The 65000-nt window shown below is 50.3% G+C and overlaps 2 protein-coding genes across 4 annotated transcripts; one reads left to right on the top strand and one right to left on the bottom strand.

The window, feature by feature from the left end:
• Positions 1-23911: 23911 nt before the first annotated feature.
• On the top strand, positions 23912-36703 carry NDUFAF3 (NADH:ubiquinone oxidoreductase complex assembly factor 3). Of its 3 annotated transcripts, none has more exons than XM_083155575.1 (6): positions 23912-24005; positions 29743-29854; positions 31800-31992; positions 32891-32957; positions 33849-33949; positions 36329-36703. In XM_083155575.1, the coding sequence occupies exons 1-6, from the start codon at positions 23942-23944 to the stop codon at positions 36410-36412; spliced, it is 621 nt and encodes a 206-aa protein (XP_083011701.1). In that variant the 5' UTR covers positions 23912-23941; the 3' UTR covers positions 36413-36703. The 3 variants fall into 3 exon arrangements, with proteins under 3 accessions (XP_083011701.1, XP_083011700.1, XP_083011702.1); XM_083155574.1 differs by having other exon boundaries at positions 23927-23960; XM_083155576.1 differs by having other exon boundaries at positions 23969-24089.
• A 32-nt stretch (positions 36704-36735) lies between these two features.
• On the bottom strand, positions 36736-56100 carry IMPDH2 (inosine monophosphate dehydrogenase 2). The gene is made up of 14 exons (XM_083155573.1): positions 55912-56100; positions 52182-52230; positions 51883-51984; positions 51718-51792; positions 49976-50182; positions 49721-49808; positions 49434-49633; positions 48884-48974; positions 47897-47992; positions 42429-42572; positions 42027-42171; positions 41751-41894; positions 40556-40639; positions 36736-36938 (listed from the first exon to the last, which is right to left on the bottom strand). The coding sequence occupies exons 1-14, from the start codon at positions 56007-56009 to the stop codon at positions 36917-36919; spliced, it is 1545 nt and encodes a 514-aa protein (XP_083011699.1). The 5' UTR covers positions 56010-56100; the 3' UTR covers positions 36736-36916.
• Between the last annotated feature and the right edge of the window lie 8900 nt (positions 56101-65000).

Below are 65000 nucleotides of genomic sequence, written 5' to 3'. Positions count from 1 at the left end.
CAACCAATCCGCTTCTACCTATTGTTTAATGGGGGCAGATGTAACATGTGCAGAGAGAGTTAAGGTGCCCACATGCTAGTTCTGCAATCTTAAGATGTGCGCATAAATCAGCATTGAAATCTTTTGTCCGTCCTGGACAGAATATTTCAGGCAAGCGCACGTCTTCCCCAAAGATTTATCTTAAGATCCCGTGCGTGTTCCTATGGATCTTTTGTTAAATCTTCTGGTCTTTTGATTCCTATTGGGAGAAAAGTGCTATATAAATATCATTATTATTATTATTATTTTATGCAGATCAGAAAGCGACTGATATCGGCCAATTTTTCGGCCGGTTTTGTGGTAAAAATCGGGCGATCTTTTGTAGATCGTCTGATCGGCAAAAAAAACATTCTAGTGTGTAGACACCTTTAGACTTGGGTGAGTTATTTTGTTTCTGTGCAGGGTAAATACTGGCTGCTTTATTCTGCAATTTAGAACACACCCAAATATAACTCACCAATAGTTAGACCATCGACAGGCAAACCTAGCGCCAACCCTGAAGTCTGGGGGAAGCTTATTTATCAATCTATCCAGTTCAGTAACACATAATGCAGCGTGGACAGAAATCTGTAATATAATATAAATATATTTTATGAATATGCTGAAGGGAAGGCAACAGAACACAGCTCTCCAATACCAGGACAGCTGGGCCATCACCCAATGTCAGTCTGCTAATATTACAGCATGTAATTAGCTCTAACTGCCAACCACAAGCAGCTATACAGCCGCCAACCATCCTGGCAACCTCGGAATTCTGCTGCGACTAAACCTGGGGGGAGGGGCGCTGCAAGCTGGGCTTAACGCTGGGGGGGGGGGGGGGCTGCAAGCTCGGCTTAACGCTGGGGGGGCTGCAAGCTGGGCTTAATGCTGGGGGGGGGGGGGGGGGGGGCTGCAAGCTGGGCTTAATCCTGGGGGGGGGGGGGGTTCTGCAAGCTCGGCTTAACACTGGGGGGGCTGCAAGCTGGGCTTAATGCTGGGGGGGGGGCTGCAAGCTGGGCTTAATGCTGGGGGGGGGGGCTGCAAGCTGGGCTTAACGCTGGGGGGGGCTGCAAGCTGGGCTTAACGCTGGGGGGCTGCAAACTGGACTTAACGCTAGGGGGGGCTGCAAGCTAGGCTTAACGCGCGGGGGGGGCTGCAAGCTGGGCTTAACGCTGGGGGGCTGCAAGCTGGGCTTAATGCTGGGGGGTGCTGCGAGCTGGGCCTAATGCTGGGGGTTGCTGCCCGCTGGGCCTAACGCTGGAGGTTCTGCAAGCCGTTCCTAATGCTGGGGGTGCTGCAAGCTGGGCCTAACGCTGGGGGGTGCTGCCCACTGGGCCTAACGCTGGGGGGAGCTGCCCGCTGGGCCTAACGCTGGGGGGTGCTGCCTGCTGGGCCTAACGCTGGGGGTGCTGCACGCTGGGCCTAACGCTGGGGGTGCTGCACGCTGGGCCTAACGCTGGGGGTGATGCAATCTGGGCCTAACGCTGGGGGTGCTGCAATCTGGGCCTAACGCTGGGGGTGCTGCAATCTGGGCATAACGCTGGGGGTGCTGCAAGCTGGGCCTAACGTTGGGGGTGCTGCATGCTGGGCCTAACGCTGGGGGTGCTGCACGCTGGGCCTAACGCTGGAGGTGCTGCACGCTGGGCCTAACGCTGGGGGTGCTGCAAGCTGGGCCTAACGCTGGGGGTGCTGCAAGCTGGGCCTAATGCTGGGGGGCGCTGCACGCTGGGCCTAACGCTGGGGGGTGCTGCGAGCTGGGCCTAACGCTGGGGGTTGCTGCCCGCTGGGCCTAACGCTGGGGGTTCTGCAAGCCGTTCCTAATGCTGGGGGTGCTGCAAGCTGGGCCTAACGCTGGATGATTCTACAAGCCGTTCCTAATGCTGGGGGTGCTGCAAGCTGGGCCTAACTCTGGGGGGTGCTGCCCGCTGGGCCTAACGCTGGGGGGTGCTGCCCGCTGGGCCTAATACTGGGGGGTGCTGCCCGCTGGGCCTAACGCTGGGGGGTGCTGCGAGCTGGGCCTAACGCTGGGGGTTGCTGCCCGCTGGGCCTAACGCTGGGGGTTCTGCAAGCCGTTTCTAATGCTGGGGGTGCTTCAAGCTGGGCCTAACGCTGGAGGGTTCTGCAAGCCGTTCCTAACGCTGGGGGTGCTGCAAGCTGGGCCTAACGCTGGGGGTGCTGCACGCTGGGCCTAACGCTGGGGGTGCTGCAATCTGGGCCTAACGCTGGGGGCGCTGCAATCTCGGCCTAACGCTGGGGGTGCTGCAATCTGGGCCTAACACTGGGGGTGCTGCAAGCTGGGCCTAATGTTGGGGGTGATGCATGCTGGGCCTAATGCTGGGGGTGCTGCACGCTGGGCCTAACGCTGGAGGTGCTGCACGCTGGTCCTAACGCTGGGGGTGCTGCACGCTGGGCCTAACGCTGAGGGTGCTGCACGCTGGGCCTAACGCTCCCCATAGCAACATCACATGTGAAGTACAATACACATCTTAGTAAATTTCCCCCTTATTGTCATTTCCGCAGGTCCGCATTTAGGTAAAATAGACTTTTGGAAATGAGACATTGGTAGAATTTATATTTGGAAACAGATCAGAAATGTGATTGCCAGAAAGCCTTTGGGAACAATTAGTCAGAATGGCTTTTGCCCTTGGTTAATATCAGTGCAGCACCTGTCTGTAATTACCAGTATTATACACAGAACACAGGTGAGCGAGTCCAGGCTTCAATTACACCTTGGCGGCTGGTGACAAACAAGTGGGTCCTGCTGGCCTCATTGGAATAGAAGGCGTCCCCGCGGCAGCTGAGGGTTGATTATTGGTGTATTGTTGCGGATAGGCGGGTAACCCACAGATGTTCCTGTAACTGAAACTCGCATTACCCCCGTTCCCAGGACAACTTTCTGCACAAAACCAGTTCTCTTTAACACCTTCCCCACCGTCCGCATCGGGGCTTCTAACACCCACATCGGGGGTTCCCTGCCGCGCTCCCCGAGGCACATTACCAGGCCATGTGTTAAGGACAGCAGAGGTGAGACTGTGGGGTTATGTACTAAAGCCTTGGAGTGCCATAAAGGGCCTGATTCTGGTTCAATTGCAAAAGCAAGTTCTCTCTCTAATGGACAAAACCATGCTACACTGCAGGTGGGGCAGATGTAACATGTGCAGAGAGAATTCGATTTGGGTGTGAGATCTCTATTGCAGTGTAAAAATAATTCAGCCAGTATTTACCCTGCACAGAAACAAAATAACTCTCCAAAATCTAGCTCTCTCTGCACATGTTACATCTGCCAATTGTACCAGCCAATCAGCATCTAACTGTCACTTTCGAACACACCTACGAGATGACAGTTAGGGTCTGCCTGGCTAGTGCTTTTCTCTGCCCCCTTTATCTCTCTCTGACGCTTAGTACAGGGAACCCTTCATTAGTACCTCAGTTTTATGGGCCCAGTAAGGTATTACCGTGGCCACGGCTGGGATCCACGTTCTCCGGGTACAAGCGAGAGGCCCATTGTCCGGGGTTACATTATCTGTAATGCGGACCCAGGAATCCATTCATGTGATATCACCCAATACTATGGGCCCAGTAAGGTATTACCGTGGCCTCGGCTGGGATCCACGTTCTCCAGGTACCAGCGAGACGTCCATTGTTGGGGGTTATATTCTCTGTAATGCGGACCCAGGAATCCATTCATGTGATATTACCATTACTATGGGCCCAGTAAGGTATTACCGTGACCACGGCTGGGATCCACGTTCTCAGAGTACCAGTGAGAGGGCCATTGTCGGGGGTTATATTATCTGTAATGCGGACCCAGTACTTCATTCATGTGATATTACCCATTTCTATGGGCCCAGTAAGGTATTACCAAAGCCACGGCTGGGATCCACGTTCTCCAGGTACCAGCGAGATGTCCATTGTTGGGGGTTATATTATCGGTAATGCGGACCCAGCACTTCATTCATGTGATATTACCCATTTCTATGGGCCCAGTAAGGTATTACCAAAGCCACGGCTGGGATCCACGTTCTCCAGGTACCAGCGAGATGTCCATTGTTGGGGGTTATATTATCTGTAATGCGGACCCAGCACTTAATTCATGTGATATTACCATTACTATGGGCCCAGTAAGGTATTACCATAGCCACGGCTGGGATCCACGTTCTCCAGGTACCAGCGAGAGGTCCATTGTCGGGGGTTATATCATCTGTGATGCGGACCCAGTACTTCAGTAATGTGATATCATCCAATACTATGGGCCCAGTAAGGTATTACCGTGGCCTCGGCTGGGATCCACGTTCTCCAGGTACCAGCGAGACGTCCATTGTTGGGGGTTATATTATCTGTAATGCGGACCCATGACTCCATTCATGTGATAATACCCATTACTATGGGCCCAGTAAGGTATTACCGTGGCCACGGCTGGGATCCACGTTCTCCAGGTACCAGCGAGAGGTCCATTGTCCGGGGTTACATTATCTGTAATGTGGACCCAGTACTTCAGTCATGTAATATCACCCAATACTATGGGCCCAGTAAGGTATTACCGTGGCCTCGGCTGGGTTCCACGTTCTCCGGGTACCAGCGAGACGTCCATTGTTGGGGGTTATATTATCTGTAATGCGGACCCAGGAATCCATTCATGTGATATTACCATTACTATGGGCCCAGTAAGGTATTACCGTGACCACGGCTGGGATCCACGTTCTCAGAGTACCAGTGAGAGGGCCATTGTCGGGGGTTATATTATCTGTAAAGCGGACCCAGTACTTCAGTCATGTGATATCATCCAATACTATGGGCCCAGTAAGGTATTACCGTGGCCTCGGCTGGGATCCACGTTCTCCAGGTACCAGCGAGACGTCCATTGTTGGGGGTTATATTATCTGTAATGCGGACCCATGACTCCATTCATGTGATATTACCCATTACTATGGGCCCAGTAAGGTATTACCGTGGCCACGGCTGGGATCCACAATCTCAAGGTACCAGCGAGACGTCCATTGTTGGGGGTTATATTATCTGTAATGTGGACCTATGACTCCATACATGTGATATTACCCATTACTATGGGTCCAGTAAGGTATTACTGTGGCCACGGCTGGGATCCACGTTCTCCAGGTACCAGCGAGATGTCCATTGTCGGGGGTTATATTATCTGTAATGCGGACCCTTGACTCCATTCATGTGATATTACCCATTACTATGGGCCCAGTAAGGTATTACCGTGGCCACTGCTGGGATCCACGTTCTCTAGGTACCAGCGAGATGTACATTGTTGGGGGTTATATTATCTGTAATGCGGACCCAGTACTTCATTCATGTGATATTACCCATTACTATGGGCCCAGTAAGGTATTACCGTGACCACGGCTGGGATCCACATTCTCCGGGTACCAGCGAGAGGCCCATTGTCGGGGGTTATATTATCTGTAATGCGGACCCAGGACTCCATTCATGTGATATTACCCAATACGATGGGCCCAGTAAGGTATTACCGTGGCCACGGCTGGGATCCATGTTCTACAGGTACCAGCAAGATGTCCATTTTTGGGGGTTATATTATCTGTAATGAGGACCCAGCACTCCATTCATGTGATTTTACCCATTACTATGGGCCCAGTGAGGTATTACCGTGGCCACGGCTGGGATCCACGTTCTCCAGGTACCAGCAAGAGGTCCATTGTCGGGGGTTATATTATCTGTAATGCGGACCCAGCACTTCATTCATGTGATATTACCCATTTCTATGGGCCCAGTAAGGTATTACCAAAGCCACGGCTGGGATCCACGTTCTCCAGGTACCAGCGAGATGTCCATTGTTGGGGGTTATATTATCGGTAATGCGGACCCAGCACTTCATTCATGTGATATTACCCATTTCTATGGGCCCAGTAAGGTATTACCAAAGCCACGGCTGGGATCCACATTCTCCAGGTACCAGCGAGATGTCCATTGTTGGGGGTTATATTATCTGTAATGCGGACCCAGCACTTCATTCATGTGATATTACCATTACTATGGGCCCAGTAAGGTATTACCATAGCCACGGCTGGGATCCACGTTCTCCAGGTACCAGCGAGAGGTCCATTGTCGGGGGTTATATCATCTGTGATGCGGACCCAGTACTTCAGTAATGTGATATCATCCAATACTATGGGCCCAGTAAGGTATTACCGTGGCCTCGGCTGGGATCCACGTTCTCCAGGTACCAGCGAGACGTCCATTGTTGGGGGTTATAATATCTTTAATGCGGACCCATGACTCCATTCATGTGATAATACCCATTACTATGGGCCCAGTAAGGTATTACCGTGGCCACGGCTGGGATCCACAATCTCAAGGTACCAGCGAGACGTCCATTGTTGGGGGTTATATTATCTGTAATGTGGACCTATGACTCCATACATGTGATATTACCCATTACTATGGGCCCAGTAAGGTATTACCGTGGCCTCGGCTGGGATCCACGTTCTCCAGGTACCAGCGAGACGTCCATTGTTGGGGGTTATATTATCTGTAATGCAGACCCATGACTCCATTCATGTGATATTACCCATTACTATGGGCCCAGTAAGGTATTACCGTGGCCACGACTGGGATCCACAATCTCAAGGTACCAGCGAGACGTCCATTGTTGGGGGTTATATTATCTGTAATGTGGACCGATGACTCCATACATGTGATATTACCCATTACTATGGGCCCAGTAAGGTATTACTGTGGCCACGGCTGGTTTCCACGTTCTCCAGGTACCAGCGAGATGTCCATTGTTGGGGGTTATATTATCTGTAATGCGGACCCTTGACTCCATTCATGTGATATTACCCATTACTATGGGCCCAGTAAGGTATTACCGTGGCCACGGCTGGGATCCACGTTCTCTAGGTACCAGCGAGATGTACATTGTCGGGGGTTATATTATCTGTAATGCGGACCCAGTACTTCATTCATGTGATATTACCCATTACTATGGGCCCAGTAAGGTATTACCGTGACCACGGCTGGGATCCACATTCTCCGGGTACCAGCGAGAGGCCCATGGTCGGGGGTTATATTATCTGTAATGCGGACCCAGGACTCCATTCATGTGATATTACCCAATACTATGGGCCCAGTAAGGTATTACCATAGCCACGGCTGGGATCCACGTTCTCCAGGTACCAGCGAGAGGTCCATTGTCGGGGGTTATATCATCTGTGATGCGGACCCAGTACTTCAGTAATGTGATATCATCCAATACTATGGGCCCAGTAAGGTATTACCGTGGCCTCGGCTGGGATCCACGTTCTCCAGGTACCAGCGAGACGTCCATTGTTGGGGGTTATATTATCTGTAATGCGGACCCATGACTCCATTCATGTGATATTACCCATTACTATGGGCCCAGTAAGGTATTACCGTGGCCACGGCTGGGATCCACAATCTCAAGGTACCAGCGAGACGTCCATTGTTGGGGGTTAAATTATCTGTAATGTGGACCTATGACTCCATACATGTGATATTACCCATTACTATGGGCCCAGTAAGGTATTACCGTGGCCTCGGCTGGGATCCACGTTCTCCAGGTACCAGCGAGACGTCCATTGTTGGGGGTTATATTATCTGTAATGCGGACCCATGACTCCATTCATGTGATATTACCCATTACTATGGGCCCAGTAAGGTATTACCGTGGCCACGACTGGGATCCACAATCTCAAGGTACCAGCGAGACGTCCATTGTTGGGGGTTATATTATCTGTAATGTGGACCGATGACTCCATACATGTGATATTACCCAATACTATGGGCCCAGTAAGGTATTACCGTGGCCACGGCTGGGATCCATGTTCTCCATGTACCAGCAAGATGTCCATTGTTGGGGGTTATATTATCTGTAATGAGGACCCAGCACTCCATTCATGTGATTTTACCCATTACTATGGGCCCAGTAAGGTATTACCGTGGCCACGGCTGGGATCCACGTTCTCCAGGTACCAGCAAGAGGTCCATTGTTGGGGGTTACATTATCTGTAATGCGGACCCAGCACTTCATTCATGTGATATTACAATTACTATGGGCCCAGTAAGGTATTACCATAGCCACGGCTGGGATCCACGTTCTCCAGGTACCAGCGAGAGGTCCATTTTTGGGTGTTATATTATCTGTAATACGGACCCAGCACTTCATTCATGTGATATTACCCAATACTATGGGCCCAGTAAGGTATTACCGTGGCCATGGCTTGGATCCACGTTCTCCAGGTACCAGCAAGAGGTCCATTGTTGGGAGTTATATTATGTGTAATGCGGACCCATGACTCCATTCATGTGATATTACCATTACTATGGGCCCAGTAAGGTATTACCAAAGCCACGGCTGGGATCCACGTTCTCCAGGTACCAGCGAGAGGTCCATTGTTGGGGGTTATATTATCTGTAATGCGGACCCAGCACTTCATTCATGTGATATTACCCATTACTATGGGCCCAGTAAGGTATTAGCGTGGCCACGGCTTGGATCCACGTTCTCCAGGTACCAGCGAGACGTCCATTGTCGGGAGTTATATTATGTGTAATGCGGACCCAGCACTTCATTCATGTGATGTTACCCATTACTATGGGCCCAGTAAGGTATTACCGTGACCACGGCTTGGATCCATGTTCTCCAGGTACACGTGAGAGGTCCATTGTCGGGAGTTATATTATGTGAAATGCGGACCCATGACTCCATTCATGGGATATTACCCAATACTATGGGCCCAGTAAGGCATTACCGTGGCCACGGCTGGGATCCACGTTCTCCAGGTACCAGCAAGATGTTCTCCGGGTAACAGCGAGAGGTCCGTTGTTGTTGGTTATATTATCTGTAATGCGGACCCAGAACTCCATTCATGTGATATTACCCATTACTATGGGCCCAGTAAGGTATTACCGTGGCCACGGCTGGGATCCACGTTCTCCAGGTACCAGCGAGAGGTCCATTGTTGTGGGTTATATTATCTGTAATGAGGACCCAGCACTTTATTCATGTGATGTTACCCATTACTATGGGCCCAGTAAGGTATTACCGTGGCCACGGCTTGGATCCACGTTCTCCGGGTACCAGTGAGAGGTCCATTGTCGGGAGTTATATTATGTGTAATGCGGACCCATGACTCCATTCATGTGATTTTACCCAATACTATGGGCCAGTAAGGTATTACCGTGGCCACGGCTTGGATCCACGTTCTCCAAGTACCAGCAAGAGGTCCATTGTTGGGGGTTATATTATCTGTAATGCGGACCCAGCACTTCATTCATGTGATATTACCCATTACTATGGGCCCAGTAAGGTATTACCGTGGCCACGGCTTGGATCCACGTTCTCCAGGTACCAGCAAGAGGTCCATTGTTGGGGGTTATATTATCTGTAATGCGGACCCAGCACTTCATTCATGTGATATTACAATTACTATGGGCCCAGTAAGGTATTACCATAGCCACGGCAGGGATCCACTTTCTCCAGGTACCAGCGAGAGGTCCATTGTTGGGGGTTATATTATCGGTAATGCGGACCCAGCACTTCATTCATGTGATATTACCCATTTCTATGGGCCCAGTAAGGTATTACCAAAGCCACGGCTGGGATCCACGTTCTCCAGGTACCAGCGAGACGTCCATTGTTGGGGGTTATATTATCTGTAATGCGGACCCATGACTCCATTCATGTGATATTACCCATTACTATGGGCCCAGTAAGGTATTACCGTGGCCACGACTGGGATCCACAATCTCAAGGTACCAGCGAGACGTCCATTGTTGGGGGTTATATTATCTGTAATGTGGACCTATGACTCCATACATGTGATATTACCCATTACTATGGGCCCAGTAAGGTATTACTGTGGCCACGGCTGGGATCCACGTTCTCCAGGTACCAGCGAGATGTCCATTGTTGGGGGTTATATTATCTGTAATGCGGACCCTTGACTCCATTCATGTGATATTACCCATTACTATGGGCCCAGTAAGGTATTACCGTGGCCACGGCTGGGATCCACGTTCTCTAGGTACCAGCGAGATGTACATTGTCGGGGGTTATATTATCTGTAATGCGGACCCAGTACTTCATTCATGTGATATTACCCATTACTATGGGCCCAGTAAGGTATTACCGTGACCACGGCTGGGATCCACATTCTCCGGGTACCAGCGAGAGGCCCATGGTCGGGGGTTATATTATCTGTAATGCGGACCCAGGACTCCATTCATGTGATATTACCCAATACTATGGGCCCAGTAAGGTATTACCGTGGCCACGGCGGGGATCCATGTTCTCCAGGTACCAGCAAGATGACCATTGTTGGGGGTTATATTATCTGTAATGCGGACCCAGGACTCCATTCATGTGATTTTACCCATTACTATGGGCCCAGTAAGGTATTACCGTGGCCACGGCTGGGATCCACGTTCTCCAGGTACCAGCAAGAGGTCCATTGTTGGGGGTTACATTATCTGTAATGCAGACCCAGCACTTCATTCATGTGATATTACAATTACTATGGGCCCAGTAAGGTATTACCATAGCCACGGCTGGGATCCACGTTCTCCAGGTACCAGCGAGAGGTCCATTGTTGGGGGTTATATTATCTGTAATACGGACCCAGCACTTCATTCATGTGATATTACCCAATACTATGGGCCCAGTAAGGTATTACCGTGGCCATGGCTTGGATCCACGTTCTCCAGGTACCAGCAAGAGGTCCATTGTTGGGAGTTATATTATGTGTAATGCGGACCCATGACTCCATTCATGTGATATTACCATTACTATGGGCCCAGTAAGGTATTACCATAGCAACGGCTGGGATCCACGTTCTCCAGGTACCAGCGAGAGGTCCATTGTTGGGGGTTATATTATCTGTAATGCGGACCCAGCACTTCATTCATGTGATATTACCCATTACTATGGGCCCAGTAAGGTATTACCGTGGCCACGGCTTGGATCCACGTTCTCCAGGTACCAGCGAGACGTCCATTGTCGAGAGTTATATTATGTGTAATGCAGACCCAGCACTTCATTCATGTGATGTTACCCATTACTATGGGCCCAGTAAGGTATTACCGTGGCCACGGCTTGGATCCACGTTCTCCAGGTACCAGTGAGAGGTCCATTGTCGGGAGTTATATTATGTGAAATGCAGACCCATGACTCCATTCATGGGATATTACCCAATACTATGGGCCCAGTAAGGCATTACCGTGGCCACGGCTGGGATCCACGTTCTCCAGGTACCAGCAAGATGTTCTCCGGGTACCAGCGAGAGGTCCGTTGTTGTTGGTTATATTATCTGTAATGTGGACCAATGACTCCATTCATGTGATATTACCCATTACTATGGGCCCAGTAAGGTATTACCATGGCCACGGCTGGGATCCACGTTCTCCAGGTACCAGCGAGAGGTCCATTGTTGTGGGTTATATTATCTGTAATGAGGACCCAGTACTTTATTCATGTGATGTTACCCATTACTATGGGCCCAGTAAGGTATTACTGTGGCCACGGCTTGGATCCACGTTCTCCGGGTACCAGTGAGAGGTCCATTGTCGGGAGTTATATTATGTGTAATGCGGACCCATGACTCCATTCATGTGATATTACCCAATACTATGGGCCCAGTAAGGTATTACCGTGGCCACGGCTTGGATCCACGTTCTCCAAGTACCATCAAGAGGTCCATTGTTGGGGGTTATATTATCTGTAATGCGGACCCAGCACTTCATTCATGTGATATTACCCATTACTATGGGCCCAGTAAGGTATTACCGTGGCCACGGCTTGGATCCACGTTCTCCAGGTACCAGCAAGAGGTCCATTGTTGGGGGTTATATTATCTGTAATGCGGACCCAGCACTTCATTCATGTGATATTACAATTACTATGGGCCCAGTAAGGTATTACCATAGCCACGGCAGGGATCCACGTTCTCCAGGTACCACCGAGAGGTCCATTGTTGGGGGTTATATTATCTGTAATGCGAACCCAGCACTTCATTCATGTGATATTACCCAATACTATGGGCCCAGTAAGGTATTACCGTGGCCATGGCTTGGATCCACGTTCTCCAGGTACCAGCAAGAGGTCCATTGTTGGGAGTTATATTATGTGTAATGCGGACCCATGACTCCATTAATGTGATATTACCCAATACTATGGGCCCAGTAAGGTATTACCGTGGCCACGGCTGGGATCCACGTTCTCCAGGTACCAGCGAGATGTCCATTGTTGGGGGTTATATTATCTGTAATGCGGATCCATGACTCCATTCATGTGATATTACCCATTACTATGGGCCCAGTAAGGTATCACCGTGGCCATGGCTGGGATCCACGTTCTCCAGGTACCAGTGAGAGGTCCATTGCTGGGGGTTATATTATCGGTAATGCGGACCCAGCACTTCATTCATGTGATGTTACCCATTACTATGTGCCCAGTAAGGTATTACCGTGGCCACGGCTTGGATCCACGTTCTCCAGGTACCAGCGAGAGGTCCATTGTTGGGAGTTATATTATGTGTAATGCGGACCCATGACTTCATTCATGTGATATTATTCAATACTATGGGCCCAGTAAGGTATTACCGTGACCATGGCTGGGGTCCACGTTCTCCACGTACCAGTAAGAGGGCCATTGTCGGGGTTATATTATCTGTAATGCGGACCCAGGACTCCATTCATGTGATATTACCCATTACTATGGGCCCAGTAAGGTATTACCGTGGCCACGGCTGGGATCCACGTTCTCCGGGTACCAGCGAGAGGTCCATTGTCTGGGGTTATATTATCTGTAATGCAGACCCATGACTCCATTCATGTGATATTACCCATTACTATGGGCCCAGTAAGGTATCACCTTGGCCACGGCTGGGATCCACGTTCTCCAGGTACTAGCAAGACGTCCATTGTTGGCGGTTATATTATCTGTAATGCGGACCCATGACTCCATTCATGTGATATTATCCATCACTATGGGCCCAGTAAGGTATTACCGTGGCCATGGCTGGGATCCACGTTCTCCAGGAACAAGCGAGAGCTCCATTGTCAGGGGTTATATTATCTGTAATGCGGACCCATGACTCCATTTATGTGATATTACACATTACTATGAGCCCAGTAAGGTATTACCATGGCCACGGCTGGGATCCACGTTCTCCAGGTACCAGCGAGAGGTCCATTGTCGGGGGTTATATTATCTGTAATGTGGACCCATGACTCCATTCATGTGATAATACCCGTTACTATGGGCCCAGTAAGGTATTACCGTGGCCACGGCCGAGATCCACGTTCTCCAGGTACCAGCGAGATGTCCATTGTCGGGGGTTATATTATCTGTAATGCGGACCCAGCACTTCATTCATGTGATTTTACCCATTACTATGGGCCCAGTAAGGTATTACCGTGGCCACGGCTGGGATCCACGATCTCAAGGTACCAGCGAGATGTTCATTGTCGGGGGTTATATTATCTGTAATGCGGACCCATGACTCCATTCATGTGATAATACCCATTACTATGGGCCCAGTAAGGTATTACCGTGGCCAAGGCCGAGATCCACGTTCTCCAGGTACCAGCGAGATGTCCATTGTCGGGGGTTATATTATCTGTAATGCGGACCCAGCACTTCATTCATGTGATTTTACCCATTACTATGGGCCCAGTAAGGTATTACCGTGGCCACGGCTGGGATCCACGATCTCAAGGTACCAGCGAGATGTCCATTGTCGGGGGTTATATTATCTGTAATGCGGACCCATGACTCCATTCATGTGATAATACCCATTACTATGGGCCCAGTAAGGTATTACCGTGGCCACGACCGAGATCCACATTCTCCAGGTACAAGCGATATGTCCATTGTCGGGGGTTATATTATGTGTAATGTGGACCCAGCCCTTCATTCATGTGATTTTACCCATTACTATGGGCCCAGTAAGGTATTACCGTGGCCACGGCTTGGATCCACGTTCTCCAGGTCCATTGTCGGGAGTTATATTATGTGTAATGCGGACCCATGACTCCATTCATGTGATATTACCCATTACTATGGGCCCAGTAAGGTAATGCTAACCATTACACCATCCGTACTGCCCTGTATATATAACACATGGTGGGGATAGAACCCATGACCTCAGTGCTGTGAGGCAGTAATGTAACCATTACACCGTCCGTACTGCCCCGTATATATAACACATGGTGGGGATAGAACCCATGACCTCAGTGCTGTGAGGCAGTAATGTAACCATTACACCATCCGTACTGCCCCGTATATATAACACATGGTGGGGATAGAACCCATTACCTCAGTGCTGTGAGGCAGTAATGTAACCATTACACCGTCCGTACTGCCCCGTATATATAACACATGGTGGGGATAGAACCCATGACCTCAGCGCTGTGAGGCAGTAATGTAACCATTACACCGTCCGTACTGCCCCGTATATATAACACATGGTGGGAATAGAACCCATGACCTCAGTGCTGTGAGGCAGTAATGTAACCATTACACCGTCCGTACTGCTCCGTATATATAACACATGGTGGGGATAAAACCCCCTGACCTCAGTGCTGTGAGGCGGTAATGCTAACCATTACACCATCCGTACTGCCCCGTATATATAACACATGGTGGGGATAGAACCCATGACCTCAGTGCTGTGAGGCGGTAATGTAACCATTACACCATCCGTACTGCCCCGTATATATAACACATGGTGGGGATAGAACCCATGACCTCAGTGCTGTGAGGCGGTAATGTAACCATTACACCATCCGTACTGCCCCGTATATATAACACATGGTGGGGATAGAACCCATGACCTCAGTGCTGTGAGGCAGTAATATAACCATTACACCGTCCGTACTGCCCTGTATATATAACACATGGTGGGGATAGAACCCATGACCTCAGTGCTGTGAGGCAGTAATGTAACCATTACACCGTCCGTACTGCCCCGTATATATATAACACATGGTGGGGATAGAACCCATGACCTCAGTGCTGTGAGGTAGTAATGTAACCATTACACCATCCGTACTGCCCCGTATATATAACACATGGTGGGGATAGAACCCATGACCTCAGTGCTGTGAGGCGGTAATGCTAACCATTACACCATCCGTACTGCCCCGTATATATAACACATGGTGGGGATAGAACCCATGACCTCAGTGCTGTGAGGCGGTAATGTAACCATTACACCATCCGTACTGCCCCGTATATATAACACATGGTGGGGATAGAACCCATGACCTCAGTGCTGTGAGGCGGTAATGTAACCATTACACCATCCGTACTGCCCCGTATATATAACACATGGTGGGGATAGAACCCATGACCTCAGTGCTGTGAGGCAGTAATATAACCATTACACCGTCCGTACTGCCCTGTATATATAACACATGGTGGGGATAGAACCCATGACCTCAGTGCTGTGAGGCAGTAATGTAACCATTACACCGTCCGTACTGCCCCGTATATATATAACACATGGTGGGGATAGAACCCATGACCTCAGTGCTGTGAGGTAGTAATGTAACCATTACACCATCCGTACTGCCCCGTATATATAACACATGGTGGGGATAGAACCCATGGCCTCAGTGCTGTGAGACAGTAATGCTAACCATTACACCATCCGTACTGCCCCGTATATATAACACATGGTGGGGATAGAACCCATGACCTCAGTGCTGTGAGGCAGTAATGTAACCATTACACCGTCTGTGCTTCCCGTGGCCACGGCTGGGATCCACGTTCTCCGGGTACCAGCGAGATGTCGGTTGTCGGGGTTGTATTATCTGTACAGTGAGTTTTAGTGTATTTGTTACTGTAATAAATAAGACACGAGCTAGAAAACCACCTGGGACTCATGTTGTCATTAGTGTATGACAGGAGACCTAATACCGTATAATCATTGTATTCTGAGCGTCGGATTCTTTGCTCCCTGTCAATGAGAATTAAGATTAATGAGTTTATGGACATGATATGGACGGTTGGTAATGAAACATTAGACACCAGCACCGTATAACCCACCGCCTATAAGTCCTAGGTACTTTCCACACATTAATGGGCTCATTCCTTACATACTGCGAAAACCAATATGCCGTCAACCGAGACGTGGAGGGATTCTTGTGATGATGCGCGGTTTCTGGAACTATTATTTGGCCTCCTATGTGATCCTATAGCGGGTGCAGAGTCTCCGTCTGAGTACGGCATCTGTATAACGTATGCGCAGCGTCTGAGTACGGCCTCTGTATAACGCATGCCCAGCGTCTGTGTACGGCCTCTGTATAAGGCATGCGCAGCGTCTGAGTACAGCCTCTGTATAAGGCATGCGCAGCGTCTGAGTACGGCCTCTGTATAAGGCATGCGCAGCGTCTGAGTACAGCCTCTGTATAACGCATGCCCAGCGTCTGAGTACGGCCTCTGTATAACGCATGCGCAGTGTCTGAGTACGGCCTCTGTATAACACATGCCCAGCGTCTGAGTACAGCCTCTGTATAAGGCATGCGCAGCGTCTGCGTACGGCCTCTGTATAACGCATGCGCAGCATCTGAGTACGGCCTCTGTATAAGGCATGTGCAGCGTCTGAGTACAGCCTCTGTATAACGCATGCCCAGCGTCTGAGTACGGCCTCTGTATAATGCATGTGCAGCGTCTGAGTACGGCCTCTGTATAAGGCATGCGCAGCGTCTGAGTACGGCCTCTGTATAACGCATGCGCAGCGTCTGAGTAAGGCTTCTGTATAACGCATGCGCAGCGTCTGACTACGGCCTCTGTATAACGCATGCGCAGCGTCTGAGTACGGTCTCTGTATAACGCATGCCCAGCGTCTGAGAACGGCCTCTGTATAACGCATGCGCAGCGTCTGCGTACGGTCTCTGTATAACGCATGCCCAGCGTCTGAGTACGACCTCTGTATAACACATGCGCAGCGTCTGAGTACGGCCTTTGTATAAGGCATGCGCAGCGTCTGAGTACGGCCTCTGTATAAGGCATGCGCAGCGTCTGAGTACGGCCTCTGTATAACGCATGCGCAGCGTCTGAGTACGGCCTCTGTATAAGGCATGCGCAGCGTCTGAGTACGGCCTCTGTATAACGCATGCGCAGCGTCTGAGTACGGCCTCTGTATAAGGCATGCGCAGCGCCTGAGTACGGCCTCTGTATTACGCATGCGCAGCGTCTGAGTACGACCTCTGTATAAGGCATGCGCAGCGTCTGAGTACGGCCTCTGTATAAGGCATGCGCAGCGTCTGAGTACGGCCTCTGTATTACGCATGCGCAGCATCTGAGTACGGCCTCTGTATAACGCATGCGCAGCGTCTGAGTACGGCATCTGTATAACGTATGCGCAGCGTCTGAGTACGGCCTCTGTATAACGCATGCGCAGCGTCTGTGTACGGCCTCTGTATAAGGCATGCGCAGCGTCTGAGTACGGCCTCTGTATAACGCATGCGCAGCGTCTGAGTACGGCCTCTGTATAAGGCATGCGCAGCGTCTGAGTACGGCCTCTGTATAACGCATGCGCAGCGTCTGAGTCCGGCCTCTGTATAAGGCATGCGCAGCGTCTGAGTACGGCCTCTGTATAAGGCATGCGCAGCGTCTGAGTACGGTCTCTGTATAACGCATGCGCAGCGTCTGAGTACGGCTTCTGTATAACGTATGCCCAGCGTCTGAGTACGGCCTCTGTATAACGCATGCGCAGCGTCTGTGTACGGCCTCTGTATAAGGCATGCGCAGCGTCTGAGTACGGCCTCTGTATAACGCATGTGCAGCGTCTGAGTACGGCCTCTGTATAAGGCATGCGCAGCGTCTGAATACGGCCTCTGTATAACGCATGCGCAGCGTCTGAGTCCGGCCTCTGTATAAGGCATGCGCAGCGTCTGAGTACGGCCTCTGTATAACGCATGCGCAGCGTCTGAGTACGGCCTCTGTATAACGCATGTGCAGCATCTGAGTCCGGCCTCTGTATAAGGCATGCGCAGCATCTGAGTACGGCCTCTGTATAACGCATGCACAGCGTCTGAGTACGGCCTCTGTATAAGGCATGCACAGCGTCTGAGTACGGCCTCTGTATAAGGCATGCACAGCGTCTGAGTACGGCCTCTGTATAAGGCATGCGCAGCGTCTGAGTACGGCCTCTGTATAAGGCATGCGCAGCGTCTGAGTACGGCCTCTGTATAAGGCATGCGCAGCGTCTGTGTATGGCCTCTGTATAACGCATGCGCAGCATCTGAGTACGGCCTCTGTATAAGGCATGCGCAGCGTCTGAGTACGGCCTCTGTATAACGCATGCGCAGCGTCTGAGTACGGCCTCTGTATAACACATGCCCAGCATCTGACTACGGCCTCTGTATAAGGCATGCGCAGCGTCTGAGTACGGCCTCTGTATAACGCATGCGCAGCGTCTGAGTACGGCCTCTGTATAACGCATGTGCAGCATCTGAGTACGGCATCTGTATAACGTATGCGCAGCGTCTGAGTACGGCCTCTGTATAACGCATGCGCAGCGTCTGAGTACGGCCTCTGTATAACACATGCCCAGCATCTGACTACGGCCTCTGTATAAGGCATGCGCAGCGTCTGAGTACGGCCTCTGTATAACGCATGCGCAGCGTCTGAGTACGGCCTCTGTATAACGCATGTGCAGCATCTGAGTACGGCATCTGTATAACGTATGCGCAGCGTCTGAGTACGGCCTCTGTATAACGCATGCGCAGCGTCTGTGTATGGCCTCTGTATAAGGCATGCGCAGCGTCTGAGTACGGCCTCTGTATAACGCATGTGCAGCATCTGAGTACGGCCTCTGTATAAGGCATGCGCAGCGTCTGAGTACGGCCTCTGTATAACGCATGTGCAGCATCTGAGTCCGGCCTCTGTATAAGGCATGCGCAGCGTCTGAGTACGGCCTCTGTATAACGCATGCGCAGCGTCTGAGTCCGGCCTCTGTAAAGGCATGCGCAGCGTCTGAGTACGGCCTCTGTATAACGCATGCGCAGCGTCTGAGTACGGCATCTGTATAACGTATGCGCAGCGTCTGAGTATGGCCTCTGTATAACGCATGCGCAGCGTCTGAGTACGGCCTCTGTATAACGCATGCGCAGCGTCTGAGTACGGCCTCTGTATAACGCATGCGCAGCGTCTGAGTACGGCCTCTTTATAACGTATGCGCAGCGTCTGAGTATGGCCTCTGTATAACGCATGCGCAGCGTTTGACTACGGCCTCTGTATAAGGCATGCGCAGCGTTTGACTACGGCCTCTGTATAAGGCATGCACAGCGTCTGACGACAGCCTCTGTAGAATGCATGTGCAGCATCTGATTACGGCCTCTGTATAACGCATGCGCAGCGTCTGAGTAAGGCCTCTGTATAACGTATGCGCAGCGTCTGAGTACGGCCTCTGTATAACGCATGCGCAGCGTCTGACTAAGGCCTCTGTATAAGGCCTCTGACTACGGCCTCTGTATAACGCATGTGCAGCGTCTGAGTACGGCCTCTTGTATAAGGCCTCTGACTACGGCCTCTGTATAACGCATGCGCAGTGTCTGACTAAGGCCTCTGTATAAGGCCTCTGACTACGGCCTCTGTATAACGCATGTGCAGCGTCTGAGTACGGCCTCTGTATAACGCATGTGCAGCGTCTGAGTACGGCCTCTGTATAAGGCATGCGCAACGTCTGGTGGACAGACGCTATCAGAAATGGGCGGAGACTGGGAGGTGGCTTGCAGTGTATGCAAATAAAGTCAGTGTTAGGGGAGTGTCGGGGGCGTGTCAGAGGTGGACCCCTATATTTGGATATAAGTAAGCTAAACACCTCCATTTTACTTTATGTTACATTGCAGACTTAATTATAATCATTCTGATAATCAGTGATTAGTACATAGAGGGACAGATGTACTAAGCAGTGGAGAGAGATAAAGTACCAGCCAATCAGCCCATAACTGTCACTTTCCAAATAACATGTAACATGGCAGTGAGGAGCTTATTGGTTGGTATGTTATCTCTCTCCACTTTAACTCTCTCCCCTTTATCTGGCTAGAAAGCTGAGTTAGTACATCTGTCCCAGAGTGTGCACCTGCACTTATTCTTTATGTGGAACTACAAGTCTCAGAATGATAGATTGTGCAGTCCAAGCCCCCCCCCCCCCCCCCTATATTTCACCAAACATATAAAATTTGAGCCAGAAAAATTGAAATGATTGGATCGACAAATTTATGTGTCGACCAATGTCGTGTCAACCTTTTGTACCTGTCGACGATTTGGTGTTGACGTAATTACTATAGATCTGTTATATCACACCCGTTTTCCTATGTTACAATTTGCAGCTGAGAAGAGGAGACTAATTCATCCTCAGGCAAACCAAGCAATACAGATCCCCTTCCCCAGGGACCAATCCCGTCCCCCGCAGTCATCATATACGGAGTAGTGACTGTCATGGCCAGCGGGAAGTACAGAGGTAATATGACACACAAAATAGGGGGGGGGGGGGGGTAAATGCATTAAGTAATGGTTAGTATTACTGCCTCACAGCACTGAGGTCATGGGTTCGATTCCCACCATGGCCCTAACTGTATGGAGTTTGTATGTTCTCCCTGTACTTGCGTGGGTTTCCTCCGGGTACTCCGTTTTCCTCCCACAATCCAAAAATATACTGGTAGGTCAATTGGATTCCAACAAAATTAACCCTATAATGTCTGTGTGTGCGTGTACATGTGGTAGGGAATATAGATTGTAAGCTCCACTGGGGCAAGACTGATGTGAATGTTCAAATATTCTCTGTACAGCGCTGCGGAATATGTGTGCGCTATATAATAACTGGTAATAATATTCTCTGTACAGCGCTGCGGAATATGTGTGCGCTATATAATAACTGGTAATAATAGTCTCTGTACAGCTCTGCGGAATATGTGTGCGCTATATAATAACTGGTAATAATAGTCTCTGTACACCGCTGCGGAATATGTGTGCGCTATATAATAACTGGTAATAATAGTCTCTGTACAGCGCTGCGGAATATGTGTGCACTATATAATAACTGGTGATAATAATCTCTGTACAGCGCTGCGGAATATGTGTGTGCTATATAATAACTGGTAATAATAATCTCTGTACAGCGCTGCGGAATATGTGTGCGCTATATAAGAACTGGTAATAATATTCTCTGTACAGCGCTGCAGAATATGTGTGCGCTATATAATAACTGGTAATAATGGTCTCTGTAGATCGCTGCGGAATATGTGTGCGCTATATAATAACTGGTAATAATAGTCTCTGTACAGTGCTGTGGAATATGTGTGCGCTATGTAATAACTGGTAATAATAGTCTCTGTACAGTGCTGCAGAATATGTGTGCGCTATATAATAACTGGTAAAAATATTCTCTGTACAGCGCTGCAGAATATGTGTGCGCTATATAATAACTGGTAATAATGGTCTCTGTACATCGCTGCGGAATATGTGTGCGCTATATAATAACTGGTAATAATATTCTCTGTACAGCGCTGCGGAATATGTGTGCGCTATATAATAACTGGTAATAATATTCTCTGTACAGCGCTGCGGAATATGTGTGCGCTATATAGAAAACTGTTAATAAATAAATAATAAGTATAGTCAGGGGGGCACTCACTGCTCTGCTTACCAGAGAGGCTGAGGGCATGAGTGACAGGGGTCACCCAACTGTCCCCCCCTCCACTGCAGGTCACTGCTTGTATAGTGATTTGGATAGATTCTCCCTGGTAGACACTATAGATAATAATATACATACAGGGCATCATTGTGCCGCCGTTATTCCAGACTCTGCAATAAGGCACTTGGCGGGCATGCTAGCTAAACCTTGTGGAACCATCTTTATTCTATATGGATAGTCCAAAATATACCTGCGCACCAATACATGATGGCGGCACAGTACAGACAGCGTCACAGAGTCCTGTGTGGGCACACCTCCCAACTTTCATTGGTGGTCCAGCAGGACCTTTGTGCGCGGCTATTTGATGGATAACCATTGATAGATAAAACTATCAATGGTTATCCATTATATCTGACTGAATGGCCCATGGGCCAATCAGAACTTGGGGGCGAGACTTCCAGGTGTCATGGGGGGCGGGGCTATGCTCCGTGTCCCGGCACCTTGAAAAAAATGTAAAAAAAGGGAAACATCGGTTCTCCTTTGCCATCGATGTAGGGAAACCATCTGGTTCTCCCAGATCGATGGCAAAAAGTATTCGACAACAGCCATAAACCATGGATGATTTGAAATCATTGATGGTCGATGGCCATCCCAACTCCCAACTGCCCCCCCCCCCCCCCCCCCCCCCACTGCTGGCCCTGGGTGGTAAACAGGACAGTTGGGAGGTATGTGCGGTTGCTGGGCCCTGTATACAGGTTGGTAACTGCTTTTTCCACTGGCAGCAGACATGTCACCAGTGTGACAGAGTGAAACCACAGCACATAACTGTCCGCCTACAGTGTATTGCACATAGGGAACGTCACCAAGTACAGGAAGCAGTGACCGCCCCTCTCCACTCTCTCACAAGTACAACTGTCTATGGGGCAGATGTATTAAGCCTTAACAAGAGATAAATACAAGGGTGATAAGGAGAGATAAACGTCCAGCCAATCAGCTCCTTACTGAGTTTTTTCAAACACAGCCTGTAACATGGCAGTCAGCAGGTGATTGGCTGGACGTTTATCTCTCCTTATCACACTTGCATTTATCTCTTGTTAAGGCTTAATACATCTGCCCCAATGATCCATCAGACTCTTATAAGGGCAGGACCAAGTGATCGGGATATCCCTGGTTGGCTCAGATGCAGATGATCATTATCGCAGCATTATATACACTTACAGTTCCTACTGACAGCTTCCATATACTAGGGCAATTCATCTGCAATTTGGGCTCTTTTCCTGCATTATAATATATGGTTAACACTGCTCCTCCCCTCTGTGGGGGGAATTCATGTGCTTTTCATGCCACTAGATGGCATCTGATGGAGCAACTGAAGTGTTGACATTACTGTAATGTTGTTCTGTCATGTTAACAGGCTGGGAACTAGTCAAATATGATTATGAAAGGTGCTCTTCTGTTTTAGTTAGTGTATCCTAAATATGGGATACATACGGATGACCGTCAGAGGGGACACCAGCGTCCTGATGGAAAGAATCCTAACGGGGGTCAGGTAAGTATACTCACCTTCCCTCATGCTCTCCATGCAGCTTACTCTAACCTCCCCCCTCCGCAACCTAACCCCAACCCCCTCCCCCAGCCTAACGCTACCACTCCTCGCTTACAAGTTGGGATTCCGGCGCTGGCATCCTCATTGATGTCGGCATTTGGGGGTTATCGGAATTGCTGGCATCGGTATTGTGGGTGCTGAACTCATTCCCTACATATATGTATTCCTGTTATTGCAGATTCTATCTATCTATCTATCTATCTAATATCTATCTATTTATCTCATATCTATCTAATATCTATCTCACATATATCTATATATCTATCTATCTATTTATCTAATATCTATCTGTCTATCTATCTATCTATTTATCTCATATCTATCTGTCTATCTATCTATCATAATACAGACAAATATGATAAAAGCTTACATATTTGCAAACTGTATATGGAATCATGAGCTTTCTTTCAGGTCCTGCAGCTACTTCGCTTCCCGGCCACCAGAGGGCGATATGAGGTGGTAAATGCTGCAGGGATTGTCAACACTACAGTAGCGAGTTTCTATGGTAAGCGTCAGGCTCCTCTGGCTGCCATGCTGTGTGTACTCTATGGTAAGCGTCAGGCTCCTCTGGCTGCCATGCTGTGTGTACTCTATGGTAAGCGTCAGGCTCCTCTGGCTGCCATGCTGTGGGTGCGTACTCTATGGTAAGCGTCAGGCTCCTCTGGCTGCCATGCTGTGTGTACTCTATGGTAAGCGTCAGGCTCATCTGGCTGCCAAGCTGTGTGTACTCTATGGTAAGCGTCAGGCTCTGGCAGCCATGCTGTGTGTACAAGGACAAATGGTCGGCTAGCCTGAAGATGTTCCTGTGCCACTCATAGGTATGCCAACCCACCAGCGCCCTGTGTGCTGTCATGTACTAGCCCTGTGTGCTGACATGTACTAGCCCTGTGTGCTGTCATGTACTAGCCCTGTGTGCTGACATGTACTAGCCCTGTGTGCTGTCATGTACTAGCCCTGTGTGCTGTCATGTACTAGCCCTGTGTGCTGTCATGTACTAGCCCTGTGTGCTGTCATGTACTAGCCCTGTGGGCTGTCATGTACTAGCCCTGTGTGCTGACATGTACTAGCCCTGTGTGCTGTCATGTACTAGCCCTGTGTGCTGACATGTACTAGCCCTGTGTGCTGTCATGTACTAGCCCTGTGTGCTGTCATGTACTAGCTCTGTGTGCTGTCATGTACTAGCCCTGTGTGCTGTCATGTACTAGCCCTGTGTGCTGACATGTACTAGCCCTGTGTGCTGTCATGTACTAGCCCTGTGTGCTGACATGTACTAGCCCTGTGTGCTGTCATGTACTAGCCCTGTGTGCTGTCATGTACTAGCCCTGTGTGCTGTCATGTACTAGCCCTGTGTGCTGTCATGTACTAGCCCTGTGTGCTGTCATGTACTAGCCCTGTGTGCTGTCATGTACTAGCCCTGTGTGCTGTCATGTACTAGCCCTGTGTGCTGTCATGTACTAGCCCTGTGGGCTGTCATGTACTAGCCCTGTGGGCTGTCATGTACTAGCCCTGTGGGCTGTCATGTACTAGCCCTGTGGGCTGTCATGTACTAGCCCTGTGGGCTGTCATGTACTAGCCCTGTGGGCTGTCATGTACTAGCCCTGTGGGCTGTCATGTACTAGCCCTGTGGGCTGTCATGTACTAGCCCTGTGTGCTGACATGTACGAGCCCTGTGTGCTGACATGTACTAGCTCTGTGTGCTGTCATGTACTAGCCCCGTGTGGGCTGTCATGTACTAGCCCTGTGTGCTGACATGTACTAGCCCTGTGTGCTGTCATGTACTAGCCCTGTGGGCTGACATGTACTAGCCCTGTGTGCTGTCATGTACTAGCCCTGTGGGCTGTCATGTACTAGCCCTGTGGGCTGTCATGTACTAGCCCTGTGGGCTGTCATGTACTAGCCCTGTGGGCTGTCATGTACTAGCCCTGTGGGCTGTCATGTACTAGCCCTGTGGGCTGTCATGTACTAGCCCTGTGGGCTGTCATGTACTAGCCCTGTGTGCTGACATGTACGAGCCCTGTGTGCTGACATGTACTAGCTCTGTGTGCTGTCATGTACTAGCCCCGTGTGGGCTGTCATGTACTAGCCCTGTGTGCTGACATGTACTAGCCCTGTGTGCTGACATGTACTAGCCCTGTGTGCTGTCATGTACTAGCCCTGTGTGCTGACATGTACTAGCCCTGTGTGCTGTCATGTACTAGCCCTGTGTGCTGTCATGTACTAGCCCTGTGGGCTGTCATGTACTAGCCCTGTGGGCTGTCATGTACTAGCCCTGTGGGCTGTCATGTACTAGCCCTGTGGGCTGTCATGTACTAGCCCTGTGGGCTGTCATGTACTAGCCCTGTGGGCTGTCATGTACTAGCCCTGTGGGCTGTCATGTACTAGCCCTGTGTGCTGACATGTACGAGCCCTGTGTGCTGACATGTACGAGCCCTGTGTGCTGACATGTACGAGCCCTGTGTGCTGACATGTACTAGCTCTGTGTGCTGTCATGTACAAGCCCTGTGTGGGCTGTCATGTACTAGCCCTGTGTGCTGACATGTACTAGCCCTGTGTGCTGTCATGTACTAGCCCTGTGGGCTGTCATGTACTAGCCCTGTGTGCTGTCATGTACTAGCCCTGTGTGCTGTCATGTACTAGCCCTGTGGGCTGTCATGTACTAGCCCTGTGGGCTGTCATGTACTAGCCCTGTGTGCTGTCATGTACTAGCCCTGTGTGCTGTCATGTACTAGCCCCGTGTGTGCTGTCATGTACTAGCCCCGTGTGGGCTGTCATGTACTAGCCCCGTGTGGGCTGTCATGTACTAGCCCCGTGTGGGCTGTCATGTACTAGCCCCGTGTGGGCTGTCATGTACTAGCCCCGTGTGTGCTGACATGTACTAGCCCTGTGGGCTGTCATGTACTAGCCCCTGTGGGCTGTCATGTACTAGCCCTGTGGGCTGTCATGTACTAGCCCTGTGTGCTGTCATGTACTAGCCCTGTGGGCTGTCATGTACTAGCCCTGTGGGCTGTCATGTACTAGCCCTGTGTGCTGTCATGTACTAGCCCTGTGTGCTGTCATGTACTAGCCCCGTGTGTGCTGTCATGTACTAGCCCCGTGTGGGCTGTCATGTACTAGCCCCGTGTGGGCTGTCATGTACTAGCCCCGTGTGGGCTGTCATGTACTAGCCCCGTGTGGGCTGTCATGTACTAGCCCCGTGTGTGCTGACATGTACTAGCCCTGTGGGCTGTCATGTACTAGCCCCTGTGGGCTGTCATGTACTAGCCCTGTGGGCTGTCATGTACTAGCCCTGTGTGCTGACATGTACTAGCCCTGTGTGCTGTCATGTACTAGCCCTGTGTGCTGTCATGTACTAGCCCTGTGTGCTGTCATGTACTAGCCCTGTGTGCTGTCATGTACTAGCCCTGTGTGCTGTCATGTACTAGCCCTGTGTGCTGTCATGTACTAGCCCTGTGTGCTGTCATGTACCAGCCCTGTGTGCTGACATGTACCAGCCCTGTGTGCTGTCATGTACCAGCCCTGTGTGTGCTGTCATGTACCAGCCCTGTGTGGGCTGTCATGTACCAGCCCTGTGTGCTGACATGTACCAGCCCTGTGTGCTGACATGTACCAGCCCTGTGTGCTGTCATGTACCAGCCCTGTGTGCTGTCATGTACCAGCCCCGTGTGGGCTGTCATGTACCAGCCCTGTGTGCTGACATGTACCAGCCCTGTGTGCTGACATGTACCAGCCCTGTGTGCTGACATGTACCAGCCCTGTGTGCTGACATGTACCAGCCCTGTGTGCTGTCATGTACCAGCCCTGTGTGCTGTCATGTACTAGCCCCGTGTGTGCTGTCATGTACTAGCCCCGTGTGTGCTGTCATGTACTAGCCCCCTGTGGGCTGTCATGTACTAGCCCCGTGTGGGCTGTCATGTACTAGCCCTGTGTGCTGACATGTACCAGCCCTGTGGGCTGTCATGTACCAGCCCTGTGTGCTGTCATGTACCAGCCCTGTGTGCTGTCATGTACCAGCCCTGTGTGCTGACATGTACCAGCCCTGTGGGCTGTCATGTACTAGCCCTGTGGGCTGACATGTACTAGCCCTGTGGGCTGTCATGTACCAGCCCTGTGGGCTGTCATGTACCAGCCCTGTGGGCTGTCATGTACCAGCCCTGTGTGCTGACATGTACCAGCCCTGTGTGCTGACATGTACCAGCCCTGTGTGCTGACATGTACCAGCCCTGTGTGCTGACATGTACCAGCCCTGTGTGCTGACATGTACCAGCCCTGTGTGCTGACATGTACCAGCCCTGTGTGCTGACATGTACCAGCCCTGTGTGCTGACATGTACCAGCCCTGTGTGCTGACATGTACCAGCCCTGTGTGCTGACATGTACCAGCCCTGTGTGCTGTCATGTACCAGCCCTGTGTGCTGTCATGTACCAGCCCTGTGTGCTGTCATGTACCAGCCCTGTGTGCTGTCATGTACCAGCCCTGTGTGCTGTCATGTACCAGCCCTGTGTGCTGACATGTACCAGCCCTGTGTGCTGACATGTACCAGCCCTGTGTGCTGTCATGTACCAGCCCTGTGTGCTGACATGTACTAGCCCTGTGTGCTGTCATGTACTAGCCCTGTGTGCTGTCATGTACTAGCCCTGTGTGCTGTCATGTACTAGCCCTGTGTGCTGTCATGTACTAGCCCTGTGTGCTGTCATGTACTAGCCCTGTGTGCTGTCATGTACTAGCCCTGTGTGCTGTCATGTACTAGCCCTGTGTGCTGTCATGTACTAGCCCTGTGTGCTGTCATGTACTAGCCCTGTGTGCTGACATGTACTAGCCCTGTGTGCTGACATGTACTAGCCCTGTGTGCTGTCATGTACTAGCCCTGTGTGCTGTCATGTACTAGCCCTGTGTGCTGTCATGTACTAGCCCTGTGTGCTGTCATGTACTAGCCCTGTGGGCTGTCATGTACTAGCCCTGTGGGCTGTCATGTACTAGCCCTGTGGGCTGACATGTACTAGCCCTGTGGGCTGACATGTACTAGCCCTGTGTGCTGACATGTACTAGCCCTGTGTGCTGACATGTACTAGCCCTGTGTGCTGACATGTACTAGCCCTGTGTGCTGACATGTACTAGCCCTGTGTGCTGACATGTACTAGCCCTGTGTGCTGTCATGTTCTAGCCCTGTGGGCTGTCATGTACTAGCCCTGTGGGCTGTCATGTACTAGCCCTGTGGGCTGTCATGTACTAGCCCTGTGGGCTGACATGTACTAGCCCTGTGGGCTGACATGTACTAGCCCTGTGGGCTGACATGTACTAGCCCTGTGGGCTGACATGTACTAGCCCTGTGGGCTGACATGTACTAGCCCTGTGGGCTGACATACTGTGCTCTCAGAATCCATGTGTGTAACTGTTGCATGTACGAGCTGTTCTTGGTTAATGTTAACATTAGCCATTAGATTGCAAGCTCTTTTGTCACCTTTGCACGTTGCCTGGCATGTTAGCCGGTGGCTGAGCTGCATTGATTGCATTTTGGAATCTTCCCTGCCAGCAGAGGCACCCTGGGCATTATACAGGGTGCCTATCGCTGTGTGAGGCATCATCAATGAGGCATGAGGCACTGTTAATGCTGACATGCTGTACATGTGATAGATGTTGGGTGGTGTTATATCCGGTACATGGTGCTTGCTGGTATATGGACGCTGCTGCTGTAATGACATGTTTATGTCCATGTTGGGTGGAATTGTGAGAGCTGTGTTTTGTGATGCAGATGCCTGCGTCCCAATTGTGTGCGATTCCAGCTACACACGCTCAGAAATGTTGGAGTTTGGGCATACACCCGATCTGGATCTTGGGGTAATGGTTAGCATTACTGCCTCACAGCGCTGAGGTCATGGGTGTTATTCCCACCATGGCCCTAACTGTATGGAGTTTGTATGTTCTCCCTGTGCTTGCATGGGTTTCCTCCGAGTACTCCGGTTTCCTCCCCAGAAATATACTGGTAGGTTAATTGGCTCCCAATAAATTTACCCTAGAATGTCTGTGTGCGTGTACATGTGGTAGGGAATATAGACTGTAAGCTCCACTGGGGCAGGGACTGATGTGAATGTACAGCGCTGTGGAATATGTATGCGCTATATAAATAACCTGGACTATATGTCGCTCCGATGTGACAGAAACAACATACTGGGCAGAGATCGCTCTAGTTTGTACCCAGTCTTCCAAGCTGATTGGCTGTTCGCTTCTCTCTCTCCACGTTATCACTCTCAGTACATAGGCTCCTGAGTCTCCAATCTAGAGCGCTGTCCATTTATAATGTCCAATATTGACAGTTGTAATAAACCTTATTCAATAACGAACCCAAAGATGTATTGTTGCATTTAAAGGTACCCCAATAGAGGCGGTACCCAGTACATTATGTGCCGGCCAGCCATGATGTCCATGTAGGGATCCACACCCATTGGGGAATAATGGTATATCTTGTTTCTACAGGGTTCCTTCCAGCCGTCCCCATGATTGCTTTAGTGGCACGAGGACTTCCTCTGCTGCGCACTTCACCTGCCCGCTGGGCAAAATGTGCACCAGCAATAGCAGCACTCACAGGGTAAGTCATACCAAGATCTGAGACATCAAAGGAGAACGGACACATTCTAAATCAGTGGTCAGGGAAAAGGGGTAAATTACCCCAAATGGGTAAAAATGAAATTCCTGGGTCCCGGCAGCGTGACCGTCCATTACCCCCGGCTGTGTGTATTACAGTGTAGAAGGACCTGACGCAGTGCAGGGCGGGCTGTGTGTGTTACAGTACTGTAGTGTACAAGGATCTGACTCAGTGCGGGCTGTGTGTGTTACAGTACTGTAGTGTACAAGGACCTGACGCTGTGTGTGTTACAGTACTGTAGTGTACAAGTACCTGAAGCAGTCCGGGCTGTGTGTGTTACAGTACTGTAGTGTACAAGGACCTGAAGCAGTCCGGGCTCTGTGTGTTACAGTACTGTAGTGTACAAGGACCTGACGCAGCGCCGGCTGTGTGTGTTACAGTACTGTAGTGTACAAGGACCTGACGCAGCGCCGGCTGTGTGTGTTACAGTACTGTAGTGTACAAGGACCTGACGCAGTGCAGTCCGGGCTGTGTGTGTTACAGTACTGTAGTGTACAAGGACCTGACGCAGTGCAGTCCGGGCTGTGTGTGTTACAGTACTGTAGTGTACAAGGACCTGACGCAGTGCAGTCCGGGCTGTGTGTGTTACAGTACTGTAGTGTACAAGGACCTGACGCAGTCCGGGCTGTGTGTGTTACAGTACTGTAGTGTACAAGGACCTGACGCAGTGCCGGCTGTGTGTGTTACAGTACTGTAGTGTACAAGGACCTGTTGCAGTGCCGTGCGTCAGGTCCTTGTGTATAACCCGCTTCCCTGTGTGATGCCCCGGGACCAGCCTCCAAGTCCGCCCGCTTCCTCGGTAGCATCAACTAGTTGCTGCTAGGGATGCCAATCCTGGGGCATTTTTTTCAATCCCGGAATTCGGGATTGAAAAATGCCCAATCCCGGGATCCGGGGATTGGCTTCCCTAATTAAAAAAAAACCCGCCTCGGCCGCCCCGCATGTTTACTTACAGATGCGTGGAGCGGGTGGTCGAGACGGGGAGATGGAGCCAGGGTGGGAGGGACGACCTGGGTTGATGCAGTCCGGACTGGTCATCTGGTGGGCAGGCGAGCGGGCTGGTCCGCGGTCTTCTGCCTGGTCCGCTCAGCAGCAGTGCGGGTGGGCGGACTTGTCTTTTGTTGCCCGGCAGCCTGTGCGGCCTGCGCAGCGTGACCTCTGACGTTGTCACGCTGCGCAGAGTCGCGCTGGCCGGGACGGGAGAAGCCGGGCAGCTGCTGAGCACCAGCTCAGACGCTGCCCGGGATTAGACTGCGCATGCGCAGTCTAATCCCGAAATCCCGGGATTGGAAACTCCAATCCCTGGATTGAAATCCCGGCTTTTTGGGGGCCAAATCCCGGGATCCCGCCGATCCCGGGATTGGCCACCCTAGTTGCTGCGCCATCATGGCAGTGCGCAGTCTGTATTGCTGTTGTGGTGCCGAGTTTCTATGTCTGCTTATAGGCTCCTGTCAGGGTATCTCTAGTCCAGGGAGAACATTGCACAGACTGTCACTATATCATCTTGTAATACTAACACTAATAGTTACCTGGATGTCACATTATCAATGGCTATAACACACCCCCCCCCCCCCCCCCCCCATACATGATAATCATCATCAGTGTCTGCCAGGCTGTGTACTGTACTAACAGGATATAGCATCAATTTCTGGGGGTACAGTGTGTATTACAAGTATATGATTTCCTTCCTTTCAAATCAAGGGGGTAACATCAGCGTATCTAAATATATTTTGGGGGTAAAAAGTTCCCTGACCCCCTGTTCTAAATGATCATCAACATTCGTTTCATGCACGATCAGAACTTGACTGCTTCCACTGCAGACCAGGCTTTGTACGAATTCAGCCTGAATATTGAAATTATCTTTAAAAGAACGTTACCCTACTTCTAGGCAGCAGAAAAGGTCCCATCGTTTGTGGCCGACAGGGGATGAGCTGTACGAGAAGACCACGGTGACACGAATCGAGAAGGACTCTCCGAATGTGCTGTTTGTCGAGAGCTACAGCCCCCAGGGTTTCATCATCAATGGAAACCGGGTGGTCGGACCCTGCGTCGTGTTACATTGGAGCATCCTGCATTGGAATGTGAGTGCCGCAGCGGCTTAATGCCATGGTGGGTCCCTAGCGTTCTCTACTCAATCCGCCCCCAGTAACCGGTTGGGTTCTAAGGAGGGGGGGGGGGGCATTTATCAAAGGTTGTAGATAAAAAAATGTGAGATAAAGTACCAACCAATCACCTTCTGCCAAATACAGCCTGTAACATGTAAGGCAGAAGCCGATTGGTACTTTATCTCTCACAATGTATGGCTTTTAGCTTTAATGAATACCGACCTTAAAATGTAATTCTCCTGGCTTAGTATCCGCCTGTGGTTGCCAGCCAACAGCTTTCACATTTAACTGTCGGTATATTTTATATAATGTTTCAAGACATTTCATTATGGCGATATGCTACCACAGCCCTTATAAGATTTAGATGTTGTCTAGACTTTTAGCACTGGAAAAGTTTCCGTAGCGCTTTATGAACTCCACGTAGAAATGTTAGCGGCCAGTAAGAAATCTATTGAACACTCAGTAAAGGTGCGTACACACGGGGCAATATGATCGCTGGCAATATATTGCTCAGTGTCCCGTTTTCATCCGCGACCAGAGATGCTCCTCCGACCAGCGACCATTCAGGGGCTGAAACCGGGAGCGCGCACCCAGAGATTTATCGCTCAGCGACCATATTTCCAGCGATATTTGCAATAATCGCCCCCCGTGTGTACGCACCTTATGTTCTGTGTGTGCCAGATTGGTGGTCCTTTATCTAGGGACCTGAGGAAATGATGACATGAAAAATGGTTCCTCCAATGGTGAAAGATAAATTAAATATGATGTTTTCTGAAATTGTTGTAGGGATCGGTCAGACATAACTAAACGATGAAGACTAAACAAAGTGAGCACCAACAGTGATTGCTTTTCCGTTCATTTCTCTTGTTTGCAGGTTGGCTCCTATAGAGATATCTCCTATGAAAGTTTATCCTTGTTTCGCTTGCTGGTTCCCAAAATAGGTAAAAGAAATAATTACTACCCTTTATTTATATGGCACCACAAGAGATCCGCAGCGCCCCATTACAGAGTTCATAAACAAATACGTAACCCAAGAATACAGTGAGGTGCAGTACATGAGATTATCGCATGTAAGAGAACTCACGGAGAGCTGACAGGGGAGTTCAAGGGAAATCGGATGCGATACATCGCAGGTGCTAATAAGTACCCACATTTTGCCACTGGTGGGTCAGATTCGGACTTCTCCTATGTTCTGTAGGTCCGACTCCGATCCAATGCATACGGTAACATGCATCTGATCCGATCAAAGTCAAACACCTGCAATTTGGCCCCGATTTCTTGGCCCAATCCACCAGAATCGGATGAAAACTCGTAAAATCGCAGTAAAAACTGAGGGATTAGATGCCATTGAAGGGAGTTCAGAGTAGATGATAGAGAAGAAAAAGCACGAGGGGAGAGGGCCCTTCACGTGAGATCTTACATTCTAAAGGGGGAGGACCGAAAGACACAGATGAGTAAACGGTACTATTGATTACCCCCAAATTGCCGATACCGCTGCATATCATTTTAATCAGCAGAGCCTGCTTGTGCATCTCATTTACATAGCGATGCGACTATGAAGCAGTTTCACGGCTAGGTGCTGCTAGAACGGCTGTAGAACATGAATGCAGCAACAGTGATTGAGAACACATCTGTACTAGGAACCAGTACAAAACTCAAACGTGCCAGGAGGGTGCCCAGTGTCCTCCGTGTCATTACATAGCTAATTCCCTTAAAAATTGGCTAAATAACTAGTGTTCTCTTAACTTTAACCTAGATCCATTGCCCGAAATGCATGAGTGCAAGTCTTGAGGGCATGACAGACCTAAAATCACATGTATTTCTTATGGCAGAAATCCTGGTAGTGGGGACGGGAGACCGCGTGGAGAGGCTGGACCCCACCCTGCTGCGCCTCATGAGGCAGAACGGTGTAGCTGTCGAGGTTCAGGACACTGTGAGTATTTAATGTTCTGCAACATTTTGACGATCGATCCAATATTTGGTGTAGATTCTGTTTAAGTGCTGGGAGGCAGCCATCTTGTGGGCGTGACCAATATGCACGAGAACATGGCTGAACCAGTGGCGACATGGAGGTGGGCGAAGTAGAAGTGAAAACAGCACAAAACAATGTCATGAATTTTCGCAAACCTCCCAAGATACCACTTTGAGACGTATTTTACCCTTTTGCCATTGAGGCTCAGTTCACCCCTGTGCGGAGCCCATCTTGACTTTTTGCGTTGCTGCATTCCAATATAAATACTGGTCATTTAGGCGCATTCGGGTGAGGTCATGTGTACTTTCATCTTAGAATGCTGCATTTTCAGTCAAGACTCTTCGTTTCCTTATGCCGCCAGCCCCAGCTAACGAGCTCTAGCAAATAACCGACTACAAAGTGCTTTTATTTTGTAATTGAAATTGCGCTAAAAGCAATTCTGTGATCCGTGCTTTGGCCTCCGCCCACCTGTCCGAAACTGAATGTTTTGAAAACTTAGGGCATAAATACATGACACCATCCCTGAATGGGGCACTGACCACCCGATTGCTTCCGGTTCTGATTTATGTGCCCCAGGGCAGGGCGCATGTGCCGCGGCCCTTACCCTCACTGGGTGCTGCTGGGGTGGCAGCAGTGTATGTGATCTGCAGAAGGCAGGGCCCTCCCACAGCAGCCGGCACCTATGGGGCGTGACTTTCTCTGGATTGTATGCTCCCCCACCCTAATGTCCCCTCCTCCTCCTCCTCCTCATACAAGAAGCACAGGGGCGCATGTCCCCCTTAGATGACCGGGACCCTATTAACACAACTGCTCCCCCCCTTGGAGAGAGGGTGTATGTGTCTGAGTGGTGCTGGATTGGTGTTAGTGGATGCAAGCAGAGTGGATTTGTGGGGGAGGGACTATAATAGTGCCCAAAGCATGGCGTGGGGAAGCGGTGCACGGATATGGTGTCAATCTCAACTTATGTGGAAATAGGGGACAATAACAACATGAAAAAGTGATGTTGATGTTTTGACTGTCGACCTTCATACTCAGTTCCAGTCAGGCCCCCACCCGTCGACCTTCATACTCAGTTCCCGTCAGGCCCCCACCCGTCGACCTTCATACTCAGTTCCCGTCAGGCCCCCACCCGTCGACCTTCATACTCAGTTCCCGTCAGGCCCTCACCCGTCGACCTGCATACCCAGTTCCCGTCAGGCCCCCACCCATCGACCTGCATACCCAGTTCCCGTCAGGCCCCCACCCGTCGACCTTCATACTCAGTTCCCGTCAGGCCCCCACCCGTCGACCTTCATACTCAGTTCCCGTCAGGCCCCCACCCGTCGACCTGCATACTCAGTTCCCGTCAGGCCCCCACCCGTCGACCTGCATACCCAGTTCCCGTCAGGCCCCCACCCGTCGACCTGCATACCCAGTTCCCGTCAGGCCCCCACCCGTCGACCTTCATACCCAGTTCCCGTCAGGCCCCCACCCATCGACCTGCATACCCAGTTCCCGTCAGGCCCCCACCCATCGACCTGCATACCCAGTTCCCGTCAGGCCCCCACCCGTCGACCTTCATACTCAGTTCCCGTCAGGCCCCCACCCGTCGACCTTCATACTCAGTTCCCGTCAGGCCCCCACCCGTCGACCTGCATACCCAGTTCCCGTCAGGCCCCCACCCGTCGACCTGCATACCCAGTTCCCGTCAGGCCCCCACCCATCGACCTGCATACCCAGTTCCCGTCAGGCCCCCACCCATCAACCTTCATACTCAGTTCCCGTCAGGCCCCCACCCGTCGACCTTCATACTCAGTTCCCGTCAGGTCCCTGCCCATCGACCTTCATACTCAGTTCCCGTCAGGTCCCCGCCCGGCGGAGTTTGTATGTGCTGCAAATGCTTCCAAATAAGAGCTGGTTGGTTAATTGGCTTGAGATAAATATAACGTGTGGGGTCTGGGTCATTGGGATTTTTTTTTTTGGTCCTGCACGTCGACACCGCATTCGTTCGCCATGTGCACACTATTATATTCTTCCTCTTCGCCTTAGTGGATGGAAGGGTGTGAAATGCAGCCCGTCGGCTCAGAAAAAAAGCCCATGTCGACCTAAAGCCAAATCCTAATGACCCGGTCAACCTTTTCAGTTTGTCAACATGAGGCCTGTTGACCATACACCAGTGTGTGTGTGTGATGGCACGTGTCTCTGTGGCAAGTACTAAAGTACAAGTCCGATGGCTGCAGTAATACAGTATAAAGTGCTCGGAGTATGATACTATATACACAAGTAGATATTTGTGTGTGATTATACAGTACTATAGTAATAGGTTGGTAGATGACAATGACTGTTCTGTCCCCTCCACAGCCCAACGCTTGTGCCACTTTCAACTTTATGCTCAGCGAGCGACGACTGGTAGCGGCAGCACTAATTCCGATCGGCACAAATTAGAAGCTGGAACCAACTAGGGACTATTCTGTTGTTATCTGGTATCACAACAGTGTGACCCCAGGAGGGGATACACGGGTGCATCGCTCCGACCACTGAATGGTTTGTGATTTGCTGCAGCTATCTGGATCCCGAGTCGTAGAACGCCAAAGCTCAGATGACCGACGCTGCAAATGTCATCTGGTTACTGACTGTATTGTTACATTTACAGGCATCGCTTGCCGCTGGTTTGTCAAATTAATGAAAAAAAAAAAATGTATTAAACCTGAAAAATAAATAAAATTACAAATAGTTTCTGACGACTGATTTTCAAATAATGGAACAAATGGTTTTGATTTTTCTTTTTTATTGCAAAACTTTGTTCAGTAGTGATTAGTACTAATTCTTTACTGCTACAGTACAGTGGATCCGTCTCGTGACAGGCGGAGGACAAGGCAGCTGGCGGTGTAACAGCCTCCGCACCGGAAACATGCAATGCAGGCGGTGGGTGCAGAGATCTGACATCGGCTAGAAGAGTCTCTTCTCGTAGCTAGAAGAAAAAGTGAAATAGCGGATGTCACCCTAGGGCAGGGATGGGCAACAAGCGGCCCTCCAGATGTTAAATGAACTACACATCCCAGCATGCCTTGCATCAGTTTCACCTTGGCCAAATAGCAAAACGAAGGCAAGGCATGCTGGAATGTGTAGTTCATCAACATCTGGAGGGCCGCTTGTTGCCCACCCCTACCCTAGGGCGAGATGACAGAGATTCTCGTTACACGTTAGGATTTCTGGTGGTGTAGATTACCTCCTGCGATGAACGAGGTGATCATGTTCATGACTATATGTAAAATACTGATAATATTTACTAACCTACTGAAAGGCTAATGTATAGAAAAGGAACACGATCATAGCACAAACGTTTAATCATAAACTAACTCAAACCCCAGCCCAGAGTAATCGCTCATTATTGATCCACTATAGGACAGTGGTTCCCAACCTCGGTCCTCAAGGCCCCCCAACAGTGCATGCTGTGAAGGTCATCTGTAAGGTGCATTCATTACCTCACTGACACATTTTAAATGATCACAGGTGGAGATAATTATTTATCCTTTAGACGGGGGGGGGTTGGTTCTCAAACTCAGTTCTCAAGACCCCACACAGTTCACGTTTTCCAGGTCATCCAAGAGGTACACCTATCACTTACTGACATGTTTAAAAAGATCCACAGGTGGCGCTACTTATTTCACCTGTGATGAGACCTGGAAAACGTGCGCTGTGGGGGGTCCTGAGGACTGAGTTTCAGATCATGGGCTTTAGACAAAGTGTTTGGCAATGTACAACTAGAATACTAACCCTAAATGTTTATATTTCATAAAAAAAAAAAAAGGTACTTGTGTATTATCACGGCGCCCATCGCATCCCACTAATTAAGGTATGCGATGGGACCCGATTTGGAGGCTTTCCCGGGCAGAGTGTACAACTTTAATATTGCGTCGCATCACATGCCATTATAATGGCATGCGATTATACCCGATATTACATTGTACAGGCACCCAGATGCCTGATTACAATGTTAAATGTACCCCTATACCCACCCTGATGGGTGATTCCAATGTGAAATCCCCCCCCATTGTTAACGCCACCCCAGTATCATTGCCAACCCAAAGCGTGGCGAGCGGCGGCGGTACGCGTCCTCCGACCTTTTCATACCCCCACTATCCACGTCTGCATGGAGTAGATTTTATATAGTGTGGTGAGGGGACGCAGAATATATGTGAAGTAATCCGCGTCCCCTCGCCACACTATATAAAATCAACTCCATGCCCACGTGGATAGTGGGGGTATGAAAAGGTCGGAGGACGCGTACCGCTGCGCTCGCCACGCTTTGGGGTGGCGTTAACAATAAGGGGTGCATGTAACAAAGTAATCACCCATCAGGGTGCCTGTACAATTTAAAATCGGGTCGCATCGCATGCGATATTTTTGATTGTACAATGCCCTGCGATGGAAATCGTAGGCGCCGTGATAATACACAAGTACCAAAAAAACAATGCAGATCCAGGAATCCAACCCAGGTAGCTTGCAGAGTGGGTACCAGGAAGGGCTGGGTTAGGTGGCAGTGTGCACAGGTGATACAGGTCTGGTTCACATGATAAGGGGAGATGCATTAGATCAGAGCCGCGCTGTGACAGGGGTCTATCCCGTACTGGAACAGTGTTGTATATCCTTGGACATGGAGTGAGAGGTGCTAGTGTGGCTCGGACAGCACTGTTCTAATGCCTCTCATCCATTTGGTGTTACATGGTACCTGCTCTATAGAGGCTCAGGCAGGAGTGCAGCCATGTGAAGTCTGTAACCAATCCCCCCTACCAGAAAGCAGGCTGTGGTGTTGTCTCCAAATCAGGTGCACATGCCTCTCATATTAGACCCACAGAAATAAATGCTAGTGAAGTGTTTGCTGGCTAGTAGCAAGCCGACACAATCAGCCTATACTTGGCAACAGGTGCATTTACATTTATTATGTCCACCTCTGCACCCCTTCCCTACATGAGATCAGCTTGGCTCCTCTCACAAGTGCAGATGCTACAGACACTACAGAGCACAGACCCCCAAATCATACACCACAGGAAGCATCTCCTCACCATCAGCCCCACAGGAAGCATCTCCTCGCCAGCAGGTACTGCTCCTCCATCAGCCCCACAGGCAGCATCTCCTCGCCCGCAGGTACTGTTCCTCCATCAGCCCCACAGGAACCACCTCTTCCACCAGCCCTTGATTTTATTTTAGTCATGGAGTCAATAATACCCCTTTCAAACATACTCCAACATCCCAGGTTTTTGCACATAAACATGCATCAACCCCAGGCTTTTAGTATGTCTGAAAGAGCCAACCCAGGTGTTGAAATACTCAACCCAGGTAAAAAGAAGGGTTAGAGACCTGGATTTTATTTCCTGTGTGAAAGGGGCATTACACATATTACCCAGGTGCAGCTTACACCCTTTCACAAATACAGCAGCAAATTACCCGGTGAAGTAGTACTACCCAGTAATTTGCTGCGGAAAAAAAAACAAAAAAAAAACTAATTTTTGTAATGTTTGAAATGATAAACCCAAGTCATAAATCCCTGGTTTAAAAAAAAAAAAAGGTTAAAGACCTGGATTTTAACACCTGGGTTGGCCCTTTCACACATACCAAAATCCCAGGTTGATGCACTTTCATGTGCAAAAACCTGGTATTTTTGGAGTATGGTAGTATTTTTTATTGTCTGCCAATAGCCCAGTGCAACCTCTGTATTAAGATATTAAATTACTTTTCCTATTACTGATGTAGGGCTTAATGATCTGTAGTTACCGAATTCTTGCTTGTATCTACTTTTGTGTAGTGGCGTAACATTTGCTCTTTTCCAGGGATGGCACCTGTAGCTAGTAATAATGGCTACTAGCATGTCTTTAAGTTTTTTATAGTATCTTTGGGTATACATCCTGTCAACCTAACTTACGCCTTTCACACAGACCCATCTGACCAGCTGCTGGTGGTCTTCTTACCCGCAGACTGGCTGGAAGCTGTGTATATAGTGAGCACCTGTGCACTACACCATTAAAAAGCACACCAGAAAGGGTGTCTAGCCTGCAAGGCAGAGCATTGCTGGACATATTACTTTGATCTGAATGTACCAGGAATAGGAAGACACATTCTATCACCGGCGAGTACTGTCTGTACAGCTCAGAACCCCAACTGTACAGCCCCAGTTTTGGCTGTAAGTGCTTTTTATCCAACCCCAGAAACACTACAAGCACATATAGTTACATGTACAAAAAAAAAAAGGCTTTGCGCCTAGGACTGAATAACCCCCAGAGTTTAAGACAAGATCAGAAATGAAAGCAAACACAGCAGGCTTACAGTTGCCGCTTTAAATCAGTCACATAAACTTAGTAATATCAGCCAATCACAGGTTATTAAATCTGACCACTAATGAACAAATGTAAAGTGCACACACTCCTTGGCATGCCTCTACCCAAGTGTCCAGCGTACTACATGACCTCAGAGGAACGCACTGTATGCAGCTCTAGAATACTGAAGATTATTATCAGAGGTGAAGTATCTAATGATAGCGCAGCCAAGGGCCCAACATTCAGAATGCACGACATGAAGCCGGAGACTTACGAGTGGAGTCCATGCACGCCACCCTCCACCTGCGCGGACATGGTCCTCTTCTCAAACTTCAGCTCACCGGAATACATCATCGCCCTATAACGGAGCACAAAGGTTACACTTCATTTCCATCCGAGGAGAGAGTTTCCTACTGAACTCCACAGAATGAGTGATATTCTAGCACAAATGGTTCTTCTGCCCCTTTCTGATGACCCACTTCTGTGCCAGACGGCGGCAATATTCCCTACGGAGATAATCTGACTGCTATGTAATAGAATGCCGCACCGTTCGCAAGCCCGGCCGATGATTTAATGGCAATCATTTTAAGGCCTTTATTAAATCAATGATCCAGACTCGCCATATTCCGTTTACCCCCGAGCGATGAATGTATGCAGTCCGATGGTTCTCTATCCTACATGTTCTGTGCCTTGGCCTTCACATCAAACACCCTAAGTTCACCAACCCACTTCTGTGCCTGATGTTGGAGGAGCGTTTTAGATCCATGGTGAGTGAGCCTAGAATTACACATACATGGAAGGTGATAAGACCTTTATATAAAGGGCCATTAAGGGTCTTGGCGCTACATATTTCAACAGGAGGGGAGAGCTTAACACGACCAGTTCCCATAGGTATCTGCAGCTAGAGTCCTGCTCTACAGAAGGATTATTTATCCCTCTTCAGTCTTAGCCTAGTGTTCTAGAGGAGTCTAAGAAGAAATAACCTACTATGTGGTAAATAAAAGTTATCAAAGACACACAACCCAAAATATAGCCACAGTAACGTTCCTATGCCCAATGTACTAGTGCAAGTTATGCCAAGGAGCAGTCTGACAACTGGGAGCCTCCTCCAATGCTCAGTCCTTGAGCGGTGTTCTAGATCAGTGGTGCTCAAACTCGGTCCTCTAATAATTCACTTAATTCTGTGAAGAGACCTGCAAAACATGTTCTGTGCGGGGTCCTAAAGACCGAGTTTGAGAACCTGTGTGCTATATATTTTGGATCTACAGAGCTTTCCCCATGGGGCAGAGTAGAATTCATGCTGCATCAAGGTCTAATCCATGACTTTCAGAAACATTTTGGATTCAACAACTTGCTAGACTTCAGATTATGAAATTGGGGTAATTCCCGGACCTGGCCTGCGGGAACAGATGTGCCGTTACTACCCGAAGTCTCTGCCTAGCTAGAAAGCAAATGGACTCAGCACTTACCTGACTTGCATTACACTCTTTGCACCTATGTCCTGGCAGGAGTGCTGGATTCCAGCAATCAAATATGGAATAAACTTGTGAATAGAACCCTTGTCTTGGACGGCGCCAGATACACCCTGTGCGACTTTAATCTTATCGGCCTCGCTGAGAAGAGAAACATGAATAAAGGAGACATCCGGCAGCCTACAGAGGGCGCTGTTGTACAGTGACCACAGACATCCATTCCATAATGTTCCGGCTCCTGGGTTTAGTGCTGGTTCTGCATCTAATCCCTACCTGAAATATCTCTTCTGGCTGCTGATGTTCTTGTCCATGGCATCCAGCGAACCCATGCCGCGGTATTTCTTTAGCCGTATGCCGTCTGAGAAGAAATATTCTCCGGGTGCTTCTGTGGTCGCTGCCAGCAATGACCCCATCATAACTGCAACCAAAACACGGCCGGTTACAGACCCAGACATGAAGACACCAGTGTGGCGTTATATGGACTGGACGGAGAGGGGGGGGGGGCTCATTCTCACTGGACTCTAGGAATGTTACCGACTCCCCCGTTGAGTGCATAGGATTACGGTAGGTGGGACCATGTTTTTTGGACACCTCCATTTTGCGCTGTTAAATTACTCTGATTAGCAGAGTTTAGAACTTTGCCCATTGGCAGGGATAACACAGGATGGTACGCACCTGTAGAGGCACCAAGGGAGAGAGCCTTCGCGATGTGTCCGACAGTCTGAATCCCGCCGTCCGCGATGACTGGGACACCAAATCTTCTCGCGTACTCAGACACTTTGTACACAGCAGTAGCCTGAGGTCTCCCACACGCTAGCACTGCAGCGGACACAAGGACGGGACAATTAATGGATAATTAGATGGGTAGGACTGGAAGGTCCCCACAAATCCCTTTACTTGAAGTGTACCTGTAGCCTGCAGACTGAGCCAGCGGCCATTTTGTTCCATGAAGCACTATACAACAACATAACTCGGTATGATATAAACCAGAGAGGTATTAAACGTATTATTCATCACTCCGCACATGCCGTGTTTGTCCTCGTTGCTCCTATTGTAGTGTAATGTGCATTATGCCAACGTCCAGGGACAATGCGTCTGGCTGTACCCTGCATGTGAAGGGTTGCTGACGCTAAATAACGGACCTCATTGTAACTGATGAAGTCTTTGCGGACACGTATGTCACTAACCAAAGCAACTGTTCAGGATACAAAATGGCCACCACGCTTTAACATTCCAGGTTTTCTGTTGCAGTTTGCTGGACTGATTTGATGCATTTATGAGCACCTGGACCTGCGGACTCAGCCACCACTGGTATCAGATCCCTGAGCCCTTGGAAGTCAGCCAATACCGGCAACCGGCCAGCGTGTACGGTCATTGGTTGTCCGCACTACACACCGCCCCCTGTGATTCTTTTCAATGACTCATTCAGTCTGGTCACCCATGCCTTACATTTTACATTTGCATCAAAAATAACACGTCAGGTACTGGCAATCTGCAGCTAACGCTAAGAAAAGCAAAGTATTAAACTATAGGGGATTTACCAATGTTTTTGGTGCAAAAGTCATTCCAAGAGAACATTAAAACCCTGAACCCAAAACATGTTTTACTAAAACTCACATCACAGGTTGTTGACGTGTTTATTGACTGGTTATAAGAATAGCAATAAGAAAGACTGCAAGTTTTTTTTTTACTGACGGGCAAAACCATGCTGCACTGCAGGTGGGGCAGATGTAACAGTTGCAGAGAGTTAGATGATGGTGTGTGTAAGAATAAAGCAGCCAGTGTTTACCCTGCACAGAAACAGAGTATCTCCCCCAAATCTAACTGTCTGCAGGTTACATCTGCCCCACCTGCGGTGCAGCATGATTTTGTCCTTGCCAACCAGACTGAATCAGGCCGTTTGTCCAGTTACACTGTGGTCATCTATCAATTAATCTTTGTGCCGTTTCTGTATTAGAAACTGACTATTCCGTAAGTCGCCGCTGTTAGAGGCCCAGACAAGCACCCAATGCACCTTTATGGTAAATGGATTTTCCAAACAGCCGTCTGCACAGTATGCAGGCATCAAGTACACGTGTGACGATCACAGCAGTGACATGCTATAAACACACAGAACCAACGTGTCCACACTCTCCGGGTGCTAGAATGGGTGGGATTAAGGAGGGGGTTGGGGGGGGGAGAGTTTTCTGTACATACTTGTAACCATTGAAATGTTTCATGCATCGTTTTACTGTACCGCATGCAGGGTTAGTAACTACAGTTACCCCCTAATCCAGCCGTTCCAAAACTGGCCCTAAGGCACCCAATGGTCCAGGTATCAATGCGATATCCATGAGCAATGCACACTTAATTAGCACCTCAGTCAGTCTGATTGTACCAACGGTGCATAAGCAGGGATATCCTTAAAACCTGCACTGTTGGATGCCCTGAGAACAGGGTTCTGGAAACTCTGCCCTAAGTGACAAGGACACTGGCATCAATGGGAAGGCAGGAGGGCACGTGTCCCTCTCCGGTGATAAACATTACAAGGTCCAGTGACTGACCATTCCCGCAGCAGCTGGTGGGAGGATTAAATGTCAGAGCTCTAGGGTGTTAGATGGTGCAATCACTACCCCGCCCCCCCTCCAAGAAAAAAATAAATAAAAGCAGGGTTCAAGGGACTCTCCGAAATAATCTTCCGAAAATGGAAAATAGGATTAAAAAGCTGCATTTCGTGCGATAGGCGTCTTTTAAAAATGATTTGCAAAGGAAAAAAAAAAAATATGCAAAATATTGTTAAAAAAATAAAGTATGGGGAAAATTTACAGAGGGGAATTGGATTTCACATGGGCTGTTGCTACGGGCAACCAACCAGATTCTATCTAGTATCTTCTACAGCTGGAGTGCTAGAGTTTGGACATGCCTGTTCTAGAAGCTGCTGAATAAAGTAGATTCCGATTTGTTGCCCACAGCAACACCCCACATAGAACAGAACTCCCACCTTGTTAAGTTCCCCCCACGTAAGTGAAGCATTAGGGGGCATGCACGTCTATGTAAAGGAAATCGCAGTGTTCAAAAGATCCAAGCGGCAGGGAACAGATTTTCCGTTCAGGCAGGAGAGAGAGCGGGATCCCGTGTGACAAAGACGCTATTATTCCCACCTCACTTCCCTGTGGGAGCTTCGGAACATTGTGCTTTCACTGCGTGGGCTGCCAACATTTCATACAGAAGAATATAGATTTATAGAAAAGTAGAAGACTATGCCCCATAATTAGGAAGAATAAAAGACCTATGCCACACATATGGCCTTCCAGCTGCTGTGGAACTACACATCCCAGCATGCCCTGCAACAATCTTTTCATGCTTTATTTAGTAACAGTTTCTTATATAGCGCAGCATATTCCTTTGCGCTTTATAATAGGAGACAGTGATACAACAAACTGGGTATTTACAGACAGTCAGAGGTAGGAGGGCCCTGCTCGTAAGCTTACAATATATAGGAGCAAACCTGGAGGAGGGCATGCTGGGGATGTAATACCAAAACAGGGATGCATGTAAAGAAACAACGGAGAAATTATTTGTTCTGTTATTGCACAGGGGAAATAAACATTCTGGTGGTTTATTTCTCTAGATCCCAGCCCGGGGGGGGGGGGGGGGGGGGAGGGGGTTAGGAAATCATACACCAGTAGAACCCTGCTTTCATAATGGCCTTTCCCGTCAGTGTCCAGCAAGTTCCCCAAAGCCACAAAACCCCAAGTGCATCTACAACTACCAATCAGACAAGCAGAACGCCGCCTCAGGCCAACCTGTGACTTACTATAAGTGCCTGTCACACTAGAGGGGCACTTGGGGCTGTGAGACTTTAGGTCTGGGGGGATCTTGGGTGCATCTAAATAAAATAAAAATGTATATATAACAAGTTCATTTAGCACCAGTTATGTCATATGAATAACGTCTATCTAGCGGTGGAACACGTGGGCTGCTGCCACGGAAACGAGTCACACAGAGGGCAGGATGTCATGCCGCTCAGGATCAGCGACCGTGTGGAATGCTGGCCAATCACTTACAAGCCATGGTTTTTGCCCCCTTAAAAAAAAACAACACACATTGGCCGCTGAACTTGGGCGGCATTACATCCCGGATGACCACTTTTGGTCGACAAGCCATAGGTCCACACATGAAAGCGATGGACAGTCAAAAGATCGACACTGCAGTTGTGCGTCTGCCTCCCGCTGAGTGGTTGGAGCAATCAGACAATGGCAACTTAAAAATAAAAATGGGGAAAAAAAAATGGTCCCAAAATCTCTCACTTTCTGATGATCACATTTGGCCCCTGACGTCCATTCTATGCGCACAGAGCAGGTGTATTCTGGCTGATTTGCATGCAGCGCCACCGTATGTAGAGGACCGTTCCACATTAAGCGGGATTGGCAGACCTTGCCACAGGAGGGGGTTTGGTTAGGGATGAGCTGCTAATTACATTTTATAAAGCAAGTTCTAATTCATAACATGACCCTAGGGATCACTTAGCCTGGACTACTAATTTGACAAAGCGCACAGTAGACTGCAATTAGTCAATAACCGACCAAACAAAACAAAAATGTCCCATGCAAACACATTGCTATCCAATCACAAATCGCAGAACATCGAAGAGTCTTTGCCATCTGCACCAATGTGAGTAGGTCTGAGACCGCCACTAATCTGCTTCTGAGACAAGCGGGAAGTGGTCAGCGCTGACGTCAGGGACAACTTAAAAACACCTGGGCACACCTGTGTATTTTCAGACACACCCAGAAGGGGGTGGAAACAGGCTTCCTGTGAAAACATTGTAATCGCTATCCATCCATCCATACGCATGTCAGTCACTAGTTCCATGATTGCAAATTCTCTAATACGCAATCTGTGCGGAATAACCCCCAATGTACAGCGGCAGCATTCCTATGCTTTCAGGCCGACACGTTCGGGTAGTGCTACCTAGCAATACATAATACTAGTTGGAGGCTTTCTTTACATTTAATTTTATGGTTAGACAAAAGTTTAAATAATTCCTGATTGTTGTAAGTTTACAGATCACACATTCAGCAGGGTTACATCACAGTGGTTGTAGAATTCCATTAGGTGCTTGTGTGTAAAGGAAGAGTAGTATTTAGTCTGCACTACCGGCTTCCTAGATGGGAAAATGAGGCTCAGAACAGAGTTAAATACATTTTGTTATATAAAGCCTCATTTAAAGGGTATCTAAATTGCCGATTTATATTTAGTTAAAAATACAAAAAAAAAAAAAAACGTAAAAATGGATTCACCACCCTCAAGGTGCCCATACACTGCCTGCGACGTCTCGCAGCAGTGTACGGACACCCGACAGTGTGAGCCGCCGGGACCTTCACTTTGCATGGGTCCCTGCTTCCCGCCTGCCTCGCCGCCTGGAGGAACGGGTGGTCGGACAGCCTGCCAGTCCGTCCACCTGGTCGGGTCCGATGCGCACGGGGCCTTAAGTAGTGTTAGCCAATAGATATCCATCCAGCTGGGGTACTACAAGTGTCAGCCTCTCCAGCCAGCATCTTGCTATGGCATGAGAATACGTTTAGTTACAAACGTGCTGGAAGTACACCCGTGCACAGCGACTGCCCTCCCATATAGGTTACCACCATATGCTGGAAGTACACCCGTGCACAGCGACTGCCCTCCCATATAGGTTACCACCATGTGCTGGAAGCACACCCGTGCACAGCGACTGCCCTCCCATATAGGTTACCACCATGTGCTGGAAGTACACCCGTGCACAGCGACTGCCCTCCCATATAGGTTACCACCATATGCTGGAAGTACACCCGTGCACAGCGACTACCCTCCCATAGAGGTTACCACCATATGCTGGAAGTACACCCGTGCACAGCGACTGCCCTCCCATATAGGTTACCACCATGTGCTGGAAGTACACCCGTGCACAGCGACTGCCCTCCCATATAGGTTACCACCATATGCTGGAAGCACACCCGTGCACAGCGACTGCCCTCCCATATAGGTTACCACCATGTGCTGGAAGTACACCCGTGCACAGCGACTGCCCTCCCATATAGGTTACCACCATATGCTGGAAGTACACCCGTGCACAGCGACTACCCTCCCATAGAGGTTACCACCGGATCAGCTGCTGTTATTACCTTCTTGCGTTATACAGATGGAGCCGCTTCCCATTCCTACTCTCAAGGCGTCCGCTCCAGCGTCAATCAGGTTCTTCGCCTGCGCTGCCGTCACAACTGCAAAGGCAATGAAATGAGCGCAAAGGTTATTGTGGCCTGAACAGAAGCAGAGGGGGCAGAGTGTCCATGGGTCAGACATCATTTCCTAAAGCGGTGCATTGTATCGCTCAGTGTCCAGAGATGGTCGCTGATGAAAAGGACACACTGCCGGGAGAAGAGGTCGACCATTAGGGGGCTGAAAACTGGTGCACACTTCAATCGCTGGCAATATGGTCATTCAGCGACATTATAGCCAGTGTGTACAAGTCAGTGTCCAAATCTGAATATCTATTTGGGGGGGGGGGTTTGGTGTGATGCAGAACATGGTGTAGGTGCTGCTGCCTGGGAGGGAGAGAGAGAGAGGGTTGGACCATGGTCTCCGCTGGGCCCCTCCAGCAACCCCTCTCTCTGCGGCCCTGGCCCCATGGTCACAGAGTCGGTCAGTCGCTGTTCTTGTGAGTCAGCGATAGGGTTAACAACTTTGTGCATTAGGGAACAGGGTATAGGATAATGAAAGTAAATACTAAGTACCCAGACAAGTGTTACATATCTGGATTATGGTCATGAGTTCCTCTATCTATTTATACAGTGGAATATCCCACGTATAATTGATGACTATTCTCTTGCACATGACCTGCAGGGAAATATTCGGCTGCCGCATGATAAAGATAGCAGCGAGTGATCCTGGGACGTCCACATGTCCCTGCCGGTCATTACATGCTGAGTGTCACATTACTGGACGTGCCACCATCTATTTATAACTGCGCAGACACTTCCTGGACTTCTCCCTACATCTGTAAATATGGCAATATACAGCGCGTGTCCCAGTTTATTCAATTATACATCATGTGTAACAATGGGAATAAAATTGGGGTTTCAGCTTCCACAGCACAAAGAAATCCTTGTTACCATTTCCGGCGATGACTTGAAGATCGGCATACTTCTCCTTAATGTACTTAATCATATTGATCTGATAAATGGAGTTTCCTTGAGACGAATCCTGGAACGTAGAAGGACAGTTTCCGTTACGCGAACAATACTCGATGTCCGTAAAATACGCTCAGAGACCATTACATCAATTATATTTCACTTGCAATTTATATACAGGGAAAGCACGAGGAAAACTTTACATTCTAAAGACAAAATGGGATGTTCTAAGGATATTCATGCTCAGTCTCCGACTTAAAATTACTGAGGTACCAATTAAATTAACTGTGCTCAAGCTTGAATTTAGGAAATTCTGGCATACGTAATGGGTAATCCTGCAAAATATGCTTGCTGTGCGCCTCGGTTAATACCCAGAGCAATTAGAGAATAAATGCCTGGCAGGCCTTGTTTTTCTATTGGAAGATGGGATTAGGGTACTTCTTAAAGGCTGACCGGTAAAATGATTTTGCGTCCACGTCAGCTGCGGTATCAAAAATAAAAAAATACCCCCATAAAAAAGCTGATCACATACCAGAACCACAGCATCTACCCCAGCCTGCATTAGTAGATCCAGACGGTATTTATCATCCTCGTGGGTCCCGATGGCTGCTCCGCACAGCAGCTGCTTCTTGGAATCCTTTGAAGCTAGCGGGTAATCCCGATTCTTCTTCAAATCTGTACGCGCAATAATAGCCACCAGCTCATCGTCCTGGTTGACAATTGGCAGCTTCCCTGAAAAACGAAAACACAATGGATTTGATGCCATTTGGGAGCTAAGCAACTAACTGTCAAAAACCAACCATGAAGACCTGGAATTACCTTTCTTACTCCTCTGCAGAATTTCATTTGCTTCTTTTAAATTAACGCCAGCTGGGGCGACCACAAGATCTTCCCGTTTGGTCATAATCTGGTTATCCGAGCCAACGGAAACAAAAAAGGTGGTTTATATCTAGTTATTAAATCGGGGGCTGAAAGATCATCCCAAATCCTAGTCCTACAACCTCACAGTAATAGACAAGTGAATAAACGCCAAGTGCAGTTACACGTTATAGCCCCCACAGGCCAGATACTTACTTCACTCAGGGGTAGATCGTGCTCCTCAGTTTTAAGGAAGTCTATATCTCGGGAGGAAATGATCCCCACCAGCTTACTGCCCATCTTCCCATTGTCCGTGATGGGGATTCCGCAGAACCCGTGCCGCGCTTTCGCCTCAAACACGTCTCGTACCCTGTGCGCGGGGCTCAGTACTACAGGGTCAGTGATGAATCCCTGTTCGTATTTCTGTTGGTAATAGGAAAGACAACACGATGACCGTTCGGTTTCATTTCTAGAAAAAGGAACGACTTTACTATAGTCTTCTAGAGCCAGAATTCAGTACAGTTCCACTGTTTCCCTTCAGCAGAAACCTGTGAACACCTTCTGGCAATCTATGAAGTGTGAGGTATTGGTCAACCTAATTTGGGTCGACCACTGGTCAACAGTCAAAAGGTCGACATGAGTTTTTCAATGTTTTTGTCCAGAACACTATCAGTGGACCGCTTACCATTCGGGCACAGTGCCTCGCTGCTCTTGGCACACTGGTTTATTCTCCCACCATGCTTTACTCCAATCCTACTACCCAGCCCAGAGTCTCCTATGGCTTGAAGAATAAACTCATGTTGACCTTCCCATTGTTGTCCTTCCGACCCTAACCATGTGTATATATTTCAGGTATCGACACAAATAGAGTGGACAGTGAGCATATCCCGAAGTGTGATAATCCTTCTACGTTACAGCAGCTGCAGTGGGAGATGTAGGACGGACACAAGGTAGAAAGTGCGATCAGATCATCAATGAGCCAGCAGGATGTTATCACGTCTACACCAAACAGACAACGCCAGTTTTTCACTTTTTTAAAATACTTTACCATTCCCAATCGGACTCTGTGTACATGTTTAAAGTGCACAGAGGGTACTCGCTACACAAATTGGGGATCTGAGTTCAGTCAACATTGACAAAAAAATTAAAATACACACACACACACGTTAAAAAAATCATGTGGACGTTTTGTAAATGTCGACCTAGAGACTACAGACCAGTGATGGCTAACCCTGGCACTCCAGCTGGTGTCGGATCCCAGCATGCCTTGCATCAGTTTTATAATGGCCGAATTGCAAAACATGCTGGGATGTGTAGTTCAACATCGGCTAGAATGCCAAGGTTAGTCATCTTATATAGACCTTACCATCCTCACCAAACAGGACAAGGAACAGGCAGACATGTGGTAAGTAGTCGCTAGGATTGGTTATAGCACTAGGTGTAGGTTATACGTGGTTATCCTGTGCCAGGGCGACAAGGAACAGGCAGACATGTGGTAAGTAGTCCCTAGGATTGGTTATAGCACTAGGTGTAGGTTATATGTGGTTATCCTGTGCCAGGGCGACAAGGAACAGGCAGACATGTGGTAAGTAGTCCCTAGGATTGGTTATAGCACTAGGTGTAGGTTATACGTGGTTATCCTGTGCCAGGGCGACAAGGAACAGGCAGACATGTGGTAAGTAGTCCCTAGGATTGGTTATAGCACTAGGTGTAGGTTATACGTAGTTATCCTGTGCCAGGGCGACAAGGAACAGGCAGACATGTGGTAAGTAGTCCCTAGGATTGGTTATAGCACTAGGTGTAGGTTATACGTGGTTATCCTGTGCCAGGGCCTTACAGAGCAAGTTAAGATTATAGCTACTTTAAGAGTAGAACCTAACACTTAGTAAATAGGTGTAAAAGGTTTATTCTTTAGCCCCAAACCCTCCAGTAAGGAGTGGCAGGGGCCGGACACGCACCTTAACCTTCCGAACCTCGTTCGCTTGGAATTCTGGCGTACAGTTGTGGTGCATGATACCGATGCCGCCGGTCAGCTGATGGGAGAGAAGTGACACTTAATGTGACGAATGCCCAGGTAGAACAGAACAATCAATAATCTTTGATCAAAGCAATTCGCTTCTTACCGCCATAGCGATCGCCATGCTGGCTTCAGTCACCGTGTCCATTGGGGAGGAGACCAGCGGTGTTTTCAGCGTTATTTTCTTTGTAAGGGCCGAGGTGAGGTCCTAGAACACCAGGCAATGATAAGGACCCCATAAAATGCCTCACACCCCAAAGTCCAGGCTATTTACAATGCACAGAGCTGCACGTGACCCAGACTGCACCCAATTAGCAGGAAATAAACATCCCTGAGGTTACATATTAAGCAGACTTTGTATTCCCTGCTGGAGACGCGCTGCCCAAATGTAGCAGAGTTACTCACCACTTGATCCGCTGTGAAGTCAATGTACCCGGGAAGGATAAGGAAGTCGCTGGAAAGCAGAATAGAACGATTTCATTGAACACCGTGTATGATCGCTATACTAATGAGATGTGGGCAATTAACATAGAAACATTTAACAATGCCACGGTAACCGTGAGGACTACCGAAAACTAGGAGCTGCCGAAACAGAACAATTACAGTATTCTATGCTTCATGGGCGAACGCCGTTCTGGGGTCAAGATTTGTACATTGTTCAGAAAGTTCTGTAATGACTAAACGGAGATCACGGCCGTTCGGATACATGAATATAACTTCCAGGAACTGCATCTGCGGACGTTTTACATAAACAAGCTGATAAGTCAGAGGTGACAGACGGGAGATAAGGGAGAATCTCTCCCGCGCAGCTTTACACCATTCATGGGAACGATTTCCCAGCACTGCGTATAACCATATAAACAAGGGCTCAAAGTAACACGGTCACTACTATATATTTGGATAAAGTTATTAGGCAGGCGCGCACACACACACACTGAGGTCTTATGTCCAGTTCACACACACACACGTCTTGTTATGTCCAGTTCACATGCGTGTACACACACACACACACACACACACCTTGTTGTTATGTCCAGTTCGCGCGAGCGCACACACTGAGGTCTTGTTACATCCAGATCACACGGACACACACAGGTCTTGTTATGTCCAGTTCACTCACGCACGCACACACACACACACACACACACACTGAGGTCTTATATCCAGTTCTCTCACACACACACACACACACACACACACACACACACACACACACACACACACACAGGTCTTGTTATGTCCAGTTCACATGTGCGCGCGCGCACACACACACACACACACACACACACACACACACACACACACACACGTCTTATGTCCAGTCTCTCTCACACACACACACACACACACACGTCTTATGTCCAGTTCTCTCTCTCACACACGTCTTGTTACGGCCAGTTCTAGGTCTGTTACTGACCCATGTGGAAACAGACCACGAGAAGCCCACGCTGAATATTCTGGTCGGTTATTATGTACAACATCAAACATTTCCAATTAGTGACACTGGTTGCCGTGACCAAAGTTGAGCTTTCATCTGACAATAATGCCTGGACGCAAATATACAGCGGCTGCAGGGAAATGTGAGACACGTGTGACCTCACATTACTCAGTGCAGCCAGTGGCTGGATATGGTTTCGTCAAGAAGGTGCATGCTGAGCGCCAGCAACAGTCCAGCTTTATATCTGGGTTTCATAATAAAATGGAACATCCCATATACAGGTACATCTGTGATTACAATCTTTATGTTTTAGTGTGTCAGGAGCCCCTACTTTCCTGCTGGGGACCCTGTTCCTTTGTCTAAATATGCAGCCCTGTCCACACTGACATCTCCTGATATACTCTGTGCTGCTGGGGACCCTGCTCCTCCCACTATATAACTCATAGCCTGTGGCTTCTGGCTGCCCCCATTCCCCTCCTCACATCATGTCACTGCCCCGGTCACATGCAGCCCTGTCCTCACTGACACATCCCTCATCTCCTGATACACTCTGTGCTGCTGGGGACCCTGCTCCTCCCACTATAACTCATAGCCTGTGGCTTCTGGCTGCCCCCATTCCTCACAGCCCTGTCCACACTGACATCTCCTGATATACTCTGTGCTGCTGGGGACCCTGCTCCTCCCACTATATAACTCATAGCCTGTGGCTTCCTGCTGCCCCCATTCCCCTCCTCACATCATGTCACTGCCCCTGTCACATGCAGCCCTGTCCTCACTGACACATCACTTATCTCCTGATATACTCTGTGCTGCTGGGAACTGTGCGGCTGGGGACTCCACCCACTAGATCCCTGCCACCTGCAGCCCCGTCCACACTTAGACATCTCTCATCTCCTTCCACTATACAAGTCAGGATGGCTGCTCACTGTCTAGGTCATAGGAAACAGCAAGTGACCGATTACCAAATAGAGAGATCAGACCCTAAAATGCAGCTTTAACAGTTTGATTGCAATAAGAGGTCTACAGATAAGTACACCGTGGGCATAAAGCCTGGCTTAAAGGGCATTGAATAAACAGTCAACACCTGCCAATGAGTCAGTCCACATTTTCCCAGAATGCAGTGCTTTGCTGGAATGTTGTCGGGAAGAGGTCTGAGCCCAATCTTGCCCTGTATAATAATCCCATCCAACAAGCCAAGCGCACTCTGAATTTCCTTCACAGGGTCATTAGCTGGAGTGGAAGGAAATCGGTGCCAGACTACTGCCCAAAGGACCAGCCAGCTGCTATGGAGTCATACCCGCTTTAAACCATCTGGGGATCTGATTATTTTGTGGACATCCACCATTTAGAAACTCACTCTCCAGCTCTCGGTTATGCCACACACTGTAACCCATATAGTACATCCAAGATGGCCGCCTCATTTGTGGCTGGATGACTAATCCTTTGAGAGGATGCTGTGGGTGTCGGGGGCCTATTTACTAAGCTTTGGTGAGATATAAAGGACAAGTCAATCAGCAGCATAATAACAAAAATGTTCTACTAAATGGAAGCAACCTTAACTTGGAGGCAAAGTACTGCGTGGTACTACAAGCTAACCACGGCCTGGCAAACTGACGCCAGCTGCTGGTTATGGTGTACCCGGGTAATCCTGACACATCCAAGCCGCTCAGTAGATGACCACACTGGGTCGCTTCGCAGTGAGATGCGATGCATGGCACACCTGTGAGGGCTCTCTGTTGCCCAGCATTATATTAGGCACTTGAATACATTATACCTCTGTAATGTGACATGATGCCCGCTGCATTGTGCCTCGTGGTCCCACACTATATAAACAATGTGGTAGGGAATTTAGTGCGGGTTCCAGTCATTCTATAGATACTGTCAGTGTCGACACGACACAGGTCAACATGGTAGAAAACAAAACACAAAATACATGTTTCCCCCCTTTCATATTTTGCTTGATTTACCATCTGTGGGCTACGAAGAGCAGCACCATGCCCGACGTGTGACAGGGGAATGACATATAGAAAGATCATATCACAGAAGCCAGCATATCATGCTGGGACATGTGGTACCCTCACGCCCCCTAGGCAGGTCCTGCTGGGACTTGTGGTACCCAAACACGCCCCCTAGGAAGGTCCGGCTGGGACTTGTGGTACCCAAACACGCCCCCTAGGAAGGTCCGGCTGGGACTTGTGGTACCCAAACACGCCCCCTAGGAAGGTCCTGCTGGGACTTGTGGTACCCAAACACGCCCCCTAGGAAGGTCCTGCTGGGACTTGTGGTACCCACAGCACACCAAGACTTCCTTTACCCCATGTCACATCAAAGCTTACTGTCCCCTCTCTACCCACAGCGTGTCATGCTGGGATATATGGTTCTACAGGTATGTCATGCTGGGACTTGTGGTCCCCTCAACCCCCCCCCCGGAAGGCCATGCTGGGACTTGTGGTTCTCTCACACACACACACCCTTGGAAGGCCATGCTGTGACTTGTAATACCCTCAACCCCCCCCCCCCCCCATGGAAGGCCATGCTGGGACTTGTAATACCCTCAACCCCCCCCATGGAAGGCCATGCTGGGACTTGTAGTCCCCTCACACCCCCCCATGGAAGGCCATGCTGGGGCCCACGACACCACGGCTCCCGGGTCCCAGCCCCCACCCCTTGGCAGGCACCGGGCTCAGGGTCACTCACTTGTAGGTGAGTCCGTCTCCGGCCCCGAAGAGCTGCTGCGCCGAGAGCCCGTCATCCGGGACATAGCAGGTGCCGCCGCTGATCAGGTAATCCGCCATTGTACTCCGGGGACCGGGCTCCTTCCTCCCCGCTCTCCGGCCGGCTGCTGCAGCGGTGACTGAGAGAGAGGCCCCGGCCCGGAGCGGCCGCTACTTATACCCGGCTCCCGAGCGCCGCCCGCTGGCCGCTCCCTCCTCCTCCTCCCGCCCGCAGCACGTGTGTGTCACACTGCGATAATATACTACTGTGTGTGTGTGTCACACTGCGATAATATACTAGTGTGTGTGTGTGTGTGTCACACTGCGATAATATACTACTGTGTGTGTGTGTGTGTCACACTGCGATAATATACTACTGTGTGTGTGTCACACTGCGATAATATACTCCTGTGTGTGTGTGTCACACTGCGATAATATACTACTGTGTGTGTGTCACACTGCGATAATATACTACTGTGTGTGTGTCACACTGCGATAATATACTACTGTGTGTGTGTCACACTGCGATAATATACTACTGTGTGTGTGTGTGTGTGTGTGTGTGTGTGTCACACTGCGATAATATACTACTGTGTGTGTGTGTCACACTGCGATAATATACTAGTGTGTGTGTGTGTCACACTGCGATAATATACTAGTGTGTGTGTGTGTCACACTGCGATAATATACTAGTGTGTGTGTGTGTCACACTGCGATAATATACTAGTGTGTGTGTGTGTCACACTGCGATAATATACTACTGTGTGTGTGTCACACTGCGATAATATACTCCTGTGTGTGTGTGTCACACTGCGATAATATACTACTGTGTGTGTGTCACACTGCGATAATATACTACTGTGTGTGTGTCACACTGCGATAATATACTACTGTGTGTGTGTGTGTGTGTGTCACACTGCGATAATATACTACTGTGTGTGTGTGTCACACTGCGATAATATACTAGTGTGTGTGTGTGTCACACTGCGATAATATACTAGTGTGTGTGTGTGTCACACTGCGATAATATACTAGTGTGTGTGTGTGTCACACTGCGATAATATACTAGTGTGTGTGTGTGTCACACTGCGATAATATACTACTGTGTGTGTGTGTGTGTCACACTGCGATAATATACTAGTGTGTGTGTGTGTGTGTCACACTGCGATAATATACTACTGTGTGTGTGTGTCACACTGCGATAATATACTACTGTGTGTGTGTGTCACACTGCGATTATATACTACTGTGTGTGTGTGTCACACTGCGATAATATACTACTGTGTGTGATTCACACTGCGATAATATACTACTGTGTGTGTGTGTGTCACACTGCGATAATATACTACTGTGTGTGTGTCACACTGCTGATAATATACTACTGTGTGTGTGTCACACTGCGATAATATACTACTGTGTGTGTGTCACACTGCGATAATATACTACTGTGTGTGTGTGTCACACTGCGATAATATACTACTGTGTGTGTGTCACACTGCGATAATATACTACTGTGTGTGTGTGTCACACTGCGATAATATACTACTGTGTGTGTGTCACACTGCGATAATATACTACTGTGTGTGTGTGTCACACTGCGATAATATACTACTGTGTGTGTGTCACACTGCGATAATATACTACTGTGTGTGTGTCACACTGCGATAATATACTACTGTGTGTGTGTGTCACACTGCGATAATATACTACTGTGTGTGTGTCACACTGCGATAATATACTACTGTGTGTGTGTCACACTGCGATAATATACTACTGTGTGTGTGTCACACTGCGATAATATACTACTGTGTGTGTGTGTCACACTGCGATAATATACTACTGTGTGTGTGTCACACTGCGATAATATACTACTGTGTGTGTGTGTGTCACACTGCGATAATATACTACTGTGTGTGTGTCACACTGCGATAATATACTACTGTGTGTGTGTGTGTCACACTGCGATAATATACTAGTGTGTGTGTGTGTGTGTCACACTGCGATAATATACTACTGTGTGTGTGTGTGTGTCACACTGCGATAATATACTACTGTGTGTGTGTGTCACACTGCGATAATATACTACTGTGTGTGTGTGTGTGTCACACTGCGATAATATACTACTGTGTGTGTGTGTGTCACACTGCAATAATATACTACTGTGTGTGTGTGTGTCACACTGCGATAATATACTAGTGTGTGTGTCACACTGCGATAATATACTACTGTGTGTGTGTGTCACACTGCGATAATATACTACTGTGTGTGTGTGTCACACTGCGATAATATACTACTGTGTGTGTGTGTCACACTGCGATAATATACTACTGTGTGTGTGTGTCACACTGCGATAATATACTACTGTGTGTGTGTCACACTGCGATATACTACTGTGTGTGTGTGTGTCACACTGCGATAATATACTAGTGTGTGTGTGTGTGTCACACTGCGATAATATACTACTGTGTGTGTGTGTGTGTCACACTGCGATAATATACTACTGTGTGTGTGTGTGTCACACTGCGATAATATACTAGTGTTTGTGTGTGTGTCACACTGCGATAATATACTACTGTGTGTGTGTGTCACACTGCAATAATATACTACTGTGTGTGTGTGTGTCACACTGCGATAATATACTAGTGTGTGTGTGTGTGTGTCACACTGCGATAATATACTACTGTGTGTGTGTCACACTGCGATAATATACTACTGTGTGTCACACTGCGATAATATACGTGTGTGTGTGTGTGTGTCACACTGCGATAATATACTACTGTGTGTGTGTGTGTCACACTGCGATAATATACTACTGTGTGTGTGTATGTGTGTGTCACACTGCGATAATATACTAGTGTGTGTGTGTCACACTGCGATAATATACTACTGTGTGTGTGTGTATGTGTGTGTGTCACACTGCGATAATATACTACTGTGTGTGTGTCACACTGCGATAATATACTAGTGTGTGTGTGTCACACTTCGATAATATACTACTGTGTGTGTGTCACACTGCGATAATATACTAGTGTGTGTGTCACACTGCGATAATATACTACTGTGTGTGTGTGTGTCACACTGCAATAATATACTAGTGTGTGTGTGTGTGTCACACTGCGATAATATACTACTGTGTGTGTGTGTCACACTGCGATAATATACTAGTGTGTGTGTGTGTGTCACACTGCGATAATATACTACTGTCTGTGTGTGTGTGTGTGTGCACTGCTGCCACATGTCCTGTACACAGACATATACACTGCAATAATATACAGGCGGTACAGCCACACTGTCCAGGGTGAGGATGCAGGCTTACAGGCGGCACAGCCACACTGTCCAGGGTGAGGGCACAGCCACACTGTCCAGGGTGAGGATGCAGGCTTTCGGGCGACACAGCCACACTGTCCAGGGTGAGGGCGCAGGCTTACAGGCGGCACAGTCACACTGTCCAGGGTGAGGATGCAGGCTTACAGGCGGCATAGTCACACTGTCCAGGGTGAGGGCACAGGCTTACAGGCGGCAGTCACACTGTCCAGGGTGAGGGAGCAGGCTTACAGGCGGCACAGCCACACTGTCCAGGATGAGGGTGCAGGCTTACAGGCGGCACAGCCACACTGTCCAGGGTGAGGATGCAGGCTTACAGGCGGCACAGCCACACTGTCCAGGGTGAGGGTGCAGGCTTACAGGCAGCACAGCCACACTGTCCAGGGTGAGGGCGCAGGCTTACAGGCGGCACAGCCACACTGTCCAGGGTGAGGGTGCAGGCTTACAGGCGGCACAGCCACACTGTCCAGGGTGAGGGCGCAGGCTTACAGGCAACATAGTCAAACTGTCCAGGGTGAGGGTGCAGGCTTGCAGGCGGCCTAGTCAAACTGTCCAGGGTGAGGACGCAGGCTTACAGGCGGCACAGCCACACTGTCCAGGGTGAGGGCGCAGGCTTACAGGCGGCACAGCCACACTGTCCAGGGTGAGGATGCAGGCTTTCGGGCGACACAGCCACACTGTCCAGGGTGAGGGCGCAGGCTTACAGGCGGCACAGCCACACTGTCCAGGGTGAGGATGCAGGCGGCATAGTCACACTGTCCAGGGTGAGGGAGCAGGCTTACAGGCGGCACAGCCACACTGTCCAGGATGAGGGTGCAGGCTTACAGGCGGCACAGCCACACTGTCCAGGGTGAGGATGCAGGCTTACAGGCGGCACAGCCACACTGTCCAGGGTGAGGGTGCAGGCTTACAGGCAGCACAGCCACACTGTCCAGGGTGAGGGCGCAGGCTTACAGGCGGCACAGCCACACTGTCCAGGGTGAGGGCGCAGGCTTACAGGTGGCACAGCCACACTGTCCAGGGTGAGGATGCAGGCGGCACAGCCACACTGTCCAGGGTGAGGATGCAGGCGCCACAGCCACACTGTCCAGGGTGAGGGGCAGGCTTACAGGTGGCCTAGTCACACTGTGCAGGGTGAGGACGCAGGGTTACAGGCGGCACAGCCACACTGTCCAGGGTGAGGGCGCAGGCTTACAGGCGGCACAGCCACACTGTCCAGGGTGAGGGCACAGCCACACTGTCCAGGGTGAGGATGCAAGCTTTCGGGCGACACAGCCACACTGTCCAGGGTGAGGGCGCAGGCTTACAGGCGGCACAGCCACACTGTCCAGGGTGAGGGCGCAGGCTTAAAGGCGGCATAGTCACACTGTCCAGGGTGAGGGCACAGGCTTACAGGCGGCAGTCACACTGTCCAGGGTGAGGGAGCAGGCTTACAGGCGGCACAGCCACACTGTCCAGGATGAGGGTGCAGGCTTACAGGCGGCACAGCCACACTGTCCAGGGTGAGGACGCAGGCTTACAGGCGGCACAGCCACACTGTCCAGGGTGAGGGCGCAGACTTACAGGCGGCACAGCCACACTGTCCAGGGTGAGGATGCAGGCTTTCGGGCGACACAGCCACACTGTCCAGGGTGAGGGCGCAGGCTTACAGGCGGCACAGCCACACTGTCCAGGGTGAGGATGCAGGCGGCATAGTCACACTGTCCAGGGTGAGGGAGCAGGCTTACAGGCGGCACAGCCACACTGTCCAGGATGAGGGTGCAGGCTTACAGGCGGCACAGCCACACTGTCCAGGGTGAGGATGCAGGCTTACAGGCGGCACAGCCACACTGTCCAGGGTGAGGGTGCAGGCTTACAGGCAGCACAGCCACACTGTCCAGGGTGAGGACGCAGGCTTACAGGCGGCACAGCCACACTGTCCAGGGTGAGGGCGCAGGCTTACAGGTGGCACAGCCACACTGTCCAGGGTGAGGATGCAGGCGCCACAGCCACACTGTCCAGGGTGAGGGGCAGGCTTACAGGTGGCCTAGTCACACTGTCCAGGGTGAGGACGCAGGGTTACAGGCGGCACAGCCACACTGTCCAGGGTGAGGGCGCAGGCTTACAGGCGGCACAGCCACACTGTCCAGGGTGAGGGCACAGCCACACTGTCCAGGGTGAGGATGCAGGCTTTCGGGCGACACAGCCACACTGTCCAGGGTGAGGGCGCAGGCTTACAGGCGGCACAGCCACACTGTCCAGGGTGAGGATGCAGGCTTACAGGCGGCATAGTCACACTGTCCAGGGTGAGGGCACAGGCTTACAGGCGGCAGTCACACTGTCCAGGGTGAGGGAGCAGGCTTACAGGCGGCACAGCCACACTGTCCAGGATGAGGGTGCAGGCTTACAGGCGGCACAGCCACACTGTCCAGGGTGAGGACGCAGGCTTACAGGCGGCACAGCCACACTGTCCAGGGTGAGGGCGCAGACTTACAGGCGGCACAGCCACACTGTCCAGGGTGAGGATGCAGGCTTTCGGGCGACACAGCCACACTGTCCAGGGTGAGGGCGCAGGCTTACAGGCGGCACAGCCACACTGTCCAGGGTGAGGATGCAGGCGGCATAGTCACACTGTCCAGGGTGAGGGAGCAGGCTTACAGGCGGCACAGCCACACTGTCCAGGATGAGGGTGCAGGCTTACAGGCAGCACAGCCACACTGTCCAGGGTGAGGGCGCAGGCTTACAGGCGGCACAGCCACACTGTCCAGGGTGAGGGCGCAGGCTTACAGGCGGCACAGCCACACTGTCTAGGGTGAGGGCGCAGGCTTACAGGCGACATAGTCAAACTGTCCAGGGTGAGGGTGCAGGCTTGCAGGCGGCCTAGTCACACTGTCCAGGGTGAGGACGCAGGCTTACAGGCGGCACAGCCACACTGTCCAGGGTGAGGGCGCAGGCTTACAGGCGGCACAGCCACACTGTCCAGGGTGAGGGCGCAGGCTTACAGGCGGCACAGCCACACTGTCCAGGGTGAGGATGCAGGCTTTCGGGCGACACAGCCACACTGTCCAGGGTGAGGGCGCAGGCTTACAGGCGGCACAGCCACACTGTCCAGGGTGAGGATGCAGGCGGCATAGTCACACTGTCCAGGGTGAGGGAGCAGGCTTACAGGCGGCACAGCCACACTGTCCAGGATGAGGGTGCAGGCTTACAGGCGGCACAGCCACACTGTCCAGGGTGAGGATGCAGGCTTACAGGCGGCACAGCCACACTGTCCAGGGTGAGGGTGCAGGCTTACAGGCAGCACAGCCACACTGTCCAGGGTGAGGGCGCAGGCTTACAGGCGGCACAGCCACACTGTCCAGGGTGAGGGCGCAGGCTTACAGGTGGCACAGCCACACTGTCCAGGGTGAGGATGCAGGCGGCACAGCCACACTGTCCAGGGTGAGGATGCAGGCGCCACAGCCACACTGTCCAGGGTGAGGGGCAGGCTTACAGGCGGCCTAGTCACACTGTCCAGGGTGAGGACGCAGGCTTACAGGCGGCACAGCCACACTGTCCAGGGTGAGGGCGCAGGCTTACAGGCGGCACAGCCACACTGTCCAGGATGAGGGTGCAGGCTTATAGGCGGCACAGCCACACTGTCCAGGATGAGGGTGCAGGCTTATAGGCGGCACAGCCACACTCTCCAGGGTGAGGGCGCAGGCTTACAGGCGGCACAGCCACACTGTCCAGGGTGAGGATGCAGGCTTACAGGCGGCACAGCCACACTGTCCAGGGTGAGGGCGCAGGCTTACAGGCGGCACAGCCACACTGTCCAGGGTGAGGATGCAGGCTTACAGGCGGCACAGCCACACTGTCCAGGATGAGGGTGCAGGCTTTCGGGCGACACAGCCGCATCGTCCAGGGTGAGGGTGCAGGCTTACAGGCGGCACAGCCACACTGTCCAGGATGAGGGTGCAGGCTTTCGGGCGACACAGCCGCATCGTCCAGGGTGAGGATGCAGGCTTACAGGCGGCATAGTCACACTGTCCAGGGTGAGGGCGCAGGCTTACAGGCGGCAGAGCCACACTGTCCAGGATGAGGGTGCAGGCTTTCGGGCGACACAACCGCATTGTCCAGGATGAGGGTGCAGGCTTACAGGTGGCACAGCCACACTGTCCAGGATGAGGGCGCAGGCTTATAGGCGGCACAGCCACACTGTCCAGGGTGAGGATGCAGGCTTACAGGCGGCACAGCCACACTGTCCAGGGTGAGGATGCAGGCTTACAGGCGGCATAGTCACACTGTCCAGGGTGAGGGCGCAGGCTTACAGGCGGCAAAGCCACACTGTCCAGGGTGAGGGCGCAGGCTTACAGGCGGCACAGCCACACTGTCCAGGGTGAGGGCGCAGGCTTACAGGCGGCACAGCCACACTGTCCAGGGTGAGGGCGCAGGCTTACAGGCGGCACAGCCACACTGTCCAGGGTGAGGGCGCAGGCTTACAGGTGGCACAGCCACACTGTCCAGGGTGAGGATGCAGGCTTACAGGCGGCACAGCCACACTGTCCAGGGTGAGGGTGCAGGCTTACAGGCAGCACAGCCACACTGTCCAGGGTGAGGGCGCAGGCTTACAGGCGGCACAGCCACACTGTCCAGGGTGAGGGCGCAGGCTTACAGGTGGCACAGCCACACTGTCCAGGGTGAGGATGCAGGCTTACAGGCGGCATAGTCACACTGTCCAGGGTGAGGGCGCAGGCTTACAGGCGGCATAGTCACACTGTCCAGGGTGAGGGAGCAGGCTTACAGGCGGCACAGCCACACTGTCCAGGATGAGGGTGCAGGCTTACAGGCGGCACAGCCACACTGTCCAGGGTGAGGATGCAGGCTTACAGGCGGCACAGCCACACTGTCCAGGGTGAGGGTGCAGGCTTACAGGCGGCACAGCCACACTGTCCAGGGTGAGGGCGCAGGCTTACAGGCGGCACAGCCACACTGTCCAGGGTGAGGGCGCAGGCTTACAGGCGGCACAGCCACACTGTCTAGGGTGAGGGCGCAGGCTTACAGGCGACATAGTCAAACTGTCCAGGGTGAGGGTGCAGGCTTGCAGGCGGCCTAGTCACACTGTCCAGGGTGAGGATGCAGGCTTACAGGCGGCACAGCCACACTGTCCAGGGTGAGGGCGCAGGCTTACAGGCGGCACAGCCACACTGTCCAGGGTGAGGGCGCAGGCTTACAGGCGGCACAGCCACACTGTCCAGGGTGAGGATGCAGGCTTTCGGGCGACACAGCCACACTGTCCAGGGTGAGGGCGCAGGCTTACAGGCGGCACAGCCACACTGTCCAGGGTGAGGATGCAGGCGGCATAGTCACACTGTCCAGGGTGAGGGAGCAGGCTTACAGGCGGCACAGCCACACTGTCCAGGATGAGGGTGCAGGCTTACAGGCGGCACAGCCACACTGTCCAGGGTGAGGATGCAGGCTTACAGGCGGCACAGCCACACTGTCCAGGGTGAGGGTGCAGGCTTACAGGCAGCACAGCCACACTGTCCAGGGTGAGGGCGCAGGCTTACAGGCGGCACAGCCACACTGTCCAGGGTGAGGGCGCAGGCTTACAGGTGGCACAGCCACACTGTCCAGGGTGAGGATGCAGGCGGCACAGCCACACTGTCCAGGGTGAGGATGCAGGCGGCACAGCCACACTGTCCAGGGTGAGGGGCAGGCTTACAGGCGGCCTAGTCACACTGTCCAGGGTGAGAACGCAGGCTTACAGGCGGCACAGCCACACTGTCA

Source organism: Crinia signifera, chromosome 8 (genome assembly GCF_055691185.1).
Source record: "Crinia signifera chromosome 8, ASM5569118v1, whole genome shotgun sequence".
In the NCBI taxonomy this organism is placed as follows: Eukaryota; Metazoa; Chordata; class Amphibia; order Anura; family Myobatrachidae; genus Crinia; species Crinia signifera.
This window is presented reverse-complemented; position numbering and strand designations above follow the sequence as displayed.

Coding starts and splice junctions, on each gene's coding strand:
- IMPDH2 (XM_083155573.1), bottom strand. CDS start 56,009: ATGGCGGATTACCTGATCAGCGGCGGCACCTGCTATGTCCCGGATGAC. Junction 50,183..51,717: donor ACGAGGTTCGGAAGGTTAAG/GTGCGTGTCCGG, acceptor TATTACCAACAG/AAATACGAACAGGGATTCAT. Junction 40,640..41,750: donor AAGAGTGTAATGCAAGTCAG/GTAAGTGCTGAG, acceptor GCTCCGTTATAG/GGCGATGATGTATTCCGGTG.
- NDUFAF3 (XM_083155575.1), top strand. CDS start 23,942: ATGCTGTGTGTACTCTATGGTAAGCGTCAGGCTCATCTGGCTGCCAAG. Junction 24,006..29,742: donor CAAGCTGTGTGTACTCTATG/GTAAGCGTCAGG, acceptor TTGTTTCTACAG/GGTTCCTTCCAGCCGTCCCC. Junction 33,950..36,328: donor CTGTCGAGGTTCAGGACACT/GTGAGTATTTAA, acceptor TCCCCTCCACAG/CCCAACGCTTGTGCCACTTT.